At 31.3% G+C, this 60,948-nt stretch overlaps 7 protein-coding genes and 1 pseudogene across 8 annotated transcripts; 4 read left to right on the top strand and 4 right to left on the bottom strand.

Annotated features, from left to right (window-relative positions):
• The first annotated feature begins 904 nt into the window (after nucleotides 1-904).
• Nucleotides 905-9,915, top strand: LOC114390538 (CLP protease regulatory subunit CLPX1, mitochondrial-like). Its single transcript, XM_028351291.1, has 15 exons — nucleotides 905-2,457; nucleotides 2,990-3,051; nucleotides 3,256-3,353; nucleotides 3,494-3,573; nucleotides 3,876-3,926; nucleotides 4,848-4,922; nucleotides 5,003-5,080; nucleotides 6,198-6,254; nucleotides 6,714-6,784; nucleotides 6,900-6,999; nucleotides 7,237-7,341; nucleotides 8,284-8,346; nucleotides 8,919-9,041; nucleotides 9,162-9,314; nucleotides 9,518-9,915. The coding sequence occupies exons 1-15, from the start codon at nucleotides 1,513-1,515 to the stop codon at nucleotides 9,590-9,592; spliced, it is 2,136 nt and encodes a 711-aa protein (XP_028207092.1). The 5' UTR covers nucleotides 905-1,512; the 3' UTR covers nucleotides 9,593-9,915.
• A 1,976-nt stretch (nucleotides 9,916-11,891) lies between these two features.
• LOC114390540 lies at nucleotides 11,892-13,613 on the bottom strand (annotated as a pseudogene). Its single transcript, XR_003661975.1, has 2 exons — nucleotides 13,300-13,613; nucleotides 11,892-12,350 (listed from the first exon to the last, which is right to left on the bottom strand). The product of XR_003661975.1 is annotated as an uncharacterized LOC114390540 (transcript).
• Nucleotides 13,614-14,649: 1,036 nt separating this feature from the next.
• LOC114390539 (APO protein 1, chloroplastic-like) lies at nucleotides 14,650-18,739 on the bottom strand. The gene is made up of 5 exons (XM_028351292.1): nucleotides 18,611-18,739; nucleotides 17,681-17,758; nucleotides 17,490-17,560; nucleotides 15,931-16,292; nucleotides 14,650-15,818 (listed from the first exon to the last, which is right to left on the bottom strand). Exons 2-5 carry the CDS (start codon nucleotides 17,727-17,729, stop codon nucleotides 14,984-14,986), a joined length of 1,317 nt encoding a protein of 438 aa, XP_028207093.1. The 5' UTR covers nucleotides 17,730-17,758; nucleotides 18,611-18,739; the 3' UTR covers nucleotides 14,650-14,983.
• Nucleotides 18,740-19,517: 778 nt separating this feature from the next.
• On the bottom strand, nucleotides 19,518-21,209 carry LOC114390542. Its single transcript, XM_028351294.1, has 2 exons — nucleotides 21,017-21,209; nucleotides 19,518-19,872 (listed from the first exon to the last, which is right to left on the bottom strand). The coding sequence occupies exons 1-2, from the start codon at nucleotides 21,106-21,108 to the stop codon at nucleotides 19,668-19,670; spliced, it is 297 nt and encodes a 98-aa protein (XP_028207095.1). The 5' UTR covers nucleotides 21,109-21,209; the 3' UTR covers nucleotides 19,518-19,667.
• An 864-nt stretch (nucleotides 21,210-22,073) lies between these two features.
• On the top strand, nucleotides 22,074-25,200 carry LOC114390541 (ATP-dependent RNA helicase glh-2-like). The gene is made up of 3 exons (XM_028351293.1): nucleotides 22,074-22,294; nucleotides 23,974-24,148; nucleotides 24,895-25,200. Exons 1-3 carry the CDS (start codon nucleotides 22,162-22,164, stop codon nucleotides 24,986-24,988), a joined length of 402 nt encoding a protein of 133 aa, XP_028207094.1. The 5' UTR covers nucleotides 22,074-22,161; the 3' UTR covers nucleotides 24,989-25,200.
• Nucleotides 25,201-26,178: 978 nt separating this feature from the next.
• LOC114390649 (chlorophyll a-b binding protein CP26, chloroplastic-like) lies at nucleotides 26,179-29,024 on the top strand. The gene is made up of 6 exons (XM_028351462.1): nucleotides 26,179-26,679; nucleotides 27,093-27,177; nucleotides 27,301-27,351; nucleotides 27,448-27,568; nucleotides 27,973-28,107; nucleotides 28,654-29,024. Exons 1-6 carry the CDS (start codon nucleotides 26,463-26,465, stop codon nucleotides 28,912-28,914), a joined length of 870 nt encoding a protein of 289 aa, XP_028207263.1. The 5' UTR covers nucleotides 26,179-26,462; the 3' UTR covers nucleotides 28,915-29,024.
• Nucleotides 29,025-39,429: 10,405 nt separating this feature from the next.
• Nucleotides 39,430-43,262, top strand: LOC114391209 (LRR receptor-like serine/threonine-protein kinase GSO2). The gene is made up of 4 exons (XM_028352248.1): nucleotides 39,430-40,078; nucleotides 40,866-41,126; nucleotides 41,257-42,129; nucleotides 42,550-43,262. Exons 1-4 carry the CDS (start codon nucleotides 39,640-39,642, stop codon nucleotides 43,029-43,031), a joined length of 2,055 nt encoding a protein of 684 aa, XP_028208049.1. The 5' UTR covers nucleotides 39,430-39,639; the 3' UTR covers nucleotides 43,032-43,262.
• Nucleotides 43,263-51,293: 8,031 nt separating this feature from the next.
• Nucleotides 51,294-52,573, bottom strand: LOC114390305. Its single transcript, XM_028351009.1, has 2 exons — nucleotides 52,419-52,573; nucleotides 51,294-52,102 (listed from the first exon to the last, which is right to left on the bottom strand). The coding sequence occupies exons 1-2, from the start codon at nucleotides 52,473-52,475 to the stop codon at nucleotides 51,494-51,496; spliced, it is 666 nt and encodes a 221-aa protein (XP_028206810.1). The 5' UTR covers nucleotides 52,476-52,573; the 3' UTR covers nucleotides 51,294-51,493.
• Nucleotides 52,574-60,948: the final 8,375 nt, after the last annotated feature.

Here is a 60,948-nt window from a genome sequence, read left to right as displayed (position 1 = left end):
ATCCTTTAATGCCATGTACAAGTGGGTAACTAACCATAATTGATAGATGAAATGGAGATTGAAATGCTAACTTTAACCCAATAAAATCTCATGTGCTTTTTCCTTTTTATACCTTTATTCCTCAAGAATTGAGTTCAATAATATTCCTATCCTCTCTTAGAATATTAGAGAGACAAATGGTGCTGGAGCCAAGAGACATTTACATGAATTTATATTTAAGTTTAGACTTATTATTTGTAGTGTTTATGAAAACTCGAGTTTTTTTTATTTGGTACTATCATGATTAGACCCTTGATAGTTACAGATTTAGGACCTTAAATTAGGGTAATTTATTTAAAAAATAAAATTAATAATTAATAGAAAAGGGTAAAAAATTAGGGGTAAGGGATCAAATACACAAAATTAGGGGTGGACAAAATCTACACACTTAACATATTTTTATGTAATTTTTTAAAAAATGAAATGAATTCATTATTTAGCCTGTGTTGTCAATTAAGATATATCTATTAACTAATATTGTACATGTAAGAAGAGTTATTTTAGAAGAAAATAAAAAAAACATCAAATAATATTTCATAGAATCTAAGTGTAATTTATTCTAAATTTTATTATAAGAGAGAAAATTATATGATAGTTATAATGTTTTAGGGGTATAATTAAAACGAATAAATAAAACAATTTCTCATGCAATGCTAAAAAGTAATAGTTCAAAGATTTTTATTTTTATTAAAACATTTCTTTAAAAAATGTTAAACAAAATAAATAAATACTAATATCTAATATATTAAATACACAGACAAAAACAATACTTCTTTAAAGAATTTAAATGGCGTGACGAATTTTCATTTAATGAGTGTCATCCACAGGTAAATAAATCCATAGGATAGCCTTGCAGCTACATACATCACATCCAACAATAAATGGCCACTGAAAATGAACATCCAGGAGAAGACATTGACAAATAATACTAAGTCTTTGCAACGGTTATCCATGGTAAACAACACCATTGGTGGTTTTTTCCGCTCCAAACCAGAAATGTAGCTTATGGCTGCAAACAAAACACAAGAGAAAGTGTAGAGAAGAAGGCCGTGACTCGTTAGAGATAACATTAACAAAATGGATCCACATTACATGGTCAAAGTGTCAAAAAATAGAAGGAAAATAAACATCACCACTGCCACTTACATACACTTCCTCAAATACGTGTGTCATGTTGTTTGTGTTGGCAGTTTTCTTTCCTTCGCCGATAAACACTTCTTAGCTCTATCTTGTTGCTCAATCCTCTCCCCTCCAATCCAATTTTCTCTCTCTTCCCCTGCATAAATTCACGCACACCCACTTCCCAATCCGCGAACACAGATCCAAAGTTCTTCTCTTTTTCACCGTTCCACGCTAATTCCCCAACTGGGTCATCCAAATTCACAACATTACTTTGCTAATCAACCCAACCCAACCCAACCCTAATTCTCTGTTTTTCATCCCTTTGGTTTTTCGGATCAAAATTCTCGACCCATGTCGCGAATCTTCGGTAGATGGAAGAATGCGAAGGAAATGGCGTTGCTTTCGGGGTTCCTGCCACGTGGGCACCATCAAACCGGGTTCAATTTTTGCCCAATTTCGACCCACCTGAACATGGTCGCCGGCCACCGGCGGCGGGAGGCTCCGGTGGGGGTTCAGGAGCGGTACAAGTGGGACCGCGGCGGCTCGGACGACAACTCGACCCGGAAGATCCGGGCCGAGGCGAATTGCCCACGTTGCACCAAAGACATGAACCTTGTTTTCTCTAATCGCCACTTTCCCACCCCATCAAGTGAATCTGAATTGGGCGGTGGTGGCGGAGAAAGAGAAAAGGGATACCAATCGGTGAACCTTTGCCCAAGTTGCAAAACTGCTTATTACTTTCGCCCTTATGACACTACACCTTTGCAAGGTACCTTTGTGGAGATTGGTAGGGTCACTAGTACTAAAAATAATGGTGTTAATGATGTAAGTGGTAAGGGGCATTCTCCTAGGAGGATCACACACGGGAAGGGTGGTGGCAAAGAGGGTGGTAGTAGTACTAGTAAGGGAGAGGAATTTTGGGGTAGGAGTAATAATAATGCAAGTAAATGGCTTGAAGTGTCATTGTGGGAGACTTTGATGACTTACAATAGGGGCGCTGGCAGAGGTAATGGTAGTAATGGCGAGCCACCTGAGTCGTGGCCGCTGGCACCAGATGGTAGTAATGGGAATGGAAATGGATTGGCTGTACATACTCCTCCAGGCCCGCCTTTTCCACCTGGGATTAATGTTATCCGGGCTACGGGGCCACGGAATGGTGGATCGGGTGGTGGAGGTGGGGGCAAGGGCGAGAAGACTGCCTGGGGAGGGTCTAATTTGGGGAAGGATTTTCCCTCGCCGAAGGAGATCTGTAAGGGTCTTGACAAGTTTGTTATTGGCCAACAAAGAGCCAAGAAGGTATCCTTTTTTCCTGAATTTTGTTTGTTGTGCCTAGTTCGGCTTGCTGATGTGCAGTTAAGTGTCAGCCTGTGGTTTGTTTAGGATGCAAAATGAGGAATAAAAGGAAATTAGTGAAAATGTATGTGTCTTTTCTAGATTCATTGTTTTAATTTTGAATTTGATTCCTCTGGTTTTCTTCCACTCTTTGTATATCCAAAACAATTAGACTTGCCAATATTACAAGTCACTGCAAATGCATTGTTTTGACTGTACCTTGTTAATGGTTTATTTTTCTGTGCTTAGTTCGGCTTGCTGATGTGCAGTTAAGTGTCAGCCTGTGGTTTGTTTAGGGTGCAAAATGAGGAATAAAAGGAAATAAGTGAAAATGTATGTGTCTTTTCTAGATTCATTGTTTTAGTTTTGAATTTGATTCCTCTGGTTTTCTTCCACTCTTTGTATATCCAAAACAATTGGACTTGCCAATATTACAAGTCACTGCAAATGCATTGTTTTGACTGTACCTTGTTAATGGTTTATTTTTCTGTTGAAGGTGCTCTCTGTAGCTGTTTATAACCACTATAAAAGAATATACCATGCCACTTTACAGAAAGGGTTAGTTCTTTTACTACCCCTTAGTGGAATTACAACGGATTCTTTTGATTCCTTATTTCCCCTTTTTTATATAGATCTCTTCATATATAAACCAATCCATATGTCATGGTAAATATATGGGGAATTTACCCAAGTGTCAAAATCATAGTTTGGTCTTTCACATTATCTATTTGCTATGATTGAATCGGTGGATTTCAATACTAGGTCAGCTGCAGATTCAGGAGTTTCAGAAGTATTAGATGATGACGATAATGTGGAGCTAGAGAAAAGTAATGTTCTCTTGATGGGTCCAACAGGGTCAGGTATGACATTCATTAAAACTAATTTATTTCCTTTTTTCTTAGAAAATGAGAATTAGTTGCATCCACATTGCTTGCTCTTTTGATTTCAGTATCTGAAATTACAGCATGCCTGTTATTCTAATCTAAATTTTATCGAATAGGGAAGACATTACTTGCTAAAACACTGGCTCGATTTGTGAATGTGCCGTTTGTCATTACTGATGCAACAACCTTAACACAGGCAAGTATGAATTCATTGATGAGGTAATGTTAGAATGAGGAAAACAAAGAGTACAACATAAACAAGTTAAAAGATGCAGATTTGTCCATTTTCCCGTGCCAAAGATCTGAATTTTTTTCTTATTTTTGAGATAAGAATGTATTTGGTATGTTTGCTGGATGCAATCAACTTTTACTTTCAACTGAAAATTTGGGTATACTGTAGTAGTTAGTAACTGTTTCTGGTTTGGTTTCATAGTTGGCTCACCTGTCCTTAGACAAAGTTTTGTTGTTATTGACCTAAACAAGTTTTCTACTTTGCAGGCTGGTTATGTTGGAGAAGATGTCGAATCAATATTGTATAAACTACTCACGGTATGTGTACTGTTCTGCACCATTCTGGTGTTTGATTAAATTACCAATCCTTTCTCTTCTAGGAATGACCTTATTTATCAATTTCAGTATCCTAGCAATTCTTTTCTTAGGTTATGCTCACTTATATTATACAGTTGATGAATGGAATTACTCATAATAGAGAGTTTGTTACATTCAGGGAAGCTTCCTTGCTTTAGAAACTTAATTGAAAATGATAAAGGTCAGCCCAAATACCTTAACAATTTATATTAGCTGCAGACAAGAAAAAATTAGTTTAATCCCTCTTTATTTTGTCTATATCTTTTGCCCCACATAATAACCAATAATTATTTATTTGCGTTGTCTAGTTGGAAAAATTCTAAATGGTTATATCCTCATACATAATATAGGTTGCTATCTAGTGAGGTGCTTGTTGTGGTGGATTTCTTCCCTTGTGGGTACTGTGGTAGAGTAGCATTCTGTCCTTCAATTTGAGCCACAATGACAACAATGAGACATTAAAATGAATTACTTTAGCTTGTTCATTTTTTTTAAAAAATTGCTCTCATGAAGATGTGGCGTATAGTCAGTGTACAGTCCTAGAGTTAGTCATTTTTTTAAATAAATAATTCAAGAATATATTTGTTAATATTTAAACTAATAAATAAAACTTTGCGACATGTGCTGCTTTTATGGAGTCATAACATTTACTAGAACTACTTTAATTTCATGTAAACTAAGAATACTATTATAAAAAACAGTTAAAAAATTATTTAAACAAAAAGAAAAGGTTCCTGACACGCATGGGTGCATTTTAGTGAGACAAGCCAGAGTTTGAATCTCCTCATCTACTGTTCTGTGCAAAGATTGTTCTTTTTATCTTGTTTATAGTTGCACCTTCCTTCCATCTCATTGCTATACTGGTTATTTTTGCCATAACAGGCAGCAGATTTTAATGTTGCAGCAGCTCAACAAGGAATAATTTACATTGATGAAGTTGACAAAATAACGAAGAAGGTTTCTTTTCTAATTTAATTGGATAAGTTAATACTTTCTTGTTGACTATAGATTTTAATGTTGTTGTTATATAATTACAGTCCAAGAGCTTAAATATCAGTCGGGATGTTTCTGGTGAGGGTGTTCAGCAGGCATTATTGAAAATGCTGGAAGGAACTGTAAGTAAAGGATCTAGAATGCAGTTGTTGCTAACTGGTTTATTGTATCTCATTTATATTGCAACTGAAATCTGCAATTTGACAAGCAATTGCAATTATATGTGCAAGGGTATTTAAATTGGTGATTGACTGGTAGCTAATAACACTGATGCATTAATGGTAATTTCAATTAGATTAAGAAAGTATAGTATATTCTTTTGCATGTTGGGATCTGATTTTGAGAAACTCAAACTCCTATTTATTCAGTGAGAGGAAGCTGATATGCTGTATAATTCTCAGGCATTGAGGACTGAATAGTTGAAACCTGAAACATGAGGCATAATTGATGAAATGTGTTGGTCATAGGGTTTAGTAAGAGCAGACATGATTCCTTGGAGTACAATATTCTTTTCTATTACCATAAATTATGTGTTCACGATTTCTTCTTCCCAAGTAAAACAAACTAATAGTAATGTAGCTCCTTTGTGCTGCTTCTAATTAATTGCATGCCAAAGTTTGTGTTTTGAACTGTTGTTGAGGAAAAATAAAAGACCTGGTATTTCTAGACCAATTTCCAAGGAAAATGTGTATTTTTCACCAAGTAGTCTCTTGTTGAAGCTCAAGTGAAAAAATGCCAATTTTATATAAATCACCACCAAAGCATCTACTGCAGTATGAAACAAAAATCAAATTATCATAATATCCTTTTTGCCTGAAAACTCCATGGTTAAAAGTAAAGATATTAATAAATGAAAGGAAAAAGAATTCTGAAATTTGAATTATTTGAATTTAGACTAAATTAGCTCCCTGAGCTGTTATGGTTAATTTTGTTTGGTTCTGTGATTCTAAATTCTGGAATGTATTCTCTGAAGCCTTCTTTAGCCACCGTTTTTAAGATTCACTTTAACATTAGATTTATTTTTACTTTTTATTGACAATATAAAATATAATTTCCCTCATAATCCAGATCCCAGATTCAATAAATTTTTTGTAACATCACCGTTTTGTGTTGTGGAACTTTTTCATATTTTTACTTATGCATTGATTATTTGTGTTGAATGTTTTGAAGAGATAGGGCTAAATTGGTTATTGCCATTCATACAGTATCCTAAACTTGGAATGATTTCTTATTGTCTAGATAGTAAATGTTCCTGAGAAAGGAGCTAGGAAGCATCCACGGGGGGATAACATTCAGGTATGTTGTTTTGGAAGAATAACATGTCGTCATTCCTTTTCATTTTGTTTATGCGTGTACCACTCAGACAATTTTTCTCATATTTTTGTTTTCTATTGTCCTGAATCCTGAAATACTCGTTTAGAATTTAGAAACATGTTTCTATCATTATGATCAATGTATCTTTTTTTCTCATTAAACAAGAATGAAAAAATGAGAATGGTGCAATCACCTCATTGGTTGGTGAACAATGCACACCTTTGCACTAAAACCAACATAGATAGCTGGAGGAAATAACAAAGGAGAAAATGCCAAATGGAGAATTTTTTTTAAGAACTCTTGTAATCTCTTACCAAGTATTTTTCAATATATGTCAATGTAGGCCAGCTTCAGTCACCTAGTGGCTAGTACAGTTATAACTCTAGAAACACTTGTTAAGTTTTTCAATAATCTTCCATTTATTTTTTTTATCTTATGCAGATGGACACAAAAAATATTCTTTTTATATGTGGTGGAGCATTTATTGATCTTGAAAAAACCATTTCGGAGAGGTAATGTTGGCCTTTGTCTTGCAAAAATATTTGCTCATAAATCACAGTTGGTTTACATATGACTTGGTTTCTGCTAGAGTATTCACTAACTTATACGATTTATCAAATAAACCAGACGACAAGATTCTTCTATTGGTTTTGGAGCACCAGTTCGTGCCAATATGAGAGCTGGTGGAATAACAGATTCTGCAGTAACATCATCTTTACTTGAGTCAGTGAGTGTTGTCTCTTATATGAAATATTAATCTCCTTTTTTTATAATTGTAAGGCTAGATAGATAGATGGATACTGTAAGCCATTGAAGCTTGTAAATAATGCACTTAAGCTACCATGGTGGCGTGTGCTTTCTCAAATCTTTCAACAACAGATAAAGACACACTAGTGAGATAATGCATTGTTGTAGCCGACAACTATCATAATGAGTCTAAACAGTTGTTTTTAATATTTTTCAGGTGGAAAGCGCTGATCTTATTGCATATGGCCTCATACCAGAGTTTATTGGACGATTCCCCATTTTAGTTAGCTTGTCAGCTTTAACTGAAGACCAACTTATGATGGTATTCCTACCTTGTTTATATTGTCTTCAATCATTTCAATCATATATCTTTTCATGCTCTAAACAATTTAGTGTTCCAAGGACTGATTCTGCTTGCCTACTGCTTCTGATGATGATTGATTTTGTACTGCCATTTCTAATGCTTTATACTTATAAAGACTGGAATCTGTATGGGTTTAGCCTCCTAAAAGTTTTAAATCTTCGTTGTTCTCTCACCATATCAAGATTTTGTTATATATTTATTATTTATATATTTTTAATAATTAACTTCAATATTTTTATAAAGATAATAATCAAATTGATAAAGAAAAAGAAAATATAGTCATGGTTCATATTTAATAGTATGGAAAGCATCTTGAAAAATAAATTGGAAATTTTATTGATTTTTTATGACTAGAATAGGAACTTAAGATGTGGGTATAAAATGTAAAAAGAAAATTCAACACACACACACACACCACGCACACACATATCTTAAAAAATTATGCAAGCTGGTTTTGTTTTGTAATTGTAATGAAGATTGGAAGAAGGTCCTTAAAAGTAGGGTAGTTGTATCCTTGTTTTTGTTGACACTTTGGTCCTCTCTTTTCAGTTATAGTAAACAATGAAATTGGAACATTTTTGGAAAGTAGAAAAGAGTATAAAAGAGGGGAATCACTTTTCTATTTAGTATATGTCACTTCATATGTAGAGTTTGAGTTCTTTTTTGCCTAGTGGACCCATAATTTGTTTATTACTTTTAACAACTCAAGTGTCATTGGCATCAGTAATATCATCTGAAAATTTTCCCATGGACTGTTTGTAGCATGTTATATATGTTGGTTTAGATTTTAGACTTGCTGTCATGTGAAATACTAATTTTGGCTGTTTGAAGAGTCATAGTTTTTACTTATTTTAGATCTTGAACAGATATATAGTCATATAACTGTTGTTGGTTTTGTAGGTCCTCACTGAACCAAAAAATGCTCTTGGCAAGCAGTACAAGAAATTATTTAGCATGAACAATGTAAGCAGTGTGTGTGTGTGCACTCTGTATGTATGTGGTGTGAAAACCTGAACTCACGTGGCTACCAGATCCTTTTCATCCCAAACCAACAAAATTTAGGCATACCAAGATGCCAACATCAAATTGGTTAAAGTACGATTGATTTAATGATTGTTCATTGCAGACTATTCTTATAATGACTCACCAAATATATCTTTTTAATCAGTTACAGTCTCCCTCTTCCTATTTTTCCAAGACATAAAAATATTCCTTTATCTCATTTGATGTTGACTGTAGCTTGTCTCAGCCATTTTTTCCTTTCTACTTTGGAACATCATGGAAGCCTAATCAAAACCAACCTTGGTTGATTTAGTTTGCCATGGTTTCTGGGCCATTTGGTGTTGGTCTTTGCCTGGTCAAACTGGCCAACTTGTTTATGCCTTTTGCACAAATCATTTAAGTTGTCCTGTGTGTGCATGCATGTGTGTGTGTTCATTTGTTTAATCTTTCTTTCAGTTAAAACTGCAAGTGAGTAGCTTGTAGATTGGACAAAGTGAAGTCTATTTATCTCAAACTTTACCTGTACTCTTCAGGTTAAGTTACACTTCACAGAGAAGGCTCTAAGATTGATAGCAAAAAAAGCAATGGCCAAAAATACTGGTGCCAGGGGTTTAAGAGCCCTACTGGAAAACATTTTAACTGAAGCCATGTTTGAGGTATTGGACAGTTGGTTTATTCTTAAAATATCTAACTGTGTATCAGCTATCTTCAAGTATCACAAACTATCACTCTTCTCTACGGTTTTGTACTAACATATACATGCTTATTTGCACCAGATTCCTGATATTAAGACAGGAAGTGACCGAGTTGATGCAGTTGTTATCGATGAAGAGTCAGTAGGATCACTAACTGCTCCTGGATGTGGAGGGAAAATTCTTCGTGGAGATGGTGCTTTGGAGCAGTACCTTGCTAAGATGAAGGATTCAGCGGTATGATCTTACATTTGAACCTGTGCTGATTAATGCATTAGATTTATGTTTGAGGGTTGATTATTATATAGAAACTATCTACTTTTTAAGTTACCTAGTAGTAGCCCCTGCTAATATAATACCATGCTTTTATTCATTTGCAGCATTATGAGCTATGAGGATATTGTATTGAGTTTTGACTAATTTTGCTTAATCTTTTGCAGGTGAATGTTGACGTAGGTGAATCAGATTTACAAGAGGGGGATTTGGAGCTTTCATCAAGAGCCATGAGCTTCTGATATTACTACATTTACCATATTCGGTGTATAATTTATCATTGTCATTGTTATTTGTAAAAATCACATAAAAATTGCTGTAATTATCCCTTGTATAACAGCATAGCTACTGGTCTAAGTTTCACTGGATAGGAAAGTAATAATAGAAGATAAAGAAAGGTGTAGTGTAGCATTGCTAATTTAGGCAGCACATTATACAAAATTTCAATTATTTTTTAGGAAGTCTCACTGAAGACATTTTTTCCTTTGTACTGGATTACTGGATTCCCACTGAGCAATTTACCTATTATGGATTTATTGCAGGCAGTCTTATGCTGATTTCATAACTTGAACTAGTTACCGACTTATATTTTAACTACTGTGCTAAGGGTCTCCTTCACCTTCAGATTTGCTCAGGCATGCCAAATCAAAATTATGCTTATGTAAATGGAACAGACTATGGAGTAATAATTATAAATGAAATGAGTTACCTCAGTTTAAGAAAGTGAAAAAAAAAAAACGCCACCATGCAAACTAATCATGTTACAATAATTTCTAGGCCGGAACAATATATGTTGGAAAAGGCTATTTTGTAGGTCCTGAATATGCATAATTTTGTTGTTAAAAGAAAGTATGCATTGCTTTCTCTACTGTATTTGGTTTAGAAAAAAAAAGTAGGAAGAATGAAAGGAGAAGAAAAGAAAAAGATACAATTTGTAGGTTATTTGGTAAGAAAGAAAATTAAAGAAAAGAAAATTCTTCTTGTTTGATTGTGTTGATAGTAAAAGAAAGAGGAAGAAGCACATAATAACACAATATTCCTAATAAAAAAAAGAATATGAAAAGGAAAATTAGTCATCTTATTTGACAGAAGCAATTTTTTCTCCTTTTCCTTCATTTTCTCTCTCTCACCATGTTACTTATGTCCCACCATGGACCTAAATTTAGGGACTCAATTAAAAAAAAAAAAAAAATCTAATTAAAAATTATCAAATAATCAAGGAATGCAAATTAATTTAACTAACCTACATTCAATATAGGGATGATAGTGAAATTCTGTTCATTGTTGGTCAATAAATATTAAATTAACTTATTTTGAGCTACATTGTTGTTTGAAATTTATTTATTCAACCGTAACATTACCCTACCGTTCATTGCAATGTGAAGTGCCACAAATATTGCATGCTTATGACAAGGTGCAAACTTAAAAATCATCTTAACATAAATGATTACTTTATTAGGATCGCGGTCAATGTTTCAATGTAATGGCATCGAGGGCTTTTTTTATAAGCTTTACAGTAACAAGTAACAACTCACTAGTAAAATCGTTTTATCTTTATACCTAATACCTGCATATTTAGGTCATAACATTGTTTAGATCAGCTTAACCCATGCCTTTGAACAATAATACAACAATAACAAAATCTTATCAGGTCTTTTTTTTAAAAAAATCTAATCAGGTAAATTTGACTACATTGTTTAAGATGATGTTATTTGGATCTAAAAATGAAAATTTTAGAGATGTTGTTTAACAATAATATATTATCTTGATAAATGATTTTATTGGTGTGTAATATTAAAATATATTTTTCAATATGTCACATATATATTTTTCTTTAAGGCCTATGCACTTATGTTTTTTCTTTTAATAGCATTTTTGTTTAGGGAATAATATTATATTTTTTAGAATAAGATATTTGAAAGAAATATTTCTAAATGATATTTAAAAAAATATACTATGTACATGTTTAATTAATATTATGCATTAGTTTTCCATGTTGCACCGATTATTCCCAGCTTCAATAATTTCCCAAGTCATGATCGTTCCTCTAGGAAAGACAGCTAAATCATCAGCCTCAATTTCCAAATACCGATCAACACTAGCCTCCAGCATAAACACACTCTTTAGCTGAAATTATCCATTGAATTATTCACCTTCCAAAAATATAGAAATAAGTCATAGGAAAAGGCGAAAAGCACAAGCATTATAGAAAAATAAAAATAAAAAGATAAGATATATACAAACAACATGCTCATAATTCATTAGTGGCATAAGAAGGTTAACAATGAATGGGAAACTATATTGAAGTTTTTGTTGGCAATACTAGGAAGTCTAATCGCTAAGGAGTTAAAAATTATAGGTGCCAAATTGATTGGCTAGTTTCAACTGCTTAATGAAAAATGGTATCAGCAGAGATGGATGATTACTCTGAAATTTTGGCCTTTGTAGCCAAACTTGTCACTTTATCATCGATGTAATTTTGGTATAATAAAAATCTGGAGAGGATCCCCTCATGCACATGACAGGTAGGTGATGTACAAGTTTTGTAGTATTCATCTCTTTCTTCATTAATTTATAAAAGGATCCCACTTATTTAATGTTTGATCAGAGATTATTTCCAATAGGATCATTGACAAGGGTACAATCTAATGGAAGTGAAAGCTTTGGTATATCCCGCCAGCAATTAGTAACTATAGCTTTAGTGAGAAGTAATTGCTTGATCAATTTCATACATGGCATCACTAGGCCACAACAACAGAAAAGGCTTATAAGTACACGTTATTTTTTCAAGCTGTAGTGTTTCTTCACAGCTTCAATCACTTCCCAAGTAATGTTCATTCCTTTTGGGAAGACAACTAAATCACCACCCCCAATTTCAAAAGATTCAACAGACCCTTCAACAGTAACCCTCACTTTTCCCTCCAGCAGATACATAGTCTCAGATACATAGTCTCTTCTTCTTTAAAGGACCATGGAATTTTGGTTGGACCACCTTCCCACCTGTTCAATGTTTAGTCCCTTGTGTCAAAGATAGTATGAAATATAAAAGGATAGCATAGAACCAAAGCACTTCAAAGCAAGCAAACAACCAAAGCACTTCACAGATCATAAATGCAGGTTTTACATGATTAAAATGTGCTAGTCATTTCTCCGTGCTGCCCACTTAAACTTATGAATAGATGCAACAATACCTTTCAAGCATTTTAATGTTGCATAGAATAACTACATACATGTATCTAAAGGGGGGAAATGCAATGATTTATATTCGCAGGATGCACCCTAAATGCTATGGATGACTTAAAAATTCATGGTGTTACATTGGATGCACCCTAACTACATACATGTGTTACATTGACTTAAAAATTCATGCTATGTGCATGTTTGGATGGATGTTGAAAAAATTGATTTTGTTTAAAATTAATTTTGGAGGATATGGTTTATATTTGAATATTTTATTATAAAATCAATTAGGAGTAAAATTCAGTAAAAAAAAAAATTGGATTCAATGGAGAGACTACTCAAAGTTACGAGTCAAAATCAATTCTAAATTTTTCTCTAATGTGAATCCAAATATTCGAAAATGTATCCAAAATTAATTTTGTACTCCTAATCAATTCCCCACCATCAAATCAAACACGCACTACAAGGTGAAATCAAACATGTAAAATTTGATCTAAAATAAATATTGGACCTAGAATCAATTTTATAACGTTAAACCAAACGCACACTAAATAGAACTAAATCCCACAGCCTAACCCCTACAGTAGCTTTTGAGATAGGAGTGTGGAGCAAAAACAGACAAAAATCACCAAGACCCAAAATTTGTAATGCAGAAAAGCTTGAAACTTTCAAGGAAACGCGTCATGGGCAACAGGGAAAAAACTGAGTAACATGATCATACTTGAAAAAAACCAAAAAACAAAATGTGAAAAGAAAGAGGAAAAGTTACATGGGCCAAGTTGAGACTCCAAGATCAGTAAGTTTAGACTGAGATGGGTTCTTTTCTATCTTCACTCCAAAGACCTCATAGGTTTTCATAGAGGTTTCCTTCTTTGGCATGAGCGCAACATAGAAGAGGGAGAGAAGCAGAGGAACGAAAACAAGCAGTGACAAACGCAGCACAGAGGGCTTCATTGCTTTACCGAATAGTAGTCTCTGTTTCAACAAAAGTTGTGTACTGAGGAAGGAAAAAAATTTCCACTTTAAGGATACGTAATTGTCCGTATCACGTTAGAGGATCCGAATTCGAAAAAGATGTTGCCTTTTCATTGCAAGAATATTTATAGAAATTATAGCATATGATATCACCGCGGACCAAGAGTAAAGTAAAGCCATTAAAAATTCTCTCTGTAAAAAAATATTTTTTTTAAAGAACTAAAACAAAAAAATATTTATTATGAAAATTATAAGTAAAAAAACCATTGTAATTTTGTGATTCTAATGAAAAATCTTCTGTTATTAATTTCTTAACAAATGTTATAGAAACATAGTTAATATTTGTTTTTTTTTAATAATATGGACTCAAATTTCATGTTATTAGTTAAGTTGAAATAATTTTTCCACCTGGTAATCCACCGGCTCAATAATAAAATGAAACTTTAAATATTTTTTTTTAATAAATCTCTTCTAACACATATTTTATTATTAGTTAAAATTTATTAATTATAAATTTATGAGACTTGTTAAATAAGAAATGACACTCATTTATCTCAATAAAAAAAGAAATGGCACTCATAAAATTATGTGATTTTTAGTAAACTCCAACCATTAATAAAGAGTATGTTTTAAAAGAATGTTACTATTTTATTATGTTAATAGAGTAAATAATATGTTAAATTAATTTATAAATTCCTGAAATATTTAACAATATTTAATTAGATCCCCCTAACTTTTTTTTAAAAAAATTAAATCCTTCGACATGTATTTATTTTTTATTGGGTCCTTTTATTTTTACGAAAAAAAGAAGATAAAATTAACAATACAATAGCTAAATATTCCTGCTAAGTGCTGACCCAATTTTATAAAGAGATGGAAACCCACTTACAGCATGCTACATCATCAAGTTGTATGCTGCAGGAGAGAAATTCTACTTCATGTCCAAAGAATGGGTTTCTTTTCTCAACCAAGAAGGTCACAACTGTTAGATTTTACGTTAGCGCCATAGACTTTACAAGCCCTGCTACCAATTGAAGGGTTGTTATTTGTGAACGAGGGGAGATACACAACCACGGGACTTCCCTATGTTTATGACTGAGGAGAATAGGTAACCACTTTTTTTTATCATTGAACATGTAACCACTTAACCATGTATAAAAAGTTCATTTGATTATACTGTAATTGTTACAAAATAAATTAACACGTGCATTGATCTTCCGACATAACTTTTCACTAGTCTATACAAACTGAAGAACCAAAGTTCTGTGATAAAACCTACTTGCCATGCTATTGCCAATATACATGTACACTAACATTTGATATATGGGAAGCTAGCACCTAGTCAATGAATCAGGCATGTCCTGTGGAAGATTGTCTTCAAGGCTTTCCCTTCTGGTAGATCATTGAATCTTCTCATGCTAGGATTATGCATGTACAACAACACCACCTGAACACAGCTGCATTTTGTCAAAATTACATCATGCAATCATTCTTGCCTCCTCAGTGTCCGGAATTATAATGTCAAGCCTCATCATGGGCTTGTACTCTTCTGGTATCTGTGCACCAGCTTGCATGCACACTTCAACCACAGCCGGAGCCTTTCCATAATATCTCCTCAGTGCAGATGCTAAGGGAGGCCCCCTAGGGTCTCTAACATGCCACACATAATTTGGAGGAAAAACTTCATCCACAGTAGCATCCTGCCAACCATGCTTCCCATCCCTCCACTGGTGCTTAAATGCACCACAAAGCTTAGCATTGTGACCCCATGGACCCACATGAACCTCAGTGCAATAACCGCAAGCTTTCACAGTGTACTTCCTCATCAACTTCTTGACACCCTTTTTGACAGTTTCATATGCACTCATTGTTTCTTGGGCAATTTTAGGTAGATCTGACAACGATGGTCGTGGAAATCGCTCAGAAGCTCTGTAAGTATCAAAGTCATTGAGTGAAGAGGGGTCTGCAAAGCGCCACGGTTTAGGTTCCTCTAAATTTCCACCTCTGTCAATTACTCTCCTCCCTAACATCCGTATGGGGTTGGTCCTTCGGCGCGAAGGATATTCTGGGATATCTACACCGGCTTGAATGCATAGCTCAACAACAGCAGGAATCCGGTCATATTCAAACCGTGTATCATGTTTAATACGCCTACCAAAGGGGTCAAAAAGATGATAAGACTCAATAGGGACAAGTATATCATTGACTGAACCCTTTACCCATGCATGAGAACTACGACGCTGCCGACCATTAGTGCCAGAACAATCCCGAATGTGGTGACCAGTTTGGGCTACATGAACTTCTGAGCATTCACTGCATGAATTCAGTTGATAAGAATATAAATCTTGTATCAGCCTTAGAAATAAATGAAACAAATGCAAAGCAACCAAGACATTCACAATTAAAATATATATATAAAATCTACCTACAGCCATGTGCAGGAATGACATGCAAGAGCTGGGCAAGACCTTCAATCAAAAGCTTCCAAGCATCAAATACTTCATAGGCAACAGGAACTAGATCTGGAACAAGCAATCCATTCTTTGGAGGCTCAAGAGGTTTCTCTATTCCCATGTGTGCAAGTTTCCTGTCCTCCCTTCCAGCCTGCTTGATTTCCTTAAAGGGAATAGGGTATGGCTTTTTCTTATTCTTTGGTAAAATTGGCGGTAAATCCTCATTTTGTGGTAAAGTTTTTCGTCTCCACACAGTTCCTTTGGGCCTTCGACTGGCACAAACTAAAACTCCTGGCAATTTTGATCTTCCCTTGCAAAATTGTTGGCAGTTAAACTGCGACAAAGACAAAGCTAAAGTGTAAGTTTCAAGAAGGATGTTTGGAAAGATAAAACAAAAGGACACTATTATATTAAAAGGCTTGGAGATTACTTTCTTCAATGTCAGGCAAATGATAACAAATTCCCCAAGTAGTCTCTACGGTTAATCAGTTTCTATGGATTTCAAGAAAGTTGCATTCCATAAAATTAATTGCTCAATCAACCTCTGATTTTATTTTTTTTTCTAGCCCTATATGGCCTGTTTAATTGAACATCTCAATTCCTGAACCAGGTGTCAACAACCAACATTTGTGCTGATATAACATATTTGATTAATGCACCAACAATGGAGCTTGGTGCAATCTTGCCAACTAGAATCACAAACATGCATCGGTTATGTACATCACATAAGTCAATCAGCCATGGGAGTAGATCAGTGACTTGAATCACTACATTAGAAATGAATCGTATTTTGTCAAAGGTTTATCCAGAAGAACTTCACTGCAACTCACTTGGAAGTTGGAACTAATAACAAATTCAATTATCATATGAAGGGAGGACTGAGTAGAATTAAAGTGCACCATCAGAGGAGCTAACCTTTTTATTCCCTATATGATATTGAACATTGCATGGAGATTAATGGCTTTTGCACATACACAAGAGAGTATTACAACTCAAGTTGCCTTTAAGTTAGCACAAGATGCAAGTGCTATTGAAGAACAACAAATTGCATTAACTGGAAAAAGTTAAAACAAAAAGTGAAATACTGGGACACCCTTGAAAGTTGAAACAGTACAACAGGTATACTGGGACATTCTAACAGGAATAGCAACCGAGAGCTACATCATCAAAATAGTACAAAACTGTATGGCAGCTAATGCTCTAAAAACATCTCAAAAGTCTCTTATAACCTCAGATAAACAAACATCACCACAACAAAAGCCAACCAAATAAATTAAAGATGTAGTCTTGAGATTAGAGAACTCCAAAAGACATTGAGATCAAGATCCTTTTTCAGTCCCACATTAGGAAAGTAAACCAATATCATTGGTTGACCAATATCAACAGATTAATTTAATGTAATGCTTATATTTCCTTTAGCAGTTTCTTCCCCCAGGCTTGTATACTGAATTTCATTAGAGCAATGAACCGATATGATGTTAGAAATACGTACAATATTAAATAAAAATAAAAAGGAAAAAAGCAAATAAACCTTCAAACCAAGAGAATATGACTTAGAAGCTGATAGAAGGGGCCTGATAAACTCCACACTGGAGGAAACACCTGCAAATAAAAAATCACATTAAAATCAGATAGAGTTGTTGTTGCTCCCCTTGTTGAATGACATTTAATTGTTAAAAGTAAAATGTAATAAAAGAAGATTAAAAGAAAAGGGTAACTCACAGTTATGAGAAGGATCCCATAATGCAGAAGAAAGTAGCGGCAGCCCCATGTATGTTTGTTCTATGTTCCTGTAGCTCACTGCAAAGAACAAGAGGGGCACCAGGATCAAACAAAGCTGTATTGGCAGCAATGAATCAACACAAGAGGAACAGAGGGAAGAAGAATAGAAATTTAGTCGAGAGCTAGGGTTTTGAAATTTTGTCTGAGCACAACACCTGATTAGTGTTATTTCTCTGTCTCTTTTTAAACATTGAACATCACATTTACACAAGTATTTAATCCATTCATACTATAATATCTCCTAATTTCTTCCTCATAGCCTATGTTTTCCTAAAATACAATCCTGTTTTACAACATATAGATCATATTTGTAAGAGATTTAGTTATATGCCCACCATATGTCTCATGATTTTTCAAACACTTAAACAGTACATACTCCAGAACAGGAATCTTGCCCATCTTTAATAGGCTACTAGTTGTGTATAGGAGAGGCAAATTTAAGCTAATCTTGAGGTGCAAACAACCATACAAATAATCTGAGTTACACAATTTTTTTAAAGGTCTATATGAAATTATTGGGTCCTATATGATTCTCACCTTCACCCTACTAACTTCTATTACATGACATATAACAGGAATTCCACTAAACAGACAACAACATTTGGAACCTAACGACTTTCATCGCTGTAACATTTTTACAAACACCTTGTAGGCTTATTTATACTTGGCGACTTTATCTTCTTCCAAAACGTTCGCACCGTGCTTCTGGAATTTTCATGTTTAATTCTCAATAGAATAGAACACTCTGTAGTTTTACCTCAAAAAGTGCATTGCAAAAAGCCACTACCGTTTCATAGTTCCAGTTAGTCATGGGTTGCGAAGAAAACGAAATTTATAATAATCAAAACCTTGGTGGTTTAAAGGCCTTACCTCAGAACCTTTCAAGCGTTATTCTTCCTCCCATTAACTCTCTCGCCGGTCGCCAATTCTTCGTCGAATGTGTGAAGTGTGGTGTTTTTTAAGCGACCGAGACGCATGTGACAAGTGATATTTATCGGTTTTTTTTTTCTGGTACAATTTTTTTTGTCTACTTTTTTTTTGGGTAGAATTTACGAGTTTGTTTCGCTAATAAATTTAATTTTATTAATTTAGAGAATTTCTTTATAAATGATTAAAAATAAATTTATAATTTATTATTTCTATATTTTAATATTTTTATTTATTGTCTCATTTAATATTACATTAGTTACTTTATCATTATTATTACACTTTTTTTTAATTTTTAATAAATATTATAATCTTTAAGTAAAAAGTATAAGAGTTTTTATAATAATAAGAGTTTAATATAACTTAAAATCTAAAGTTATAATTTTTATATCAATTTATATTTATCAATTAATATAATAATTAATTTTATCGAACCCTTCTCTAAAATGCAAATGTGGTAAATTGATATGGTAAACGAGATTAACTGATTAAGTGTACTTCAGAGAATAATGGGCAGGTATCCCCCTCCACCTTTTCATTTGAATGAACTAAAATATCTTGATTATTTGTGCTGAACCTCTTCACTAAGGTTCGAGCATCACACATATGATTCTAATTACTTGTTTTATGGGTATGAACTATGAACCAAGGTATGTCAACAATTTGTTGAATGCTAATTCAATCAGAAATATTTAATTTTTTTTTAAAAAAAAAAGCAATGAATTAGTTATGAGTATCAATAATCATTCGATGTCCCAGCTTTTTTTAAGGGCAAATGCAGAAAATGAAACAAGTCATCACAAAAAAAAAGAAGAGAGAGAGAGAGAGAGAAGAAAATGAAACAAGTATGGAGACAAAAGGAAAGAAAAGCGAGAATAACACCTTTACCAACAAAAACTGAAATCTACTTAAAAGTTCTTATTTCACTCAACATTACAGCCATTTATTTGTTCAAGAAAGTCCTCCTGTTTCATTCATTAGGAATATCCCTTGTAGGATTTTATTCAAAGTTATAGTGCTTGTCAACAGCAACTGACACATCCCAAGTGCAACTCATCCCTTTTGGGAACTCAACAAAATCACCAGCAGCAATTTCTACTGACTCATTTGCCCCACTAGGGGTAACCTTCACTTTTCCTTCCAAGAGATAGCAGGTCTCTTTAGATTCATATGTCCATGGGAATTTGCTTGGAGGACAACCCCATCTGTTTTACATCAGAATGAGTCATACATAGAGAAACAACTTCATAAAAGAAAGAACAAACATGTACTTGAAGAAAATTTAGTTAAGAGTAGAAACTTTTATCTTGAAAGTTTAAGTCCCTGTTTTGTTTTGGCATTGGAAAATCATTTCATGCACTTCCCAATGAAAAATACATGCCAATGTAAGTTTATGGTTGAAATCAATTTAGACAAACATCCTAACTACATTCAATAATTCAAAATAAATTCTAAAAATATCCATTCTACCCATCATTAAAACTTATGACCCTAAATTCAATTAAAAATGAGAGCCACATTCTAATAAGTGATAACATTTGAGTGCATCAGTGCAAGCAAGCAACTTAAGTGAGCAACACGCAAAGCACACAGAGACAGTTTATAAAATTAAAACAAAAACAAGTAAATTGATCACAAGTTTATTCATCAATCTTGATTAGTGATAAAAAATTTACAAATGTCTCATCCATGATAATGCTAAGCAAATGAAATAATTATAGGACACATTGGGCCTCATTTATTGAACCTCATCTCTGCAGTAGATTTTTGTGTCAAATATATATATATATACCCTTCACCAAGAGATTTTGAACTACTGAACCACAAACTCAAATCACATGACACATGACTAACATGAGAGTATCAATGTCATATCTCTGAACATAGTATTTGACATTGTTTAGCAGATAATGGTCCTTCATTCAGTTGAATATCCCAAGAGAACATTTTGAGGAATCAATATGATAAGTTCTGTTGTGTTTCTTTAGGCTTATGATGACTATAGCCAATAGGACACATCCGGACAATACAATCAGGTAAAAAATTATTGCTACACTCTAGTAGTTATTCTGTTTCTGTCATATACAATACAATTCTTTGTTGTTATGATGAGCCACAATTGAGTTAGATTGCATATGATTTGAATAACAAATCCCTACCATCCATACTTGCATTCAGATTATATCATTTTGTTTGTCAAGTTATCAGAAACATTAGTAACATTACATAAAAAGTATCATAAATAAAACCAACCACAATACTCAAGAAGACCAAGCAATAAATGTATATATAAAATTTAGGGCAAAAGTAAGAAAAAGAGGAAGAGGGCAAAGAAAAGAAGTAGTATACTTGGGCCATTGCCTAACACCAAGTTGAGTGAGCTTGTCTTCAGGAGGGTTCCTCTCAATCTTGATGCCCAATTTCTCTGTCACGTTACTCATACTCTCTCTTTCTCTTCTTAGGTTATTGCTCTATCACTGCAATGTTAGGGTTTGTTTCAACTGGAGATGAAATAAGGCAGTGTTTGGTTTGCTAGAAAATCAGGGAGTCCTTAAACGCCATATCACTTTCTTTTTGGTAAATTGGTAAAAAAAATAATGCCATGTCACTGTCGAAACATAGGGTCAAAGAAAATATAGTATTTTTTAGAGGAGTTAAAAAGCATTTTAATTTTAAGTTTTTAACACACATTTTAAAATAAATTTTATATTTTTCTTATTTTAGTCTCCAGACACACAACAAAAAATTATATTTTGGTCCTTCAATAAAAGATATTACGAATTTACTTTTATTTGTTGATATATTAACAAAAGAAAATAATATAAAAACAGATATTATATAGTATTTTTATATAATCATTTATTAGAAATTAACATAAATGATAAATTTGAAGATTTGTCCGTTAATTATTTTTAATCTGATAATCATTTTTTCCACTAACCTAGTCTCCTTCGTCTATCCATTGACTATGTCTTTTGATCTAATTAAGTCTCGATTCAATTTTTATGAACAATACGGAAAAATCCTTAGATTTTTTTAAATAATATCTATCATAATTTTTTTTATAGTTAACTATTTAAAACAAAATAAAAATACACTTATTATGAATTAAATCTCTCATAACATGGGTAAATTTGGTCTTTATATTTCACAATTTTTCTTACACAAATGTTTAACAAACTTTTAAATTCAACATTTCTGTCTTTTTCAATATTTGTATCTGTTAATAATTTTTGAACAATTTGGTCTTCATAATTTTACCCTTTTTTTTTATGAAGTTTTCCTTTTTATGTAGTAATTTTTTAAACACTTTGAGATTCAGATTCACATAGTCAATTACTGACAAAAAATACAAAATATTCACATAGTCAAAGAGTATTGTAATTGGTTAGCACTTAGCATAGTATAGTACTCTTCCTCTTTTCTGTCACAGAGACAGTGACAGAAAGAAATTGAAAACAGAGAGAGAGAGAGAGACATACCAACATAGAAAGATGAACGGCGAAGACGACAAGAGTTTGCTGTGGAAGCTTCCGGTGGTGAAGTCCGACCAGTTCGGCAAGGTGGGCCCCGCCTTCGGCATCGGCGCCGGCTGCGGCCTCGGTTTCGGCCTTGGCCTTCTCGGAGGTTCATTCTTCAACCTTTTTCTCTGTACCCTTCATTTGCTTCAATTTCGCATAGTTGTTAAATTTTTATGTAATGGTTCTATGTCGATTAGTAAAAACAATTTGGGAGATGAATCATTATGTGTCATAGACTGGTAGTTTTCTAGTATGTGAAAGTTTGTGTGCAAAAGCTTAGCTTTATCACTCCCTTCTTCACAGGGAGGGGAGGAGGACTCAGAAGAAAAGGACCGTTTGGACTTTGAATTGAGAAATCGTTTTCTATTTTCATTTTTTATTTTCACTTTTAAGTTTTAGTTGCAGATTGTTTTCTGCAAAAGTTTTTTAAAACAACAAAATAAAGTCTTGAGTTTGAGGCCTGAGTATGTTGTTGCCTGGAATACTCAGGAGAAAACTTTAGCGCTGATAGTGATCTAAACTTGAGTATAATTATTTGTCTCCTACTTGTATTTAAAAAAAAATAAGGTCACATTTTTTGTAATTAAAAATTAAAACAGAAATACCAACGGGAGGTTGGGTTTAGTGAAAGGGTTAGTTACTTACAATGTGGCAAACTAAGGTTTAAATCTTTGCTGAAGAAGTGTCCACATTTAGTGTCCTACAATGCCTTGAATAGTATTGCTTCCGAAGAAAATACCTTTGAGGAAAAAAATGAAAAGAGAAATCATTTTCAACATTTATAGATCTTTATTTGTCATTGGAATTCAAGTTTGCAGTTATAAGATTGAAATCTCAAAAACCTGTGCTGTTTATTTTTACATTTGGTTGTTGACTTATTAATGATCTGAAGATGAAGGGCCCTCTGGAGAGAGAAGTCTGAGTGATGAATTGGGAGAAAAGGGAAGTACTAACAAGGAATTGTAGTTTTGTTTTTGTAGATGCTGGCATTAAGTTCTTGAATGGGGTGACCACTTTTGGAAATCATTGGTGGGACTGGGACTAATAAATTGTTCTTACCTATAAATGAATGAAAAGGGGGTTCTCCCTCAATTGCTCAGTTGGACATTATGATTTTTTTACTGTATTGTGGGATGTTGCTCCCCTCTTTGACCAAAAGTTGTCTGCATGTCAACCTTTAAGGCATTGCAAGTCATTGGTAAACTACGGTTTATAACATTACAAAGTCCTCTTTTGATAGTCTTATCTGTTAAATAGTTAAATTTTTGTGAGAGATTTGTGCAGGATTTAGGTAAATTTTGGTGCTCGATAGTTGGTTTGGTCTTTATAGTATAAACCAGACATTTACAGCCATGACAAGGAATCTCTTTAATTGATCTTGTTTAAGAAAACACTTTGTTGAAATCCTTACTCTGCTTTATGCCTTCTGACAAATCTTTGTTAACTTTTGACAAATAGTTGTTTTTTCCTTTGTGGAATTGGTGAAAAACTGAAAATATTCTTAAAATCTAAAATAGTATAATATTGAGATGTAGTGTGCTACTTTTTATCTTCTTGTCTCAACCTTACTGTAGATTTCTCTTCTGCATGGTTGTAGGCTAGTAGATGATTTTTCCAATGCCTCTAATAATAATTGGAATCATCCCTTGCTCTATAGTAGCGGGAAGATGTAATTTATGCTGCTTACTGATCTTGTTCATGTTTTAATCTTTAAGTTTGTTTGAACATACTTCCTGTTGTTTTATGCTTCATAGAATCTTACGCAAAATATTTGTTTGACTCCAGGAGTGGGTTTTGGCCCTGGAATTCCTGGTTTCCAAGTTGGTTTTGGATTTGGAGCTGGATGTGGAGTTGGTTTTGGGTTTGGCTATGGTGTGGGGAAAGGAATTGCACAAGATGAGAACAAGAGATACTCAAATGTTGGAAATCCTTTCCGTGGTTCTAGAAGCATCATTTCTGAGTAAGTAAATTGTCTAACTATCAATACTTTTTATGCTCTTTTAATTGCAGATATGCTCATTTGTCTGAATCCTTTTATGTTATTTCACTTTATTAGTTTACTGACAATTGGTCAAAGTGCTTTCTATATTTTCTTTGCTAATACTTTTGTGTTTATTGCCAAAAGAGATGAAACTCCTGTATTTGATTTTTTTAAAAAAAGTTATACGTAAATAAGTAAATTTGATTAGAAGATTGTAAAAAGAAACTAATAATAAGTTGCATTGTAAAGAAAAAAATTGTAACAAGACTTTGGTGTCTAAATACAATTGTTATTTTTACATTTCTTTAAACCTTTGCATAATTTTGTTTGTTCAATTAGCAGCTTAATGGGCGTGGTTAGATTACTGATTTATTCAAGTTAGGAGTTGGGACTACGAATTTTATTTAGTGAGGATCGTGGTTTAGATGTAGTATTGGGAAAATTCAAGGACCTGGTGATTTTATCTAATTGGAAAATAAAACATGACATAAATATTTTGTGATAGATTACGTAATTAGAATACTAAAAACTGTTACAACTTAGCATAACACGGTCAGTGTGTGGTTATAATGGGCTCTATTCACTATTCTTCAGGTATACCATAACTGCAAAGATCTTATTGCTTGAAAGATTTTTATACATGTGAAATTGTTCTGTGACTACCGGCTAGTTTTCAAATTTCATCTCATTTTTAACCCCCTTTGGATATTTCATGTTATTTTCAGGGATGATATTACTGCACTTGTGGACGACCTTGTCATTAATACTAAAAAGTTTATCAAGGCAACATCGAAAGAAATTGACAAGTGGAGAAGATAATGGAAGAAGAGACCATTTTAAGTACAGTTGTATAAAGAAAAAACTGTCAATATTTTCCATTTTATATACTAAATCAAGGAAAAAACAGCATATTCAGACTCGTAGCAGTACATGAGATACTAAATTATCATGCTAATACTTAAACGGGAGCTATTAGTTGCCCTTAATTGAAATTGAATTCGGCCATCGTTTAACAGTACGAATTTTCTGAATGCCAGAATATTGTGAGGCCCTTTAAGCTAATTTTCCAACAAATCTTGCATGAATTACATGGTCATCAAAACCGACCTAGTGTGTTTTTGGAAATCTGTTTAGTTGAACTTAATGCCAATCCATCCTTCTCTTCTTTTTTATATTTGTGCATTGGAATGTGGGAAACCTCTGTTTAGAAGGGTGTAAAAGAATTCTCAAACACACACATAATTAGGCCGTTCGAGTTGGTCTGTTTGGGAACCGTTAATATAGCTTATTTGAACTGGATATTGGAGGAAATGCTATGCAGCAGGTGTGTCTGGGCTGGTTTTTTGAGTGAATTGGTAACCGACCTAGTTGGTTGAAATGATCCAGTGAACCAGTGACTAAAAGGTTTTTAAGTGAATTGGTGTGTTGTGAATTTTTAAATGTGTAGTATAATTTTCTTCAATAATTGTTCAAAGTACAGGTTATGATTTTTTATAAAAAAAAAATCATGTAATTTAATTAGTAATTAATTGATTCCGTCAGTGCTCACTGATCCAGTGTGTTAACTGAATCGATAACTGATTTGAGTCTCGTAGTATTGGATGAATTGTCTATCATCAAAGTTGGAGAAAGTCTTAAAATTGTTTGAAATCTTATTTATTTATTTTTGAGGGGTAGGGCGTGTTTAAACTTTTAACAAAGTGTGAAATACTTTCAAATATTTTAGTAAATCAAAAAGTGGATTCTTGCATGGAATAAGACCTTGTGCAGTGGCACCAAATTCAAATGGGTAGCTGCAATGGTACCAGAATTATGTGTTTCTAAAATATTCGTTTGTGAAGTTTGGTGGGCCATATATAGAAATTCTTCTTTCACAATACAAATCCGCCCATAGTAATAGTATGGTCCCAAAAGAAAACAATTTTTTTCACTCTCACAGTAACTCATGTGAGTGCTACTACAAATATGTGGTAGCCATTACTTCTACTGAAAATGGTTGATGGAAAAAAGTCCAAGAGGTTGGAGGATAAAACATGTTATCAAAACCAAGCAATCTTCCAGCTCAGGAGATACCATCATCATAGAATAACCAATCAACTCCTTGCATTGGATTACAAATCTCTCACGTTGACCAATCAAAGTCCATGTTGATGAATCTGACGTGGCACGTCCACATCCACCAGACCATGGATATAGTATCTGCATCTCCATCCTCTAAACCTTCCATCCTTCACCCTCTTGGCTTGTGAATCAGCACCACATTCACCTGAGCTTTTTGTGAGGATTCCAAAGCATGGCTTCCCTTGCAGCATCCACTGCTGCTGCTTCCCTTGGCATGTCAGAAATGCTTGGAAACCCCATCAACCTCAGTGGTGCCACAAGGCCAGCTCCATCTGCCTCTAGCCCTGCCTCCTTCAAGACTGTGGCTCTTTTCTCCAAAAAGAAGGCTGCACCTCCAAAAAAAGCTGCAGCTGCTGCTCCTGCCAATGATGAGCTTGCCAAGTGGTATGGTAAGTCCCCCAAGTTATGTTTGTTTCAACTGTTATGTAACTTATGTTAATTCAACCTGTGTTCTTTGGACCATGTAGTTGAAGGAAGACAAATACTAGGGTGTTTGGTTTTGAGAAATTATTATATGATCCAGGACTATCATGATCCTGACTAATCTTCACTTGACATGTAATTGAGTATTATTAACTTTTTTCTCAAAAATAAAAAATCTCAGTTATATGTTGCATGAAGATTGGTCAAGACCATGAACACATGATGGTTTGAGATCATATAGTAATTTCTCTTTTGGTTTCACATCCATTGTTCCTTTAACATTGATCCATCTTAAAGTTACTCTCGGTAGCTTTAACATTAGCGAGTGTTACACGTGCTAACTAGTTGCTATACTTATTTTGTTCTGTTTGTTTTGCAGGTCCTGACAGAAGGATCTTCTTGCCTGAGGGTCTCTTGGACCGATCTGAGATCCCAGAGTACTTGACCGGAGAAGTCCCCGGAGAGTATGTTCTCCTCTCTTATAGTCCACTTTTAATTCACATTAACATGCAAGCCATTAAACAAACAGTGTTTGTGAAGTTTTTTGGTTCTTGTTTTACTTAATTTGGTAATGTGTGTCCATGCAGCTATGGTTATGACCCATTTGGTCTTAGCAAGAAGCCAGAAGATTTTTCCAAGTATGCCTAACACTCCCAATTTAGATATCTATGTATGTGTTATGTTACATTAGTTGTATTCTAATGTTGGTTTGATTGGTTGATGGTCTAATGCAGATATCAGGCATTTGAATTGATTCACGCCAGATGGGCAATGCTTGGTGCTGCTGGATTCATCATTCCCGAGGCCTTCAACAAATATGGAGCAAACTGCGGTCCTGAGGCTGTTTGGTTCAAGGTTTGCAAGCTTTATAACAACTTTCACTGTGTCAAGTTCACTAATACATTATTTTTTTATGACACTCAACAAATGAAATTCAATAGATCTTACAAGTGCTAATGAAAGACTCTTCAGTTTCTCTTCTACGAGCAAATTATTTGTGTAAATGTCCATTCTGGTGCAAATTCAACATAGACGGAGAGAATGTTTCTTTCCCTTTTATTTTACCCATCTCATCTTCAAATTTTTAGTGCTCATTGTTAACCATGTCTTAAATTAATCCTGATAATTGCACAATAATCTGTTTTTGTTTTCACTAAAGTTACTTACTCTCAAAGTTTCAATTTAGCACATAGCAATGTATTTTGTGAGTGTATTCTTTACATTAAGGGAAGTTAATTTTCTTTATGCAATCGATGCAGACTGGAGCTCTGCTTCTTGATGGGGGTACCTTGAACTACTTCGGGAAACCCATCCCCATCAATCTTATTGTGGCTGTCATTGCTGAGATTGTTCTTGTGGGAGGTGCAGAGTACTACAGAATTATTAATGGCCTGGTATGTAAATTGCTCAATTTGAATTTGAATATTTATTTGCAGTCATTGTCAATACATTTTTTCTCAACCTTCTTATAACATGAGGAATATTAATACAACAAGGGTATTATTTATTCCACTGAACCATCTTATTACTGCTATATTTCTGAATTAGTCTGTGCACATCAGCACTGTGTTCATAAATTTGAAATAATTTGTTACAAAATGTTAAGTGTGTGTCTGGATAAGCATTAGCAAACTTAATTTTCAATGATCTTGATATTTGGCTAAAATTGAGTTTGAAGCTGAGTTACGTTTAGAAATTTAATCTCATAAGGAAGTTTGTAGTAAAGCGTGGCATAAAATTCGCATCCCAACACAAAAGCTACATTTTTTTGTAATTAGTTAAATGCCTTATAACAAACTTGATTATAAGGAACAACTAAACTTTTTTTTCCTGCAAAATCCCATTTGACACATTCAAAAGCAAGTTTGTGGAGCATGAACAATCCCATTCGCATGCTTAATGATTTGATTTATTTACTAATTGTAACCTATTTTGAACAGAATTTCGAAGACAAACTTCATCCAGGTGGTCCATTTGACCCATTGGGGCTTGCAAATGATCCAGACCAAGCTGCACTGCTAAAGGTGAAGGAAATTAAAAATGGAAGACTTGCTATGTTTGCCATGCTTGGTTTCTACTTCCAAGCTTATGTCACTGGAGAAGGTCCTGTTGAGAACCTTGCAAAACATCTCAGTGACCCTTTTGGCAACAACTTGCTCACTGTCATTTCTGGATCTGCTGAGAGAGCTCCAACTCTCTAAATCATTCATCTTCATGTTTTTCTCCAATCTTACTTAATGTACAATACATATCACTGAGATATTAAGGCATTTGGCTTTGTTCCTTGGAACTCAATTCTTGAATTTCTTCCGATTTTTCTGTGTCTAATTAAATAAAATCATACCACAAAGCACTAAATGGACACAAATTCTTAGTTTCAAACTTAATACTTGCAGTGCTTGAAAGCCAAGATAGTTCATAGTTCAACTGGATTTTTCCCTTGACAGGATGTTGAAGGATCACTGCAGCATAATTTTGCTCATATCTTTAGACTAAATCATAGAAACATATTAGTCAATGGTTAGCCTTCAAAGGTTGTAGATAAATCAATGTATATCTAAGTTACTACTTGATATATGCATCATTTAACAATAACAAAAGATAATCACAATAGAAGCAAAACTTTTTTATACAAGGAAATGATATAGTCAAAATCATTAACTTCACGATAAGTAAAATTCACAAGTGAATTCTATACAGTTGTGCGCTAAGAATTAGTGGCAAAAGCATGTGGGAGTTTCAGCTAGTTAATTCGCAAGAATCTGATGTAAGCTAAGCAAAAGGGAGGAGCAAGATGATTTTTCATGTGTAGTAATTAATCGGTTGATATTAGGAAGCAAAATCATGGCTGAAGCTCATTTAGTGCATGCAAGACAAGGAGCCCTCATTACGTACTTGCTAATTCTGAAATGCAATCAATCTCTAGAGTGCAATGCAATCATGAGAAGGCATTATCTCCAGAATGTTATATTATATGATACACAACTAGAAATGTGACTGGATCGATAAAGATAAACATGAACATGAGAATAACACACATGAAAAGATAATGCAACTTACAAGAAGGGCTTGAATAAAACTGAAACTTCTAACTTTTGTTTACATTTCTAGAAATTGTTTTGCATGAGTTTTCAACGGAGCATGCTTAATTTGCCTCTACCTCGAATGAAGGGAGGGATGCCTTATTTTATGCAACTAAATCCTTTGAGTTCATAAACACCAACGATTCTTTCCATTCTCTTTATTATTTTTTTACCTCCCAAGGCATTGCCAACGCTTCATGCACAAGTACATGGTTGCCTCTATAATATGTTCATCTTACTAGATAGACATTCATATTATGCTCCAATCTCCAAAAAGGCTAATTAATCCAACACAGCCAACATTTATTAGGGAATCTGTGCTGCTTCTGCACAAGGACAAAGTAGAAAGTTACAAGACCAATTGTGTTTTGTCATATAATTTGTGAATAAACTAATGGTAATGACATAGAATTACTTTATCTATCTTCTTTTAGTACAAACTTTCCATATTCTTCTCTGTCTTAACCAAACGTTAGTTGCATCAAGGACTTGTGTTATGGTCTTGTCTTACCAATTGGATTATTGTGCTTCTTTTACAGGATTAAGGCTCATATTAAGTTACATGACGATTTACCTTATCAGATTAATCATAACTTCATAACTCATGATATGACTAACTTAATAAACAATTCCACATTCATTATTCAGTTATCTCGTGAATTTTTTTATAACGCCCATCTTCTTAAATTTATTTTTATGCATAGTCGTGGTCCAATTATGACTGGCATCTTTTTTACTATGTATTATCAATATCATTCAAAATTAAATATTCCAACAAAATTGTCGGTTATCTGCAAACAAAGTATTTCGTGTTTGTCTCATTTTGTAGTATTTTTTATTTGGTTTCGAAATAACTATAGTTTGGTCAATTATGTTAGATCATGCTGCCAATTGGCCAATGGAACAAAATAACAGGTCCACGGCTATTTTAACTTATATTACAATTTCTCTCCTAAAAAAACTTATATTAACTTTTGGACGAAATAGAAACAGTGTAAATGATTTTAATCGAGGAATCTTCCATCCTAATAGTCCAATATTATGGAGAAATGATGGAGAATGCTAATAGAAAATTACAACTTAATAAAAAAATTGCAATCAATATTCCTTTGAAATATGCTTTAGGCCAATACTGGACCTTCAACCTGGGCCGTGTAGAAATAAGGCTGGCCCGTAATACATAAGTTGCTTTCCGGACTGAGTATAGGTTCAATTCAAAGAATGTAATAATAATAATATACAAGGGGTGATTCTATTTACGATCTCTCTCTCTCTCTTTCTTTGTATCTTTTTTTTTTATTACATTCCAAAATTAATGTTTGGAATATAAAAAATAATTTTGAAACTAATTTCTATTTCCAAAATAAGGGAGGTGAAGGGAATAAAAGGAGGGAGCTAATACTTATATGTTTTACGTAGTAGTATTTTGTCGTATGGCCTTTTTTTGGGCCTGCTTTTTTTTTTTTTGCCCATGTTGTTTCATTATTATGGAAAAAATTGACTTGTCTAAAATGAAGCAAGTGCATTTTAAAGGATAAAGTGAATCATCAAATCATTAATTAAAAAATAGATGATTAAGATTGTAAATAATTTCAAAGTTTGTTATATATTTTTTTTGTATCTTATCACGATTTCAACTGAATGAATATATGTGCATTTTATTCTTTAAAGTACACTTACTAACTTTAGAATATTCAATTTGTTTTAATAAAAGAATCCAATTTTTCTTACGTTGCAAGAGGAATCGAAGAAAATGAGGCAACAACGTTTTGTTTTGCTTGTTATTGTGATTGTATAACATATCCATATTACGTCTTTATACTATTCACAAATTATTTTTCATACTTCTCTGATCTATCGACACTCCTAGTAAAACTAGATGGTGCGGATTTATCGCAGCATTGAAGATGGGAAATAGAATTGCTGTAATGAAATGGATGTTCATTTACTTGGGGTTGTCTAAATTAATTTTGAGAGAATAATGTTTTTTTGTAATTCTTTTAAGAAGCTAAAAAAATAAACCATCATTTTCTTAAAATAAGTTAATTTAAAGACGCACACCATGTTCCTTGGTGAAGCTTTTTTCCCCATGGAATGACTGCTTAGTGAAGTTGTGGCTCGCCCCCCCTAAACCAATCAAACAATTATAACTTTTTATTTTTAATTTCAATGTACTAAGACATAGGAGTTAGAGACAAGAAAACATTTGCATGCAAAGAAATATGTTAATTGCTGATTAAAATATATCTGGGTTTGTGTTTAAAGCTGTTTTTATTGAGTTTACCTGGTATGGGCTTGCATTATAAACTAGTCTAATAAGAACTACTTTTTTAGCATGGTATTTAATTAGTTAAACCTTCTAAGGAAAGGGATAAAGGTAGCTTTAATTAACATTTTTTACATAAGTTGGATGCTTGGGGTCCATCGCCATCATTTACAGCTTTATGCTGGGAATCTTCGTTTTTTTTCCTTTTGTATTTTTCTTTTTCACCCTTCTCCTATAGGGCAATATATGAACGACAGCCTAAGCTTTTTGCATATCCTATCAAAAAGAGATGCTCTTCACGTTGATGCTGACCCAATAATAGGCATCCTCAAAGAGTCCATTTGTTTAAGTGGCATGCACAAACCACACATGCAGAGGCACTTCACAATTCACATAGTAGACAAACAAAACTTCCAAGAATCTCTATCCAATCAAGACAACTCTAGATCATGCAATTTGTCACACTTCAATGTGGCCAATCCACACCACAAGAGAACTAGACGAGAGGTAATCTTGATTTTTCACGTGGTTTCTGTAGTAATGCAAAGTTACCTTTGAATTATAAATCAGGTGGATAGACAAAAAAAATGATATAGTAGATGCCAGCAATATGTAACTGATTACCATGTTCGTACCATCATAATTAATTTACATGTTTGTTACTTCTCTTCTATGTTGGTAGTTGCTCCATTACTACCCAACAAAAATGAGAGAATGACGGGGAATAATTTTTAGCCACATAACCTTAAAATCAAATCAATGTTTTTTTTATGGTTATAGTAATTTCCATTATTATGGGGCCACCTAAGTTGTTTTGAAAGAAGATCATGGAAGCTAATTTTAGTTTTTCTTTCTTTAAAATTTAACAAAAATAGTGTTATGGTTGAGAAAAATGTTGTTATGCTTCTAATCAAAGTAGTTGTTCTGAAGTTAATGTTGACTTAAGAGCAAATAAAGAAGAAAAAAAGTCAAGTTTTTTTCTCTCTCCTTATAATGCACTTATGCACAATTGCCTAACATTATATTTCTAGCATGTCATGGAAAGTGTGTGAAAAAGTGATACATGACATTTTGTTCATAAATGAAAGGGATGTCTCTTGCTCGAGTCTCTTACTCATTTTTAATGCTTATGAGTAATTATATAAGTGAATTTGATATCATATTTTAATTTAAAATCTTAAAATTTATGTTTATAGATTTTATTTTTAGTTATATGATGTTCAACTTTTTCATCTTTATCCAATATGGACCTCACTTCATGTGTCGATCTCGTTTTGGTTGCTTTTAACATTGAATCACTTCTTGACCAATATTTTGACCCTTGTAAGCTTTCAACAAAATTTCAATTTATCACCATTTTAGACAAGAAGAAGAATGAAAAAATGTGTTGTGTCTATTGTTTTGGGGAAAAGGAATGTATTCTTCTTTATCTAATATGGAAAGAAACATAATAAAGGAATCCTTAGAACACCAAAATACAAGGACACTCTAGTTGTCATTTTTATATATAATGGTGTTCAATTTTTCTATTATTATTTAATGTAAGACTCTATCTCACATTTATATTTCAACAATTCTTCTCATGTATAAGTCTCTTTCACGTGTCAACCTTGTTTTTGTTGTTTTAACAATAAATTGATAAATACTTCGCATTAATAATATAATAACCTAAAACATTGTCTTGTTTTAATTAAATAATTTTTTTGTGTTAATTTTATATATTATATTCTAAATATCGTAAGTTTTATAATTTTTATAATTTTAACAAAAAAATAAAAAAAATTATCATATCTTCAAGTTTGTGTGTATTACGGTATATCAATAACTTGTGTCATATTTGTTGATATATATATATGTGTGTGTGTGTGAGTGACCGTATAAGCTTATTGAATATACTCTGTATTTTTTCTATTAATAATTGATTCTTTATTTCTCATAAAAATCAAACTCCTTTGAGTTCACACACCTGAAGTACGAAGGATTTCTACATTTTCATTATTATATTTTACCTCCTAGCAATTCCTAAGGCTTCATGCCCAAACACAATCCCAACAACAGTCCACTACACTAGTGGTCTAATTTGGATAGGGGGTGGCTAGGATTCCAAGCTATAGCAAATCCAAGGCCTCAAAAGCAGCATCGTGCAATATATATATATATATATGGAGTATTATGCCAAAACCTCATTTCTGGATGGTTATTGACTTTTTAATTAAAACTAATCTTTAGTTAACCAAGGCGCTAAACACATGGTTACCTCTATAATATGTTTAGTTAACCAAGGCACTAAACACATGGTTACCAAGACATTCACATTATGCTCCAATCTCCAAAATGGCTAATCCAACACAAGCATTCTTTGTTAGGGAATCTGTGCTGCTTCTGCATGCACAAGGACAAAGTAGAAAGTTACAAGACCAATTGTGAATAAACTAATGGTAATGACATAGAAGTACTTTATCTATCTTCTTTTAGTACAATCCTTCCATATTCTTCTAAGTCTTAACCAAATGTTAGTTGCATCATGGACTTATGGTCTTATCTCACCAGTTGTATTATTGTGCTTCTTTCACCCTCTTAAGGATCATATTAAGTTTATTTCATGACGATTTACCTTGTCAGATTAATCATAGCTTCATAATTCATATGATCAAATTAATAAACAATGCCACAATTATTATTCACTTATCCCGTGGTTTTTTTTTTTCTTTTATAACACCCATTTCTTGAATTATTTTTATATCTATGATCTATAAATTGTGCATTGTCGTGGTCCAATTCTTTTTGGCATCTTTTTTACTTTGTGCCATCTTTCAAATTAAATATTCCAACAAAATTGTCGGTTATCTACAAACAAAGTATTTCGTGTTTGTCTCATTTTATAGTATTTTTTTATTTGGTTTCGAAGTAACTATAGTGTGGTAATTTATTTTAGACCATGCTGCCAATTGGCCAATGGAACAAAACAAACGGTCCACGTATATTTTAACTTATATTAACATTAGGACGAAATGGAAACAATGTAAATGATTTAAATCAAGGAATCTTCCATCCTAATAGTCCAATATTATGGAGAACATGGTTGAAGGTGCTAATGGAAAAGTACAACTTAATCGAAAAATCTAATCAAGATTTTTTCTTTATTAATGACAAAATGAATGAGAAAGAACATAGTGTGCAAGCAAGGACTGTGAAGTGGGAATGGTGTCAGCAACCTCTGAAACAGCACAAATGGGGAGACCCAAAAAAGCAGAAAAAAGTACTTTGCGATAACCCATTTTTCAGGTTTTCATGACTTTAAAATATTAATTTCCCTTAAAAATTAGTGATAACATTACATTTTTTTAATACACTCTTTTATTATTCATTAAAATTTAATAAAAATTATAAAATAAAAAATCAAACCTACAGAAATTAATAATTTTTAATAAATTTTAACTAATAATACAAAATAAATTCAAAAAAGTATATAAAAGTGTATTAGAAATCCCATTATCAGCAACAGCCATCATGAAACCTTACTAATACTAGTTCATGTTTTGTTTTTCTTAAAAGAATCATTAACTTATATTCATCTAATTCTAATTATAAGAAAGGTTGAATGAAAGAAACTAAATGTTTGTAATGTGACAAATTAAAATTTGAATTTCTATTGAGAAAAATATCATATTTAATGTCTATTCATATTTTGAACAAAATTATTTCAAAAAGATATTTATAGAAAATAAAAAATTAAATTTTAAAAAAATTACTAGTATTTACTTAAATTAATATATATTTAATGTGGAATAAAATGTTGTATAGAAATAACTATGTGATAACTATTTGTGTTTTTATGTTGTTAATTAACTTGAGTTTTGAACGAATGAAATGTAAGGCGTGTTTGAACTTACGATGGATGCGAGAACAGAGGATTGTGGCCGAGTTTGAATTTGAAAGTGTTGATTAAACCAGGGAATCTGTGCCCACGCGCGCGTGTTGCTCATGCTCTACCCGACCACGTGACAAACGTAACCCGATTATCAGTGGGACCCACACAAATTAATTGTCTCATTTGATTTTCTTCACTGATATTATTGCTATGTTGCACCGTCTCTTCGAAATAATGAATTTCGAAAAAAAAAATCTTTAAAACTAATTGTTCTATCTTATACATTGATTAACGAAAAGATATATGAAAACAATTATTATGTAAAAAATACAGAAAACATTCCAATACTTATTTTTAAATAGTTGAATTATTTGAAAATGTTTAACACACCCAAAACTAAAAACATTTTACGTCTAAAATAAAAAAAAAGTTTTGAAAATAGTCTTTAATGTACTTTTCTTGGACAAAAAGTAATCTTAGAAGGAGTTCTGTGCTCAATGAGTACTGAACTAAGCTCCATAATCCTGGTTTGACCAATTTTAAAAATTAAAGTTGACATCTTATAACGTTTTGCTTAAATTTGTTATTCAGCATATATCAATAATATTGAAATCTTTTATATCAATCAACACTTTTATAATTAATCATATAATTTTTTCGTATTCGTATAATTTTTTAAATACATAAAATGTAGTTTATTTTTATATTTTAAAATTTTTATAACTTGATCATATAAAAAAAATTGTATAGTTTGTCAAAATATTAAATGGACTATAACTAGGTTAAATACACAAAATAAAATCAAACAGAAACAAATTAAGTTTTTGGTGTTCACTAAATATGTTTTTTTTATTAGAAAAATGATAAATAATAAAATGTTAAAAAATGAGAGAAAAATAAAAAATATATCAGTTAAATATCATTACTCTTTTTAGCATTAAATAAGGTTTAACTAAGCAAAAGCTGAAAAACATATGACTCATAACGTACTTGAAAAAAGAATTGTAATTCCTGGATACAATTGCAAGCTGTATGTCACCTCAAAAATCACAATCTCACTATAATGAGGTGATAAAGTTAGAGTGTCAGTTCAAAAAAAGTAAATGAAGTGAGATAAATCATAATCGAATAATATAAATACTACCATGTTATGAAGTTTCTGGTAATACTACGAAATAATGTGTTTCTGGTAATACTTTTATTTATGAAGTTTCATAAAAGCATTATGTTTAATCAAATGCATTACTCTTTGTTCCAAAAAAAAAATTTGCATTACTCGATGTTTTCATGGTTTGGTGGTTTTTACTTTAATACCTTTCGATTTCATTATTTATGAACAAAAAAATTTATATGTTACTAAAGCATAATTTTCCAGTAAATATTAGTATTGTTATTAATTAATATTCATATTTAATATAATTGAATGGAAATTTCACGTGATAAATATGATTAATAGAATTTTAAAATATAATGGAAAAGTAGCTGGAAATATGATAACATTGTCTAAATATATAACTTGCCCGTTTTACGCAACAAATAATGATAGCTTTTGGCAATAATAACTCTGAAATGATTCTTTTCTTTGGCATGATATTTGGTATTAATAGCGTTTAATCACACTATACTGTGATCAGCATATGTGTGTATATATATATATATATATATATATATATATATAAGGTCTTGGTCTTATGATGCATTACATGAATTCATTCTAGTGTTTTATCTATTATTTGGAAAATCTAAATTGGTGTATAAGTGTATTTTTTTTTTTTGCGTGTAAATGTATTTGATTAGTGATGTAGTATTCTATGCAAATAACGAAAACAAAAACTAATGCAACACCGTTTTAAAAATTAAATTGAATATAAAATTAGTTAATTTTTCATTTCATGGCTTAATCTATCGGATCGGACAATTATACTATACTCAAACTAAAATGAAGTATATTATAAGAGATAATTAGACCATTTGAAGTTTGAACGGAAGTTTGATCTAAATTTTAAACCTTTGTAATATATAGTGAATTTCAAATAAAAACATTTTAGACAAACTTTAAAAGGTTAAACGTTTTAAAGCAAATGAAATAGAAGTTCCGATTCCGACAAAATTATTTTAAATACTTTAAATTATTTTTGAACCAGCTAAACCATAAAAGAAAGGGATGTTTTGTCACAACAAAAAAGAAAAAAAAAAGAAAGAAATGTTCAAAATATACTTTTTCTCTCAAAACAAAATTTCAAGGAAATGTCCAAACAAACTCAACAGATGCGCGCTGATTTTATTTATTTTTTCAGCCAATTTCATATTTTCAACTTCTTACATCATTGAATTTAAATTTAGGTAAGTATTTATCAAAAGTTAAATTTGGAACAATTTAATCTGTTGAAACACACTGTGACCCTATCTTACTTTTTCAGCACACCAAAAGAAAAAAAAAATCTGACTTTTTGAAGTTCACTCCCAAGGAATGAAGGTAATTAGGTGAATTATAGAGCAATATCATAGGACAAATGTCATGTTCATGTGTTCCGTCTGAATACATACTTACTTTGAACTTGGACTTGGAGAACCCCAATGCAACTATGAAAGTGCATCATAAGTTGCATGCATGCAACATTGCTTTTATTATTATTATTATTATTATTTATTGTATATTCTCTACAGAAAATAATTATATTTAAGTTCAGTAAACTTATTATGAATAATAAAGTTTTTTCTTTAAATATTTAATATAATTACATATTTAAAATCAATATTTAAATCAAAAAAATTAATTAAATTAAAACAACCCCACGTCAATTAATAATCCATTATTAAGTATCATGTAGTAATGCATTGCTTTGTTTTTATTCTGATTCGCTCTCTTTATTACAGTTTAATTATTAATTTTTCTTTTTTTTACTAATATTAGAAATTAAAAGTCAGAACTAGAATTATTATATTGCTTGAGTAAAAGTGTAAAATCACTTTGAAATCCAAGATAAAAATTTTATAGTTATTTTGTTGATAACTTATTTTTACAACAATATATTCAAACATAAATCATTGTATTTAAAATTGTTTATAACGGAAAATAATTGTATTAAAAATCAGTTTTACAAATGTTGTTTATTTATTACACATTTAAACTCTATTAATTAAACACTTAAAAATCAGGTAAACTTACTCAGTTGATTTTTAAATAAGTCTTTAAACTATTTTTTTTATTATATCCTTAAAATATATATTTTTTTAAAATTAGTTTATGATATATATGATTAATAATGGAATTAAGAAAATTATATGATTAAGAATGAAATTAAAAATTAAATCTAAATACTTAATTAAAAAACTTAAATAATTCAACAATCAACTGACTAATTTAACCTAAAAATTAATAACTCATCTAATCTCTATTTAAATCAATCAGAAAGTGAAAATTAAACAATAGTAGTATTAAAAGTTACTACTATTATTTTATTATATTTTCCGTTCTCTCTTTAGTTTCTGACATGTCCACTTCCCTGCATCTTTTGTCACTTCCACCACCACCTCTCTCTTTGGCTTGGTAGAGAGAAAAGAAAAAACACACAAAGCCAGACACAAACACTGCTGTTACAGAATCTAGTAAAACACTCTCCAGAAAAACAAACCTGAGTTAGGAAAAAAAACAAAACAAAACAACTGAGCTTTTGATTGAATCCTCAACCATTTTCTTCTGAACATGGCTTGTTCAGTGCATCTACTTCTTCTTCTTCTCACTTCACTTCTGGCTTTGTTCTTTAACCCAACATGTGTCTATGGCAATGATGAGCTTAGAGCACTTTTGGACTTGAAATCAAGTTTGGATCCAGAAGGGCACTTTCTATCCTCATGGACCATGGGTGGTAACCCATGTGATGGTTCCTTTGAGGGAGTGGCTTGCAATGAGAAGGGTCAGGTGGCAAATGTGTCTTTGCAGGGAAAAGGCCTCTCTGGGAAGCTCTCACCAGCTATTGCTGGACTCAAACACTTGACAGGACTCTACTTGCACTACAACTCTTTGTATGGAGAGATTCCAAGGGAAGTTGCTAACTTGACTGAGCTTAGTGACTTGTACTTGAATGTGAATCACTTGTCTGGTGAAATCCCACCTGAGATTGGCAAGATGGAGAATCTGCAAGGTTAGATGATTCTGTTTTTTGTGGAAAGATTGAAACTTTCACTATCTGCCGCTTGATTTGGCGCTTTTTGTGTTAATTTAAATGTTGGGTTGTTGTGGATTTTACTGAAAGATTTGAGCTTGGTTTTGTTTATTTGCTGTGCCATTAAGTTTCGTTTTTCTTTGAGAGAATTCTTTTCTCCTTGCTTTTTTCTCCCTTTAATGGTTGGTTCTATTGCACTGTGATATTCTAAAATAGTTAATTCACGTGAAGGAAAAAGATGATAGCTTTGAATGCATTTGCACTCTATGGTTATGGACATGTTAGAGAAATCTCCTTTAGAAGGCGCTTTATGCTATTGTAAAGACCATTTTGAACAAACTGCTTTCTTCTGGTTTAATTGCAAGAGGTAGGTGTGAACTGTGAACAAGGCAATAAAAGAGGAACGATATTATTAACCTTTTGTCCCAGTTTCTGAACTCTATTTAATGTTTGTTTTTTTCCTTGAAATTTCTTACTTTTTCCTGGATAAATGAAGGATTTAATTCAATGAATGTCATTTAAATTCCAGCACTTTATAATTGTTCATAAAAAAAATTGAACATATTACTGTTGACAACAACCACTTTTAACTTCAGTGTCTGTTACTGACCTTTTTCCATGTATTAGTATTTGTTCTTAGAACTGAAGTTGCAACCCAAATTTTTTTTTTCCTACTGTTTTCTTTGGTTTTTCATAAAAAAAGAATGTTTTGATTGGTGGTTCGAATCTGGGAGTGTGCTGATATGCGTTTTTTTACTTGCTACAGTTTTGCAGCTTTGCTATAATCAGTTAACCGGAAGCATACCTACACAGCTTGGTGATTTGAAGAAGCTTAGTGTTCTTGCTCTTCAGTCAAACCTGCTGGGTGGAGCTATCCCTGCTAGTCTAGGTGATTTGGGAATGTTGATGAGGCTAGATTTGAGCTCCAATAATCTCTTTGGTTCCATTCCCATTAAACTAGCTGATCTTCCTTCACTGCAAGTTCTGGATGTTCACAATAATACTCTCTCTGGGAATGTACCTCCTGGTAATAATGATGCTACTCCTTTCATTTTATTTTATTGCTACTGTCCATTTCTTCATTGATATTTTTTGTTTTATCATTGAAAATTTTCAAACTAAAATAAGTTTATTTTGATTTCCTTGGTTTAATGAAGCTCTAAAGAGACTAGAGGAAGGATTTGTGTTTGAACATAATATGGGGTTATGTGGTGTTGGGTTTTCATCCTTGAAAGCTTGCACTGCTTCAGATCATGTCAATCTCACTCGACCAGAACCTTATGGAGCTGGAGTTGGTGGTCTTTCTAGAGATATCCCAGAAACTGCTAATGTAAAGTTGCCTTGCAATACAACTCATTGCCAAAATCCATCAAAATCCAAACAAGCGACATCTATCACAGTTGGCATTGTTCTACTAACAATTGCAGTATCAGCAATTGGTATTTTGACCTTCACTATGTATCGTCGGCGGAAACAAAAGCTTGGAAGCACATTTGATATCTCTGAAGGCTGTCTAAGTACAGATCAAGCCAAGAGTATATACAGGAAAAATGGATCTCCTTTGGTCAGCCTTGAGTACTCTAATGGATGGGACCCTTTGGCTGACAGCAAGAATTTCAGTGGGGATAGGCAAGACATGTTCCAGAGTTTCAGGTTCAACTTGGAAGAAATGGAGTCAGCTACTCAGTATTTCTCCGAGTTGAATTTGTTGGGGAAGAGCAACTTTAGTGCAACGTATAAAGGAGTTCTAAGAGATGGATCTGTTGTTGCTGTCAAGAGTATCAGTAAAACTAGTTGCAAATCGGATGAAGCTGAATTTTTGAAGGGATTGAACATCTTGACCTCACTGAGGAATGAGAATTTAGTGAGGCTGAGAGGATTTTGTTGTTCAAGGGGACGAGGTGAATGCTTCCTGGTTTATGATTTTGTTTCTAATGGAAATCTGTCACGCTACCTTGATGTGAAGGAAGGTGATGGAGAAGTCCTTGAATGGTCAACAAGAGTTTCTATTGTGAAAGGGATTGCTAAAGGTTACTCTTCTATCATACCCTTTATTAAAATGATTTACTTTCTGATTGTTTGATACTTCAGCAATCAGCATCTTTTAAATATTCTGGTATAAAGTATACACCAACAGCATGCTATTACTAAGAAAAGGCAGTGGTTGGTACTGAGAGCATCTCTTTTCTCACTATTACTCATGGATGCTTCAAGAGATGCCAACAACACTTACATAGTATATTATATTATTATTACATATTATATACTACTCTATAGATAAACATATACTTGTTTTCATTTTATTATTCTCGGCTCAATGACAAACCTCCAGCCTAATTGTAGATTAAATTTCCTTTAACATTGTTGTGATTGATTTGCGTTCATTTGAATTCATATTCTCATGGTTTCTAATATTCGTGTATATACTGAAACATTGTGTTCTTAACCAGGTATAGCATATTTACATGCATACAAAGCAAACAAACCAGCTCTTGTTCACCAAAGCATCTCAGCTGAGAAAGTGCTCATTGATCAGCGGTACAACCCATTGCTTTCAGATTCCGGCCTGTACAAGCTTCTCACCAATGATGTTGTCTTCTCCGCGCTGAAGGGTAGCGCAGCAAAGGGCTACCTAGCTCCAGAATACACCACTACCGGCCGGTTCACAGAGAAAAGTGATGTTTATGCATTTGGAGTCCTTCTTTTCCAGATCCTCACGGGGAAGCAGAAGATCACAAGTGCAATGCGCCTTGCTGCAGAGTCCTTCAAGTTCCCAGAATTTATTGATCCTAACTTACGTGGCAAGTTCTTTGAATACGAGGCGGCTAAACTAGCAAGAATGGCCTTACTTTGCTCCCATGAGTCTCCATTTGAAAGGCCGAGCATGGAAGCCATTGTTCAAGAACTGGGAAATTGTAGTAGCTGTCTTTAATTTGAAATTTACTTGAATTACTTTAAACCATCAACACCACACCAGTTTTCTAGTATTTGGTCACTAGCTCATATGGTCATGGTGGTGGTGACCTTTTAAGGCATGGCATTTTCCTGTGTCCTTAACTAAGGACTAGCTTTTATGTGAATGAATGTCTTGAACATTATGTTGTAGCCTAGGGAAGGGAATTTTATTTTTATTTTATTCATTTCAGCTATTTTTTTTCTCTAATAACCAGTCATAGTGTTTTTTTCTTTTTCTTTTTCTTTTGGGTTGTGTGGTTAAATCATAAATGCCCCCCTTATTTTATAATTCATCCTTTTCCAACCAACCCTGGACCAAAAGTAAAAGCAATATCTCCATCAATAGAAAGGCACTTCATGAATGCAATGAATCAAATTCCCTGGTGCTACAGTACTTTTTTTTGCTACTATTAGCACTTCGTAAATCCCCATTCCTTTTTAGGTTGTGGAATGCTGATTCGAGATGATTACTTTGGGGGCTTGTTCACTTTGTAGTGTTGCTTTTTGATATTGGGGCTTAGCCATTTCTTTTCTCTAGTATGATATTAAAAGGAATTGAGGCTGGCAAAGACTTGTGCCATTCTAATGAACTTTAATGTTTATTAAGAGTATTAAATGGAGTAAGTTAAACAAGACTTATTCTTAAAATAAGTAAATCTCTTTCCAATAATTTAAGTCTAGAAAAGTGTTTCTATAGCATTTTAATTTTTCCTTTATTTTACTAGATTTGCTTATGTTAGTTATAAGCCTACCCGCAAACATTGATGGCCATTCATGGGTGTTGGATCCAACTCATAAAACATGCGGTGAAGGTTTATAATTACAAGTTTCTTTTTGGTACAAATATGACTGTAACAATTGATATTTGGAGACCCCATGCTGGTAAAAGCATGTCTTGGCGAATTGTTGGATTGGTTGATTTTCCGGAATAAAGTCTTGTCATTCTTATGGGGTCTCACTTATTCATGTCACTCACTTCTAATTCTCTATGTACATAAGTAGATACATTTTTTTGGGTTAACTTTTCATAAATGGTGTAGGTTTGTCACACCTCTCTAAACTATTATTATCTGGCTTCTTGTTTTAGATAGAATTATTAACAGAGCATTAAAGTCTAGAGACAACAACGGCCATTGGCAATGAATAATAAAGAAACAGAACAACGACAGCAGTAGGCTAAAGTAAAAAACACAACATGTTTTCACTATCACTCGGTGAAAATTATGTACAATCAGTTTGGTGACGAAAGGAGATGAATATTCAGGGATCATTTTCGAGTTTTACTAATAATTTTTATGAGAAAATTCCTTCATTTTTTTTCTCTTATATCTAACTGACACTATGAACGCCATATTTCCAGAGACAGATCCAGAACTATGGAAAAGAGGGGTCAAAAATATTTTTTTAACATACAGTAGGAAAATAAAAGTCATTCCAAAAAGACATGCCAAGTGTTTGGTTTACTTTTTTTAGTATAGTCCTTGTTTAACATAAACATTGTGGATTTATGTTAATAATATGATACAACTTACTAATGGTATGATACACTAATAGTATATATAAATTCCTTATATCAATAAGAGAATGTTATATGTTACAAAGAAACTTACTGCAAAGTTAGTACCGAACACATTTATTTATTGTTTAAAAATTAAAAAAAAAGGAAAAAAAAAAGGAGGAGGAATTTGACTAAAATCATGCATGGCCATTCACTTACCATTTTTGGTACATTTCGTGCAAAATCAGTTTCATACTGTCAATTGTTAAACAATTTTCTCAATAAAATTATCTATTAGTATGATTCATAATATTGTTAGTGTAAATTCATAATGTTTATATTAACAATTTAATACTCCGAAGGAGTTGGTCAAATGAAGCAAGATAAGGGCACACAGTTGATATTTTGTATGTTCAAACCACTACTCTTCTCTTTAAGATGGAGTAAATCTAAATCATCTATAAATACCCTGAGTTTGGAAACTTTTTGGTTTTCCTGTCTTGAACTATGATACCTCTAAAATTTTAACACACACACAAAAAAAAACTAGTAACAATTTAATACCTAATAATTAGACAAAGATTATGCCCACAGACACAAAATTAACACCCAATTATTAACATATGGCACATTTTATATAAAAATTTAAGAAAAAATATAATTTTTCAATGCCCATCCTTGTCTCCTTAAATCCATCCGAATATATTTCCTTCCTGGATAGATAGATTGTGCTTCATATCTTAGAGAATAAGTATTGATTTTTTTCTTCTATTTCTTTTGAGTATCTATGGGAAAATGAGGTTTTGGCATATGATAGTATGTGAATGTGAATCCAACGAGTTGAGTAAGAAACATGGAGGCACAATAGAAGACACCTGAGCTATGCCCTATTTCGGTTTTCCATCAATATAGATTGGGTCGTTGGGCTTACAGGCTTCTAATTGTAGGATCTTTGAATGGTTTTGCCAGTTGTCCATTGGTCCAGATCCGTTACGGAAGGGCAATGTTGGAATTATCTAAAATCTGCTGGGTGTATAAGAAAAAGGCAGAGTGCACGAAGAAAAACCCAGATCCGTATCGTGTTATCCAACCAGCCAACAGGCCTACTAAATGTTCTCATAGTGATCCAATAATTGGTTAAGTTTTGATGTAAGGCAGTTTTTCTTTCATGCATGTTATAGACACAAAACATTCCTCAATTTTGTTGACTAATTTTTAATAGAAAAACTAATTGATTACTTTTAGTGAAATATATTTTTTTATTTATAAGACTTAAATAAAAATAAATTTTAAGAAATTTGAACCCAGTTAAACTTTGATTAACATAATGCTTATATAAAAATTAAATAAATTTTACGATGGCATATTTTAAACTAATAAAAAAATTATACTAATATTACTATGATTTTTTTTTCAAATTTATTTTTAGATGTAAGCTTATTTATAAAATATTGTAATTGATTCCATTCTATTTTTTAATTTGATAACAGAGTCAATTTTATAAATTCAAGGTACTTATTCTGTTTGAAATTGTCGACCATTTAAATTATTTATACATACATCTTACAAAAAAAAATATTAATTATACTATTGATATATTTCCATCTCTACTCATGTCACACAAGGAGCTTATAGTCGGTAAAGTTTTTCATTATAAGTATATTTGCTCAGAGTTTTGAAGAGTTTATAAACTTATTTGACCAACTTATAACTAATAAGTTATTTTGATAAAAAAGAACTTGTTTGATACATAAATTTGTTTTAGTAAGTTATTAAAGTAGCTTAATTTATAAGTTATTAATTTTTTTTTGTCTATTTATCCTTATTAATTTATTTGAAATTTCTCTTTACCTTTTTATTTAATTTAAAAACTCTTTTACCTATTTTAACATTCTTACAAACACTAAATAGCAAATTTCTTTTTTTAATTATTTTATTAAATGTTAAACTATTTATTTCAATGAATCAATACATTGTTTATTTTTTTATTTAAAATATTTGGTCACTAAACAAGAGTTGATAAAAAAAATCAAAATTATAAAGAAAAACCAATTTTTTTAAAAATAATAATAATAATAATAAAAACTAAATATTAAAAAATTTATTTTAAACAATGAAAATTTTAATTTAAAATAATATTAGTTTATTAAAAAATTGATTTAAACCATGAGTAAAATCACCAAATCTTTACCATTCTTATATAATACAAAATTATTGTTCTACTTTTTAACATGATAGATTATTAAAAATAAATTCAAATATTAAAAATATTAAATACATTCTTTTACATCATTTAACATTTTAACATTTATAAGCTAACTTATATAAGATAATCTTATCAAATAATTTTTCAATTAAGTTAATTAGCTTATAAATGTCTAATAAATTTTCAATTATCTGGCATATAGCTTATAAACTATTAACTAGTTTTTATCAAATATAAAATGTTCGTTCATTGTTATTATTACTATTATCTCTTTATAACAAAAGTACTACTATAATTTTGTTTGAGTAATACTTTGAATTAACTTTGTGTCATCCTACAAAAAATAATCTTAATTATTTAATTAGAACTAAACATAATCAGATCTCTTAGAGTTTAGGGCCGTATCAAATTTAAAGAATTATATAAAAAAATTAAACTAGAGTAAATTAAAGGACAAGAATAATCCATCTTATAATCCATTTTGCGAACAGTACTACTTGTTACAGATAAAGTTTTCTCTCTTAAAAAATAGACATGAGTTTCATCTTGTTGACTTATTAATTACCATGCTTTCTCCTAATTAATAATGACCTAATTCAATATATCCCAACGAAAATAAAAATAAAAATGCATATTAACTAATTATTTAATATTATAAGCGTCTAAATGGATAACCTATTTTGCTTATTAAATGCCACGCACACTTTTTTCAAATAAAATTCTGTCCTTAATGTACTTCAACAATTTACATAAATTTAAATAAATCATTTTAATTAATTCGAAAATATCTTATCTTAAAGTTCATTTTAAATTTAGGTAGACGACATTAATTGAGTCATCCTTTGTATATGACATTATTGTCATTCTCGTTTTTAATTGTATTTTGAATGTTATATATATGGCACGTAAATATATATTCAATATATAATACAAAAAAAAAAGAAATGCTGTGCTCCTTATATGCACCAAAGAATTCTCTCACGACGAAACGTAAATAAACAAACTCAAGTGTATAATCAAATAACTCGATCGATAGGATACACTTCAAAATATATGACTTCATATGATGATTTGGTATAACTGAATGACTTCTAACAAATTGTTTCAATATATAATGAGTACATTACACACAGCATTACTATATAACTTGTGGTCTTCAATATATACTATGGACAAGCAAGTTGCACAACTTGTAATTTAATTTGTACAGCACTATTATAATGAAGGGACAAGACATCGCAGGATCACATGATATTTGAGGCAGCGATTCACTAAACGGGGAGCCATAAATTGTTGTTGGGTGTTAATTATATTAAATTGTTTGCGAATAATTATTACACTTTTGCTTGATGGCTGATACCATAGGACACCTATATCCATGCATGCAGCAAGCATTATATCAAGGTTGTGGTTGTAACTGCAGAGACAAAAACCACTCGCCCCATGTTAGAGCAGGTAGGAACCCCCATAAGGTTGTTTTAATTATAACTAGGGTAGCACTAGCACAAAACATTGAGCTTAAGATATTTAGTACTTAAATTATTGTTTATACAGCCTGTTATCTGTACCTTGATGTTAGAGTTTGTCTTGGGTGGTTTTTGTTGGAGCCTCAAGCTATAACACTAACAATCATTTTCACGGGTGTTTTAAGAATAATGGTTAAGGAATTAATTAATAGTTTTTAATTAAATATTAAGGTTTACAATGAAAATTATTAGAGAATTTGTTAATAATACTTTGTCATAAAAACTGAGTTTTTTAAATAATGTCTTCAAACACTTGTTATAGCATCCTTCTTGGATCGTTTAGATAAACCGATCGAGCATAACAAATGCTTACACCTTTTAGGATTAATACTTGAAATCATTCAATTGAAGGACTGTGGACTGTCCAATTGAAGACTCCTCTAATTGAATGGACTTCACCAAACATATTAAATAAATAGGCATGACCTCCTTAGGTTAAGCTAAGTAACGCATATGGTAGGACTCATTGAGATCTCTTGAATCTCTCTGATTTTACAAGTACTCCTCAATTCTCGAATGTGATCACTCCTAATAATAATAATAATTAAGTGGAATTCAGTTGTTGAACAAATTAATTAATTTTGTCATTTTGGAGAAAGTTGAAAGGGGTGGGAAATTGACAAGTTCAATTCTGAATTTGAGTTAGAGAAATTTCTGTATTTATTGAGTAAACACAAATGCTGATCAGCTGATGTTGTAGAAAATAATTTTACAAAATCAATTTAACCAAAATTTAAGCCGGGCAAGAAAACTAGGATAAGAAGTTGACAAAATCCAGCTTTGGTGAGTTTATTAAATCCATAAATGTATTAAGATAAAGAAATTTACATTCATGGGTTTTCACAAAAACTATTTTATATCATTCTGCATTTTCCTTGTCCAAATCCAAAGTGAGGGTTATTTCCTAAGAATCTTAGGCTAAGATTCACATGTACCTTTGTTAACATCCAATGTCTTGAAGAAATTTTTTGGCAAAGGTATATTTGTTCAGGCAAAGTGGACAGGGACAACAAAGTTTGAGAAAGAATGGTGGTATTTTGAATTTTGATATCTCTTCATTAGAACATTGGCAAAACATTTACAAAGTTTTTCAAACAAATCCTAGTCTCTTTGCATCCAAACTTACCATAACATAGAGGCAACGACCCACAAAACACGCAGGCACCAATAAGGCGTTGTTAAGTGCTAATTAAATTGTTTGGGAATAATTATTACACTATGGTCTAATAGTTTGACACCATAGTACACCTTTCCATGCAACCATCACTATATCATTGTTGTTGCAACCCCCATGTTAAGGAGGGTAGCAACCTATTGGAAACCGGGAGAGATTTATATCAATGGGTCATGAGTAATCACATACGTGAACCTAATACCACACCTTAACCCAAAACCTTAAGGCTCATATTTATGGGTCTTATCCTCACTTATGTGATATTCAACTCACACTTGTATTCCAGCACAATCCTATAAGGTGTGACTTTTATTATAGTTAGAGAGCGCAAAACAGTGACCTTAAGGTACTCTAATTGTTGTAAGGACAGCCTGTTATTGGTACCTTCTGCTAGTGGCTGTCTTCGTGTTTCCTTCACATGGATGATGCTCTCTGCCTTTAGCTGTCACAAATATTAATATAAGTGCAACCCAATTAATTAATGTACAAATTTGGTCATTTCTATGAAAGCTGAATAATGGGGTGGGTAAGAAGTTCAATTATGAATTTGAGTAATACTTTTGGTTTTAGTATTCAGTAATAAACAAAAATAATGATGTTGCTGAAATTTTAATCAATCAACAAAAATTTGGTCAGGCAAGAAAACTAGGATAAGAAGCAGACAAAGGCCAATCTAAATGAGTTTATTACACAACCTAGAGTATGCTTGTTTATGCTTTTATTAGCTACGAAAGCACATAGAATGAAGGGAAGCCACAAATTTTACCTATCGATAGGCATATTCAGGAACCTCCTTTTCTCTTTTCTTTTCCCCTTTTCCCTTTATGAGATCATTCAAACTTTAATATTTCACTAGGTGGTACGTAAAGAAATAAAAAAATTGTAAAGAAATTACAAAAAATGGGCTAACAGCCTTTTTTATCATAATTATTTGGTAATTATACATATACTATATAGGTCATTTGATAGTAAATGTGGATTGACACAAGTGTTAAAAAATATGAAGTTAACTCTTACTCTTATCTAATGTAGTTTTGTTTCCTCCTAATGCTACTAATATACTATTTGGTGGGCAATCCTCCTTAGGGGATTCTTGGTGTCTAAAGACTAGTTGAGTAAAATTATTTGTGGTTTAAGTTTGTGCAATAATATTTTAGGTGAATTTCTATTGAGAATAATATTGAGAGTGTCTCTTTATTCTACCACTTTTAATCAGAAAAAATATTCATTAATCCAATTTTTTATTTATTTTCAAAGCTGTGCTATAAGTTATAATTCAAAATATGAATTTTAAAAGTGAAATAAAAATGGTTTGACAGTTTTAACTTCTTTTTAGTTTAAAGGAGACAATCAAAGAGTGAACCAAGATGGGAGAGATACAGTGGAGAAAGAAAGAGCAGGGAGAAAATTCAGAAAAGAGAGGTCCTTTTCCTCTTGAAACTGATTCACCCAGTTTTATTTCAAGATACTTTTTTATATAAAATTAAGTTGCTTAAATTTTTAAGAGTTTTTCAGGAAAAATATATTTTACATAACTTCTACTTTTAAAGAAAATAAAAATTAGAAAAAGGGGTCAAATTCACTAGTGAACCTCTTTATTTTTCTAATTTCTTTGTTGGTATTTTACATCAAATCCAGTAAGGAAAAAAAATCTTCATGAGATTTACGCGCATCTTTATGACTTTGAATGTCTTCAAGAAAACTTTGGGTGAAGGTATATTTTGTTTTGTTGTTGTCCTTTCATGTGTTACACAGAGGAGAGGGACAACAAAGTCTGAGCAAGAGAAATGGTTGTTTTGATCTCCATTAGAAGTACTTATGCAAGACAATAAAAATTTTCAAACCAATTTTTGTAATAATATATATCTATAATTTGCTATATACATTTGAAGCAGGACCAACTCCTAGGTCCTTTCTAATTGCAAAATTTAACTACTCCATTTTCCCTAGGAAATAACTGGTAAAGTAGCTTGTGGTGGCTAATAAATAATCCTACTCTTGTCAATCTCCATCCCAATTAACCATATGATTAAGCTTAAATCACTTTTCCTTGTGGAACTCTGATCCTATACACATGTTCTTCACCAGTGCATTTGTCCACCTTGACAATCCAACGACTACTTTTGATCTTACTCACTCCAGATCCATATTTTGGACTAGTAGCACTTGCTCCAAATCTTGTCACCAAAAGCCCTTTTCCTATAGGCAACAACTGAGTTTTTGATCCAGAAGACCACCAAGACCCTCTACAATTAAGTGCATTGTAGCCAACAACCACTGTGCCATTTTGCATGCCACCACCACCACTTTGGATTGCTTTAACAATCTCTCCATGGCTCACAAGGTTGCAATCAATGAGCACAAAATCTGCTTGGCTTAACAGCACTTGTTCTTCTTGAGCCGCTCCAACCATGAATTGGACTTGACTTGCATTTACTCCAAGGACTTTTTTGGAGGCACTTAATTCCTCATGGCTAGGGACAATGCAAACAACATGGCCACCAGTTTGGTGTGCAGCAGTGACCAATGCTAGTGTGGTTGAGTCTGCTGCACCAGCACATGCCACAACCATTAGTTGTGCAGTGTTGCCAGCGGCTAGTGCTGATATGAACTCTGCAACCGCGGGTTCTTTGGCCTTTTGACCCTGCTCAAAAAAACCCAAAATGAGATTAGAAAATATTTTTATGGAAAAAGTTATAACATGAGAATGTTAATGGGAAAGAATTTAGATGCAGTTGCTTAAATATTTTTGATACTGTTCTCCAATCAAAATTAAAGTTTTATCTTATTAATCTGTGTAATAAAAGCTTGTATTAAAGTTAGTCAACAGATTATCGAGATAAAACTCCATTTCTATTGGGAGAATAGTACCAAAAATGCCCATGAAATAATAGTATCTAAAAAATGTCTAGGCAGAAATTTTTTTGGTTAAGGGGTTAAGACATCAAGAGAACACTCACCATTTTCAATGTGTTGAGATAGGCCTTTGTGGCATTTTCTGCAGACCAGCAAGACATGGCTTTGAGGCAAATTATGACTCTTTTGGGACCTCGAAGGCTTTTCTTGGAAGAAATGATAGAGGGTATTCAAAGCTTTGATGCAAATGTTGTATGCCTTGGATTTGGTTTAGAGGTTATATATATATATATATATATAGGAGCAAACATGGGATCTCGCTGGACACATGTGGTGGTGGGTCATAGTCAAAAACGTGTCATACTTCAAAATAAGGAAAATCTGTGATAATGGAATTTAATATATACCAAAAAGTATATTTCTTTTATTTTATACTGCAAAAAAAATCTATTTCTATGCACAATTTATTTGGTCATGAATTATATGAGAAATTCCCTTATTTGCTAATTTTCAAGTTAATTACTTAATGAGAAGAAATACAAAATTATTCAATTATATATATACCGATGGATTTCATATCAATCTTTTTGTTGACCAAATGGAACGTAAGTGAGCTTCATGGATATAGACGTGACACAAATAAAAAGCATCCAATGATTTAAAACTATTTATAAAAAAGAACCTAAAAATTTAACTAATTCGAGTTACTTTATGTTTTTTTTATGCATACTTTATGTTAGAATATAGGACAATATCGTTTTGGAGTGTATCCAAGTTGTTATTTTAGGAAATAAGTGAGAAGTTTCCAATTTGGATTTTCTTCGTTGGCAATTAGGTAATTTAGCGTATTCCTAATGAAGTTCAGCTGGTGAGTAAGTTGTGAAAATTCTTATCAACTAAGTATTGTGTGTTACTTTTTTTTTTTTTTTGTTACAGAACTACTATTGTGCATTACTATAATTTAAGGTTCATGAAAATTAGATTTCTTATACCCACGCGATATATACAAATACAGACCCACTTATTTACGTTTTTTTAAAATTATCTAGCGGTTGAGTTAAATTATTTCGATAAGGGTTGCCATTTAATTAATTCAAAAAAGCTTACGTTTCTTGACTGTTTTTTATAGTGTCTTTTAATTTTTTATGGACTTAATGTTATTAATATTTAGAATACTGAATCAATGTTAAACGAATCTATGAAAGAATATTCAGTAATTTAGTTATAAAAAGGTTCAAGTACTAAAAGTCTAATTTACAAAACTTATTTTGTATATGTTATATTTTTTATATTATGATACTCACTTAGCATACAAAGAAAATGATTGATTAAAAAAATGCATTTACGTACCCTCACAAATTATTTATTTAGTTTATAGTATGTGATTTATTTAGTTTATAGTAATGTTCGATAAAAAAAAATGAAATTCAATAAAAACTCATGTACAGAAAATCAAGTGTTTGAAGGCTGATATTTTTATTTTATTATCTTTCATTCATATATTTTTAATATATTTTTTAAGTTAAAAATTTAAATAAGTAAAATAAGAAGTGTTGATCCATTCACTAATTAATTGTTACCACCATCAAAGTAATTAAAACATTATCCTTAAGTATTGAACTTTCTAAGAACATTTTTTTAACTTACAATCCATATACACAAACATTTGATTCATAGAATGTTTAATTTCATTTCCCCCTTAGTTTGGAATAAATTTACTTAATTCTTAAAACAAAGAGAGACTTAATTAGTTTTAAATTAAAAAAATAGAAGACCAAAATCACACATAAAATAAATTAGAGGGGCCAAAATATAATTAAATATTTATTAAATTGAATCAATTAAGAGGCAAGTATAATATCTTTAAAAAATTATAATTATAATACTACCAAATAACTAGTAAAAAAATATTTAAATAAAGTACATATTTATCAAATGAGAGTGATTAGTCAACGAAATATTAAAGAAAATTATCAAAATTAAGAAATCGATTCGGTTATTGTAATCAATTTAATTTTAAACAAATCAATATAATTTTGCTTTAAAATTTATTGCATTTATTTATATTTTGCAACTATATGTTTAATAATTATTTTTAAGTTCTGACCATGGCTAGCAAATTTCTAATATACTCCAATAAAATTAACAATTTAATTAGATTCTAACACTCACGCTTTATTACTTTTTAATTATTTCATTCATTGTTATTGCATTTAATAAAATAATTCATCGATCCTATATTAAAAAAAATACATCTCATATTTTACAAAGCATTATCGATCCCTATTTAAAATCCTGTGTATCTATATATATATAATAGATGTTTCGTTTGTTGATATGATGAGGACATTTTCGTGATCTCATCACAAAAAAAAATTGTGATCGTTATAGGAAAGTGAAATGCAAAATTTTTACTCTATTTTTCTTTCTGATTGTTTCCATCTTTATTTTCACTAAAACAAACGTGTATGGATAAAAAATAACTGATAAACTAATTAATAGTTAAAAAGTATATTAGTTGAATGTGGAACTATATAATTTTTTTATTCCAATAGTGCGAGGCTACATTTCCTTACAAGTGCATGCTTTTATGATATTACAAGGTTCCTTAGTAAGTTCAAATTTACTTACCACTTAATGAAATACCTCAAATTATATGTTCAAACTCATTCAAAGCTTTCTTCAAAAAAAAAAAAAAAAAAAACTACTCAAATCTCCTGATTATTGTAATTTTATTGGGTTTACAGGGGCTAGCTTCTATAAAGTTCATTTAAGTTAATAAAAGTAACTAATTATCTATTTTCAAGTTATAACATTTTTTATTTGACAAATTTTATTCAATAAATATTTAATTAAGCTATTTATTCTACGTATGCACACCCTTAACTTACAGTTTGTTCTTAAATAAACTATCCATAGCTCCATACGTACCGAAAAGTATAAACTTTACCAAAAAAATAAAATTAGTGTCCATATATTATTATGTTTCAATTTGTTTCAAATAACAACTTGAATTTTAAAAATAGACAATAGACATTCCTAATTCGCGGCTTTGACTCAAATAATGTGAGCTTCCTGTCAATAACAACACAATCATCTAAAAGCATAATTTAATTAAATGCACAAACACAGGATCTGCAATTCTGCATCACTGTATCAGTCCCAAATATTCTTCCATTTGTAGCTGCAATGTCCTACCAGTGGAAGGACAAGCATTTTTTCTTTTTCATTTAAAAATATAAAAATATTTAATATTAAAATATTGTTAAACATTTCCACGATAAGGAACATGCAATTTAATCGATAAATAATTTGCTCCTATATATTAATTGATTTTTTGAAGACAAACTAATCAGTGGCCATGTGAGAATAGCCGCAACAATCATATTTAGTGTGCACGAACACAAAATGCATGCTGAGCCGTAGCTTGGAGAGTGTTTTGGTTGTACGGATTACGTCTACATTAACGCCTTTACAATCTACATGCACATGGACAACAGAGTGAGTATTAATTGGAAATATTAAATAAATACATTTCTAACATATATTTTAATATTGATTAAAATAATGAAATATAAGCCTACTTGAATATTGCTTTTTTTAATGAGTTAGATTTATATTTATTATTTTTAATAATTTTTTAATTAATAAATAATAATAATAATATTAATTAGTATGTCTTATATTAATTTATACATTCTTATAAAACTAATAGTTTAATTATACTACAATTTTTCTCTTAATTATCGTCGCCCTTTCATAAGAAGTGCAAGAACTTGGATTAGAAGAATAATATATCGATTTGGACGGGATCATAGGCATCACACATCGAAATCACATTCAAATCTTTAAGAATAGGATAGATGCCAATTTAGCTACGATGTTGTTAAGATGTCTTATCATTTCGATGAATGTACATAAGTAACTACACTTTGAAAGTTAAGATGTAACTTATTTGCAAGAATTTATATTTCATACATGTTTATAATTATGTTAAGTTCTTACCGTGATGACACAAAATAGGGTATTCCATAAAAGAAGGGGAGGAGCCATGATTTTTATTTTTTATTCCATAGAAACTAATATAGTTAAGCCTGCTTATTTTACACAAAGAATCAATTTTCCACATATTGTGCACATGTTTTAATGAAAAATTTATAATTGAGATTAAGTTGAAAACCATCATAATTAATTAATTATGTTCAATAATTCAAAATGAATTTTACTTAATTTTAAAACAATGGACCCTCAATTATTGAGTTTGATCAGTTGAGCTAAGGTGCAGTATTGAGTTTGTAGCTATCAAACACTACACGGAAAATATTAGATTAAGAAAATGAATTTATAATGAAATCAGTAATATATATATATATATATATATATATATATATATATATATATATATATATATATATATAACTTCTTTAATAAAGTTTTGTTTTCTGTGATATAGGTGTATCTTGCGTACAGGCATTCAGCCAAAAAAATCTTACATACGGGCATATAACACGTAGACTATATTGAATTCTCTATTCACTTGAGCGTTAAGAATTTTTTTTAACCACCAAAATTAGAGTCTCTTACTTTTTGTGAGATTTTGATATATTTCTACAAACTTCAATCATTTATACATGCTGAGTACGAAACTAGTTCTGATATATTTCACTTAAAAGTTTTTCATTCATCTTTTAGAGTGTATCTTGTATGGATTGAACCTGGATGTTTGTAAGTTAGAGTATTTGCATGTAATTAATCCTCTATAAATTGATTTATTCATAAGTTAATTTTAGCTTATAAAAGTAATTTTTTTATTTTCTTCTCCTACAAATGTTTATAGATAAATTTATCTAAACATGACTCATTTATTATACAAGTTGTAATAATGCTTTTTCAAAGAATTACATTTTAAATGATATTTATAAACATTATTAAATTTGTTCTCAAGAAGTCTAAAACAATGATGCAAAAAGACTGAATTTGAGTACTATTTTTCTTATCTTTCAAGACTAATTTGAAATACTTAAGGATTAATATGATAATCAGGTGATAGGAGACAATTGATTAATAGGTAGTTAAGATTGAATCGTTCGAGTATTATTTGAGTTTGATCTTTAATGGAAATAATTTTTTTAAATTTTATATACCTTTCAATTGAATTTTGTATTAATCATGATCTATTTTTTTCTAATGAACCGAAGATTTAAAGGCAAAAAGAATTAATATGATAAAATCTCCTAACTTTCAAAAGCCATGCAACTTTTGTATTGATCTAAATTATAAATAAATAAAAATTGCCCTTATTTTTTGCTTCTAAACTTCAATGATCGACTTTTTTTTTTGGGCAAAATCGGTTTATACATATCGCGGTTGCGCTTCTCAAACTAAAGGTACCGGCAAAATGACTCAATATTTTTTACGATATTTTGTGCAAGAAAGAAGAAATACAAAGAAAAGAAAAAGATAAAGAAATATATAATATTAGAAAGTATTATTTTAATATATACAAAGAGAATATATATATATATATATATATATATATATTACATATAGAAAGTATTATTTGAATAATATATAACGCATATCTATTTATCTATCTATATTAAGCAAAAGAAACACGTACACATGCAAACAAATTCATATTATATAATAGGCAGACCTTAAAGACGTGCCAACACCAACAAAAAAAAACAGTCTATTCAAAGGTTGCATAATTGTTGGAGGGTGAAATTAGCTGGCTATGGGACATTAACAAGTCCCCTTTGATTCTTTCTGCTCCTGGAAGCCTAAACAGAGATCTAGATCACATCAAGTTGCTTCCCCTACCAAAAACATTGTTAACAAAGGGAACCACATGAATAAATTTTCTGTTTAATGGTCTTTAATTTCTTTGGATTATATATAAGGTTCACATTTGTCCGTTTCTGCTGGGGAAGGTAATGCAATTCATTAATTGGTGGACCTCGTGGGAATTAGTGTTGAATCTTATTTTTTTTCTTGATTTTTCTAAGTTAAAACTTCAACTATGTCCCATTTCCTAGCAAGGTCCAATTGGATTACAATAATATAATTAACAAAGCGGGGGAAATGAATGTGGGTTCTGAGATGATGACGATGTAGGCAAATTCAGCATATAGATTCAAGAAATAAACAAGTTGTGGGCCTATAGATTCTGGTAGATGGTTTTGGGTGCACGTTCGTATGGATGAGCATACCTCATTTATAAGCTTAATTTAATTTCTGGTACTTTATACTGTACCACTGTCTTTCTATGTACGAATCTAAGGCTTTTAAGTATACAAAGTATATATATATATATAAAGAAGTTCATGGGCACCAAGGTGCTAAATGACACATAGAGAAAGAAAGAAAATAATATAGACATGATACTATGATAGGTATTAGGTGGTATGATATAATAGGAAAAAAGAGATTTTTTTTTTATATAGATGATAGTGCTTGAAAAATAATTAATGGTGTTCGTATAGCACCACCAAAAAAAAAATGGTGTTATGCATATGGATATCCATGTGAATGTAGGGACATTACCACACGTGAAAATTATGCGTGCATGCATGCATCTGTTTGATCTTAATTAGTTGAGACATTGTACCAATAAAAGAGGGAAAAAAAAGATACGTTTTAATATTGTTAATGAGATTTAGTTTCTATATGCAATTAATATTTCGTCATATAGTTATCTAATCTTAATTTTTCATTTTGTAATTATCTAATCTTATAATCAATATTTTTTTATTAAGTCTTTTATTTTTTAAGAACCAAATTGATCAACTATTATAGTTTCGATGTCATGAATATCATTTTGTTAATTTATTTATGAAAATTGCTTGATAATAGGAAACATGTGAAAGAAAAAATGGTGTTTATACAATGTATGCCGTGGAATAAAAGAATCTATATTTAAAATATATTACAACAATATTTTAAGCAATAAAATCTTATTTTCAATATTGTATATTCACATTAGTATCAACTTTTTTATAAGGAAAACAGTAAAGAATAAATCTTTTTTTACTCTCATGTCTAGAAACTAAGTCTATGCTTTTGTTTATAAGAGATATGTATTTGAATATTTTTTAAAAAAAATGAGAGATTTGATAATTTCATATATATTTATCTTAAAAGAGGCATTTTGATTTAAGGCAAAGATAATTCTTAAATAATTACATGACTAATTATGATAGCTAATTATATAATTTAATAATAAAATCTTATTCTTATTTTGTGGATAACTTTTATATTTATAAAAAAAGATTGTTGGTTTATATTAATCATATTCTTGGTGCTTGCAAAAATATAATAATATTCACTAAAATATTTATTTGATTAAATTAAATTCTCTAATTTAATTATCAAATAAATTATTTTCTTATGCAAATATTGATATATTCGGTTATGTGTGATCCTATAGGTTTAATACTAAATCAGCAATATATTAGTTATAATTACTTTAATAATCAAGGTAGGTGTTTAGTAACATTTCTTAACATTTTGATAATATAAAATAGCATCATTATAGAAGAATAATATAATATTTCCTTTCATCATTTATAACTCAGAATTAACTCTAAGATATAGTATTATTGTTAAATTCTAATAAGTTAACACACTTAAGAAATTATTTTCTTCTTCAATTCAATTGTCCTAACCAATGTCATAATTATATTATAGAGTTTAAACTCATTATCAAAAATGGATGAATTATTTCTTGATTAATCATTAATTTTGTAAGTATTTAATTATGTCTTGTATCTATTCGACTAGTATCCTAATATAAGAGATTAGGTGTTCAAAATTCAAATATAATAAATAACTTGTTAAATACTATGGTAATTTTATATCAAAGGAAACTATTAAATTTTTTCTTAAAAAATTTCTATCAAAATATTAGCTATTAGAATTTCTCAATCAAGTTAATCCAATGATAACATTTACATGTGCATCATCTATACATATAATTTAATAATAAAATCTAGTTCTTGCTCACAATAATTTTATAATTAAAAATAATTTAGATTAAATTTATAAAAAAATTATTTCTCATTATCATAATTTCTATCGTAATAACAAATTTCTAACTTTAATCAAAGAGTTGTCAAATTAATAATTTAATAAAATAATAAATATAATAATAAGATAAAATAATTTTTTTTTACTAAAATTATTAGCAACATACACAATTATTCCCCACAAATTTTATGCACGAAAATACGAAAATTCAAATGAAGATCTGTAATCCGTTTCCTTCAAATTTATCTTTTATCTTTTCTTTTTATTTAATCACTAGTAAAATAGTGTTTCGTAGTTTTCGTGTTGCATAGACTGCGTACTTTATAACATTGCTGTTTATTTATTTCATGGATAAAGTTAACCATTTATTAAACTTTAGGGACTGCATTAGTTTGACAATGTACAATTTTAAGGATAATTTTAAAATTTCATTAATTTTATCGTCTTTTCTTTTAATATATTTTCATATCCAAATATAAACATGCAATCGTCTTCTCTTCCATCTTGTATTCTGTCCCATTTTCATTCCTATTTCTTTATTCCTATTCCATCACATAATTTGTGCTATATTTTTTCTTTTAATATTATAACATTATATTATTTTTA

Source organism: Glycine soja, chromosome 16 (assembly GCF_004193775.1).
Source record: "Glycine soja cultivar W05 chromosome 16, ASM419377v2, whole genome shotgun sequence".
Lineage (NCBI taxonomy): Eukaryota > Viridiplantae > Streptophyta > Magnoliopsida > Fabales > Fabaceae > Glycine > Glycine soja.
The sequence above is the reverse complement of the archived record's forward strand: the minus strand, read 5'-3'. Positions and strand labels throughout refer to the sequence as shown.

Excerpts from the sequence above, each read along its gene's own strand:
- LOC114390541 (XM_028351293.1), top strand. The coding sequence starts at position 22,162 with ATGAACGGCGAAGACGACAAGAGTTTGCTGTGGAAGCTTCCGGTGGTG. Across the intron at positions 22,295-23,973 it reads CGGCCTTGGCCTTCTCGGAG|GAGTGGGTTTTGGCCCTGGA; the intron begins GTTCATTCTTCA and ends GTTTGACTCCAG. Across the intron at positions 24,149-24,894 it reads TCTAGAAGCATCATTTCTGA|GGATGATATTACTGCACTTG; the intron begins GTAAGTAAATTG and ends TGTTATTTTCAG.
- LOC114390542 (XM_028351294.1), bottom strand. The coding sequence starts at position 21,108 with ATGAGTAACGTGACAGAGAAATTGGGCATCAAGATTGAGAGGAACCCT. Across the intron at positions 19,873-21,016 it reads GGTGTTAGGCAATGGCCCAA|ATGGGGTTGTCCTCCAAGCA; the intron begins GTATACTACTTC and ends GATGTAAAACAG.
- LOC114390305 (XM_028351009.1), bottom strand. The coding sequence starts at position 52,475 with ATGTCTTGCTGGTCTGCAGAAAATGCCACAAAGGCCTATCTCAACACA. Across the intron at positions 52,103-52,418 it reads ATCTCAACACATTGAAAATG|GGTCAAAAGGCCAAAGAACC; the intron begins GTGAGTGTTCTC and ends TTTTTTGAGCAG.
- LOC114390649 (XM_028351462.1), top strand. The coding sequence starts at position 26,463 with ATGGCTTCCCTTGCAGCATCCACTGCTGCTGCTTCCCTTGGCATGTCA. Across the intron at positions 26,680-27,092 it reads TGAGCTTGCCAAGTGGTATG|GTCCTGACAGAAGGATCTTC; the intron begins GTAAGTCCCCCA and ends TTTGTTTTGCAG. Across the intron at positions 28,108-28,653 it reads ACAGAATTATTAATGGCCTG|AATTTCGAAGACAAACTTCA; the intron begins GTATGTAAATTG and ends TATTTTGAACAG.
- LOC114390538 (XM_028351291.1), top strand. The coding sequence starts at position 1,513 with ATGTCGCGAATCTTCGGTAGATGGAAGAATGCGAAGGAAATGGCGTTG. Across the intron at positions 6,785-6,899 it reads GAAAAAACCATTTCGGAGAG|ACGACAAGATTCTTCTATTG; the intron begins GTAATGTTGGCC and ends CAAATAAACCAG. Across the intron at positions 7,342-8,283 it reads CTGAAGACCAACTTATGATG|GTCCTCACTGAACCAAAAAA; the intron begins GTATTCCTACCT and ends TTGGTTTTGTAG.
- LOC114391209 (XM_028352248.1), top strand. The coding sequence starts at position 39,640 with ATGGCTTGTTCAGTGCATCTACTTCTTCTTCTTCTCACTTCACTTCTG. Across the intron at positions 41,127-41,256 it reads CTCTGGGAATGTACCTCCTG|CTCTAAAGAGACTAGAGGAA; the intron begins GTAATAATGATG and ends GGTTTAATGAAG. Across the intron at positions 42,130-42,549 it reads TGTGAAAGGGATTGCTAAAG|GTATAGCATATTTACATGCA; the intron begins GTTACTCTTCTA and ends GTTCTTAACCAG.
- LOC114390539 (XM_028351292.1), bottom strand. The coding sequence starts at position 17,729 with ATGGGGCTGCCGCTACTTTCTTCTGCATTATGGGATCCTTCTCATAAC. Across the intron at positions 16,293-17,489 it reads CATATTCTCTTGGTTTGAAG|TTTAACTGCCAACAATTTTG; the intron begins GTTTATTTGCTT and ends TCTTTGTCGCAG. Across the intron at positions 15,819-15,930 it reads ATTCCTGCACATGGCTGTAG|TGAATGCTCAGAAGTTCATG; the intron begins GTAGATTTTATA and ends GAATTCATGCAG.